This window comes from Chanos chanos, chromosome 2 (assembly GCF_902362185.1).
Source record: "Chanos chanos chromosome 2, fChaCha1.1, whole genome shotgun sequence".
Classification (NCBI taxonomy): domain Eukaryota; kingdom Metazoa; phylum Chordata; class Actinopteri; order Gonorynchiformes; family Chanidae; genus Chanos; species Chanos chanos.
Genome location: NC_044496.1, coordinates 48025904 through 48095946, shown reverse-complemented (window position 1 = coordinate 48095946; position 70043 = coordinate 48025904). Strand labels below are relative to the sequence as shown.

General features: G+C 39.9%; 7 protein-coding genes and 1 non-coding gene across 8 annotated transcripts in view; 5 read left to right on the top strand and 3 right to left on the bottom strand.

The window, feature by feature from the left end:
- Nucleotides 1-1133, bottom strand: part of bcorl1 (BCL6 corepressor-like 1) — a 10374-nt gene extending 9241 nt beyond the window's left edge. The window contains exons 1-2 of the mRNA XM_030765470.1: nt 1128-1133; nt 1-160 (exon numbers count right to left, since the gene is read on the bottom strand). The exon at nt 1-160 is cut by the window's left edge and continues 2486 nt beyond it. Coding sequence (XP_030621330.1) covers nt 1-160; nt 1128-1133 — 166 coding nt within the window. The remainder of the gene's footprint in view (nt 161-1127) is intronic.
- Nucleotides 1134-12425: 11292 nt separating this feature from the next.
- trnav-uac (transfer RNA valine (anticodon UAC)) lies at nt 12426-12498 on the top strand. The gene has a single exon. It is a non-coding gene; the product is annotated as a tRNA-Val (tRNA).
- A 3307-nt stretch (nt 12499-15805) lies between these two features.
- On the top strand, nt 15806-24497 carry cstf2 (cleavage stimulation factor, 3' pre-RNA, subunit 2). The gene is made up of 15 exons (XM_030765631.1): nt 15806-15884; nt 16428-16506; nt 16614-16783; nt 16897-17033; nt 17367-17486; nt 17766-17888; nt 19498-19600; nt 19712-19774; nt 20315-20374; nt 21020-21170; nt 21642-21817; nt 22144-22268; nt 22374-22406; nt 23827-23967; nt 24234-24497. The coding sequence occupies exons 1-14, from the start codon at nt 15806-15808 to the stop codon at nt 23947-23949; spliced, it is 1542 nt and encodes a 513-aa protein (XP_030621491.1). The 3' UTR covers nt 23950-23967; nt 24234-24497.
- Nucleotides 24498-25285: 788 nt separating this feature from the next.
- Nucleotides 25286-30512, bottom strand: nox1 (NADPH oxidase 1). The gene is made up of 13 exons (XM_030766086.1): nt 30468-30512; nt 30022-30117; nt 29404-29514; nt 29164-29248; nt 28221-28372; nt 27893-28074; nt 27652-27781; nt 27454-27546; nt 27023-27264; nt 26109-26271; nt 25761-25907; nt 25511-25635; nt 25286-25412 (listed from the first exon to the last, which is right to left on the bottom strand). Exons 1-13 carry the CDS (start codon nt 30510-30512, stop codon nt 25286-25288), a joined length of 1698 nt encoding a protein of 565 aa, XP_030621946.1.
- A 3402-nt stretch (nt 30513-33914) lies between these two features.
- On the bottom strand, nt 33915-42134 carry xkrx (XK related X-linked). The gene is made up of 3 exons (XM_030766000.1): nt 41330-42134; nt 35857-36125; nt 33915-34752 (listed from the first exon to the last, which is right to left on the bottom strand). The coding sequence occupies exons 1-3, from the start codon at nt 41689-41691 to the stop codon at nt 33932-33934; spliced, it is 1452 nt and encodes a 483-aa protein (XP_030621860.1). The 5' UTR covers nt 41692-42134; the 3' UTR covers nt 33915-33931.
- A 3947-nt stretch (nt 42135-46081) lies between these two features.
- arl13a (ADP-ribosylation factor-like 13A) lies at nt 46082-50853 on the top strand. The gene is made up of 10 exons (XM_030766304.1): nt 46082-46101; nt 47545-47658; nt 47812-47882; nt 48219-48468; nt 48784-48889; nt 49179-49384; nt 49765-49867; nt 50001-50268; nt 50377-50493; nt 50786-50853. Exons 1-10 carry the CDS (start codon nt 46082-46084, stop codon nt 50851-50853), a joined length of 1323 nt encoding a protein of 440 aa, XP_030622164.1.
- On the top strand, nt 46726-67710 carry cenpi (centromere protein I). Its single transcript, XM_030765469.1, has 21 exons — nt 46726-46741; nt 55355-55522; nt 56723-56860; nt 57099-57217; nt 57455-57562; nt 57722-57770; nt 58257-58303; nt 58631-58720; nt 58819-58950; nt 59599-59727; nt 61198-61318; nt 61545-61639; nt 61790-61907; nt 63308-63372; nt 63698-63807; nt 64844-64979; nt 65275-65399; nt 66011-66059; nt 66621-66839; nt 67313-67354; nt 67567-67710. Exons 2-21 carry the CDS (start codon nt 55363-55365, stop codon nt 67708-67710), a joined length of 2196 nt encoding a protein of 731 aa, XP_030621329.1. The 5' UTR covers nt 46726-46741; nt 55355-55362.
- tmem35 (transmembrane protein 35) lies at nt 52162-53773 on the top strand. The gene is made up of 2 exons (XM_030766305.1): nt 52162-52281; nt 53411-53773. The coding sequence occupies exons 1-2, from the start codon at nt 52162-52164 to the stop codon at nt 53771-53773; spliced, it is 483 nt and encodes a 160-aa protein (XP_030622165.1).
- Nucleotides 67711-70043: the final 2333 nt, after the last annotated feature.

The window sequence follows — 70043 nt, the reverse complement described above, 5'->3', positions numbered from 1 at the left end:
TCCGAAGCTTGTTTTGTTGAGTATGAAGCACATCTCCTCTGAGTTCAGGAGGCAGTGTCTGCGGTGGATTCCCCACCATACTCTCTGAGACAAGGTGAGGGGCACTGCTCTCTCTACTCACTGTCCCTCCATCCCCTACACTCACTGGCGAGGGATCCACCTAAACAAAATAAAAAGGAAAAATGCTAAACACAAATTGTGAAGTAGACGCTCAAACACAAGATCAAAAATCTTTATTACAGTTTTCATTCTATTGAAAATAAGCTGATCCATGATGTGATTAACCCTTAAAGAATCCTACTTCTCCAAGATCACTGGATATTGCAACTATACTAAATAGCTCAAATTCAGTGCTTCATTTGTTCCAAAACCTAAAGTACCTCTCAGTACTGTAAGAAAAATTGTGATGTTTTCACATTGACTTAACACATGTGACAACAGCATTCAGCTGCTTTTCTTGTGTAAACAAGGTCAACAAAGATTTTTCCTCTTTCTAAGGTTCTTTGAGTTTCATACTACTGTGATTTTTAACCATTTTTGCTTCTGGGGATAAGTTAATCACTAAGCACAGTTAATCACAAAGTGATCAATATCCAAGAAAGAAAGAAAGAAAGAAAGAAAGAAAGAAAGAAAGAAAGAAAGAAAGAAAGAAAGAAAGAAAGAAATCTTGAGCCCCTTCATCAAAGAAATGATTTCCAAAACCAGTGATTCTTCAAAATCAGCATTATGGATCAATGCATTCTATCCTTAGCTCTTGCAAAATTAAACTTAGTCTTGAAAAAATTAAGCAATTTTTGGATATGAGAATATCTGAATATCTGACTTTCAGTAAGGCGGACTAATTTCTTTGGTAAACCCAACACAAGTAGTTGAATCTGAGAAATTTTAGTATAAGCTAAATTTTGCAGAAACAAATTTCACATTAGTAAATGTGTAAAGGCAACAAGACATTACTGGCTGCTCCGTATTGAACATGTATTGAACAGTCCTGAACGTCTAGAACTAAGTTTCATTCTTTATGCACTAGCAACCGAGGAAAAGTGCAATCTCCACAAGATGAATAATCCATAACTCTTTCTTAATCTTAGTAAGAAGATGATAAGATGTCTTTAGGGTGGGAAAGTTACCTGCATATGCGTTTCTTTAGCACAACATTCCTCGCATCGCGTAGACTTCAGGTATACATTAAGAGAGTTTTGCTCTGTTCAAGCAACTAATCTGTAAATTAAAGAAAAAAATCCTCTTAAAATTCTTATTAATCCTAAACTGTTTCACTAATACTAAAATGCTGAGACAATTAAAATTGAACAAGGACCAAAACACAAGTAACAAATTATAAATAGAGGACCACAGCTGTTTTGAAACAATTCCAGCAGGTTAAAAAAGTAACATATCCTGTATTTAAAAACTTCATTAATGACCATGGTAATTTAGCAGCAGTTATTAATCAATCATCTAGAGCACTAAGACCAAGGGCATTTCTCACCTAATGGGGAACCCCTTAAACAGGTGATCTACACACAAGCATGTAGGCAGGCATACACACGCATGCACACTCACACAAACACACACACACACACACACACACACATAAAACAATACCTGTACTTTAAACAGTTAGTAGCTTATTTGCTTCTAATTTCAGCTGACTCAGTTGACTGTGCTTTAACAAAACTATTGCAGAAAAATGTGTGAGCAGAGCAAAGCGTAAAAATTTTAACTTCTCACTTCTCTTTTTTTTTTAAGTTGATACCTTTAAAACATCCATTTACATTATCCTCTGAGAGAAAAAAAGTATATTTGTTAATTTATCAGAGTTTAAACCTGTTTACAATGTATATTAAAGTAATCTCTGAATACATGTCCTAGAGGAGTGAGTGACTAGTGCAGCATATGTCAAAATACAAAAGCTTTTCAGTGTACTACGACGACCCGACTATTTCCTTGTCATAAAACTGGGTTTTCCACATATCCTTGCTTCTGGGCAAGCAACATGCGAATCAAACTATCCTTTCCACAAAAAATACCTTTTAACTGAGCAGTTTAGGATTGCTTATTATACGGAAAACATAGGCTATTTTGGGAAATATGAACTAGATACAATACAGCAAAATAAATACATTTCAGAAAAGTTTAAAAACAGGTCTTCATACCCTTCCAAACAAGTTGCTCTTGCTGTTTTTAGATGTGCTTAAGAAAACACAGTGATCATGAGGCCTTGAGATGCATAGACCTTTTTCTTTAAACATTTGATTCTGGATTTTCGTTTTGTTTTGTTTTGGCCAAAATTGTTAAGACGGAGTTCAGGCCATGAGGTTACAGGGAAACTTCCTGTGAGTAATAGAAGCTTCCTTACGAGAGATGTCACAATTTCCTAAAACTAAGACATGGTTAGGAATGAAAATGAATTGCTGTAAATGTCAGACTATTGACGCAACACTGTAGATCACCAACTTTGTATATAATTAAAAATACTACACAAAATCTTCAGAAACAATTCATTCTCAGTGATCTTGATTAAACTTTCTGTTTGGACAAGATGAGGCTTTCATCTCCTGAGTATCATAATTGGACATTTAATAAGACCTGTGATTTCCAGGTATCAAATGTTGAATGATGATTGCGTTTGGATAAGAGTTCCAATTATAGAAAACACACTCATTTAAAGCATGCAGACATCAAATAAAGAGAAAAAGGAGGGTGGTCAAAAAGTTAACTCTCCACGGCTTTGACACTCTCTACCCTAGGTTGCATCAGCATGACAGTAGGGGGGCTAGTCTAGGTTCACATGCTCTCATTAACCTTGCCCTATTCTCCTTTAGAGCTACATAGGACAGCCTGGTCAGTGCTGACCAAGCCTTAAATACACTGTTGTCCACTACACAGGCTGAGACCAGTGCTGGCAACAGGAGCACTGGACAGGGAAAGGGGAAAGTGAGCCCAGACAGAGGTAGTGTGTCTCTCAAAGCCTCTGAAGTACAAACTGCTGTGTGCTGAATAAACAAACAACAAACAACAGCACACAGAACCTTGCAATCAGAGAGGAAGAGACAGCAAACATCAATTTGACATGATGCTCCTAAGTAGCATTCGCTGAAAAGGAAGTCTTCCCATACAGTGAGAACTTCTGCCAGTCCTCTTACACACACAATGTACACACTGAATCATCAGAACTAATGAGGACATAAATCACGTCAATTTATCTCAGAAATTGCTCAATAATTACCAAATCATCTTTAAGATCAAATGACAAAGAGCTGAAATTTAACAAACGTTTGAAGAAACGTTTTGAAGATATGGCTGTAAGGATTTTGTACATTTACGACGAAAGCGTCCTTGAGCCAAAGCATGGTGACCCGAGGTTACGACGCTTTCAGGTATGTTTGTCTTTCCCTGTCCCGGCACGAAAACGTGCCTTCAAATATGCGTTTGAGGCATTATAACAGTTAAAGCATTAGCACTTCAATTTAAATCTTCACAAACTTGCGAACCGGGGAACGATCCTGACAGCAGAATCACTAAATAAAAAAATAATAAAAAAAGACATTCAATTAGACCATCTGATGCCGTTTTGAAAGTAAAAACAGGTGAGAGGGAAGCGGGACTGAAACTGAGATAAACCACGTTTTTACAACGGAACATGTGATAATTGATGATTATACTATTTGATTAAATCTAGAGAGACATCGGAGGAAAAAGACCATACTTATCGAACTGACTTCACGTCTCGCATCGCAACGCCGAAGCTTGCAAGTAGCCTATATGTCCGGCACTGCTTGCCTCTTAAGTGGTCAGTGAACACGGAGCTATAGTCCTCGACAGCACCGTTTCCTATGTAAGTTCGTGATCATATACTGAGAACGTACTGATTACTCTGAGAGGTGCTGGGTTTTGTTGTGCTATAGATAGTCCGTCTCGTCCTCTACGATGATATTCTTCATCTTAAAGCACCCAGTTAAACTGAGAACAGGATTACATTACACATCACATGGACGTGGGAGTCTGTTTTAAGAAATTCGCGCTGTTTTGACACAACATAGCCTTCGAAGAGGTAATCTGAAATGTAATGGCAAGGATATAAAACATCGGATCTCCTCCAGACTGGAGTCTTGCTCGCTCCCGGTCAATCGGCTGCGCAGCCTAAAGCCCACATGCACAAAGGAGACGCATCCGAGTGACAAGTCTGTACGATAGATGATGCAGAATTATAATCACTGTCTGTCGACGACAGGGGAGTGCTCCGACACGAAATCACTTATTTAGATGTCAGGATGCGGTTTGATTTTTCACGAGATAAAAATGTCTTATTGCTCAAACTCTGACCAACCCACTCGCTCAGTCGAGGTGGTGAACAATTGTATCACACAATACTAGGGGGACGGCAATTCTCAGGTAATACAAAAAGCCCTGTCTGACATATATGGAGCAGAATTATCTAAAACGAGCTAAATCCATATCGATTAAATTGCGTGATGCAGCCTATCCGCGCACATATAACACAATGCAGGTCTTTAGAAGTGGGCTAAACGACTGCTTAAATAGGATTTCCTTAACCACATCGAATACATTCTTAATACACACTCACATGACCATAATGTAGCCAAACTACCAACGTGTTCGTTCCGATGTGTTCCCCGACATCAACTGAATTTATAGCCCAAAATTTAGGGCAAACATTACAAACTCCAGCCTTCATAATTAAGATTTTTACCACCATATAGTGCAACCTCTTTTTTCCCAAACATAAAACTGACTGGACATAAAACTAAAATCTGACATGATATCTAGAGGGTTATGGGGTTCACGAGGAAACATCGCACTTCGCTTTTGCACGTTACCTCATGGAGTGCTTGAAAACTAAGAGAATGTTTAACAACAGTGCACATTGAACTTACCATTAACTACCAACTGCTAACAGTGCCACAGAAGGGGATCAAAATATGTCATTATTTAGATTTTAAAATTTGTATGAACACATTTCAGATCCCTGCGCGAAGTCTCCCCGAAGCAACTATCGGTCTGCATTACACTGCTTGGAAATGTTAAGACAAGCCGTCTCCGACTGTATGACACAAAATATTTCTAACAGTCTCTCAGCGGCCCGAGCCGAACCGCCTCCGTATTCAAAATAATCAGACCTACAAGACACAGACCAGAACCGATCCCTTTCGTCTCAAATACTGAATAATTCCAAAAGGTAATTAGCAAGCAAGATAACGATGTCATATTGCACAAACAATCACTAACCCGTCTACCAAGCATACAGAAGATATTTAGTCATCAAGAGAGGCTGTATTCGTGTCTGTCGTTCTTGTCCGTTGCAGTTCACTAATCTCGACGATTTTCGGTTCTGAAAGTCCGGGGGGGTTTGCCAAGACAGTCCGTACCGTATCTCTGTCTCTGGTCTGGTGGGAGAGAGGGGCAGATGGAGACAGTTAGTCTGGGATTTGTAGTATTTCCGAATCCACGCCCTGATAATATTAACCGCAAGAAGGGAGGAGTAGGGACTGCAGGTACCAGCATGCAATGCAGGAGTCCAGCCGCTCAAGGGGAAAGGGGATCGCAACGGTGCGCTAAACTGAAAAACCTTGGCCAAGTAACAAAGTGAAAATATACCTAATGATAATTAAGGAATAGCATTTCTCTAATAACCATCCGCGAGACGTGGACATAAATTCAAAGGTGAACGGGTCTCCACCATAGAGTGAAGGTTACATTCCTGAAGTCTATTCAAAGCGGTCAATCACAAAAAGAGTTTAGAGGTGTTGGTTCACAGTAACGTTGCAGCTGAATTAACAGCACGCGGAATCGAGACCCTGGCGGGTGTGATGAGAACTATTCCAATGAAGCGATGAGACCGATGTCCCTATGAAGGCTGACACACACGACGGAAGAGTTGGGAAGACCACGTGCACATTGCCCACAGCAAGAGAGTGAGAAAAGACGGTGAACTCAGCACACTAAATACATATTACAGTAGTTTAAAACCTTATATGACCTACAGACCTATCCATATGATATAACTGAGACTTCTCAATTATTCGTGATCACTGGATCACGTACAATGGTAATGAAAAGTTAGAGATGGTCAATTTTTGACAGTGCAACAGGCTTCCTTATATTTTCAGACGGCAGGTGCATGCATCATTATGATAATCATAATTCAAAAATTAGACCAGATTTGTGCATATTTGACAGCTGAGGTAATTATCTGAGGTAAATATTTTTCAGTGCTGATGATATAGCCCAGACCCTCACAAGCTGGTAAGGGGAGTGTCCATGTTTATATGAATCTATTAAGAGGCTTCATGTTCAGTATAAAACAAATGCAAAGTGAACTTTTGACAGTGGACACTGCTCTAACTGTTACATATATGTCAAAGCCTAGTAGTTGTTGGAACTATTTGTTACTGCTTAGTGATATTAAAACCTTTCATTCAGAATTAAGATTATAGATGGATGCTTTCTTGACAAATAGGATGGGGTTGGAAAAATGACCTTAAAATGAAATCGCTTACTACACAATTTCTGCACAAAAAAGAAACACTTTTCAAGATAGCGCAAAACAATCTGTTAAATAATACAAACAAATGCTGACCACCTAATGGACATCCATCACAAAATAAACAATAATATGTTAATCAATAAATACTAAATGAGGGTATAAAGCAATATCTCCTCATTAAGTTCTTGGCATTATTTCAGTCCCATATCTTGATGCCCCCTTCCCTAGAGTAACCCTAATTTGACATCACATCAATGAACTCAGCATTTCCCTATCTGTCCTGTCTCATCTCTTTGCTTTTCCAGTGGCCCCATAGTCGGTCAGGCTCTGAACCATGACTTTGTGCATGAACAGCATTCAAATACAACATCCCTTAGAACTTTTACCCTGCCTAAATTAAAGCTCATTCAACATAATATCAGTGAGCTCAGCAATCCTCTGTCTATTCTGCCCCATCTCTTGTGTCTGCTTCTTTTCCAGTGGCCCTGTAGCCAGTCAAGCTCTGGACCATGACTGTGTGCATGAACAGCATTCAAACACTATATCCCTCAGCACTCTTACCTTTCGTCTTTCAGTGGAATAAGCCCATCACCCTAGAGACCTGCAGATTCAATTACCCTCTTAAATTCTATATCAGCACACATGCTAGATGGAAGAAATATTTCTCCTTCAACAAAAGCATATGTAAACTCCCACAATTATGATTGACATACATTCTGAATTAAAATTCCAATGATTCTTAAATCAGTGTTCCATCTTACAGAGGAATCTTGCTTTTTAAATGGTAATTTCCTTAAAAGAGATTGAAAACGATGCTGTTTTACTTGAAACAATTTGGGGTGGAGTCTTGCAAAGATTAAACATCACTGTTTATGTTACAAGAATATGCTCTTATCATTTCCTGTGGCAAGGATGTAAACCAGCAACCATCTATGTAACAGTCCCAAATACTGGAGGTATGCCTGTTCTGCAACATTAATGATTCACCTCACTGACCTTAATTTCCAATTTAAAACTGATTTGACATATACAGTTTCATAACCACTGTGCACTTCTGCTGGCCTATAGTCTTGATGACTTCATCATCTTAGCTCTCAGATGTGCTGGACAGAGCCATGCACCAACAAATTATTCAGGAAACGTCACTGCTTTTGTGCCCATAATCAGAGTGTAATGTCAACATAGTAAAAATACTGACAGACCTACAACAGGGCTTCTGTGTGGCTAGCATGAGAGGTATTTCACAGTTGGGCCCCTTGTGAACTGGGCACCACGTTCTCAAAGCTTTAGAATAAAATACTTGCTCTTCTTTAAGTACTCAAAGCAGTTAATATCAAAATGTACAAATAGGCCTATGGATCATTCACTAATAAATCGACATGTATTCTACAATCAAAGCGTAGCCTATCACAAGAGTGTCATTACCGGTGAGTGCGTCTGAATTTCCTGTTACACTGAATACCACAGTGGGTTGGTTCACCCACAATGAACCTACATGATTGTATTGGTATATTTATTTTCTCGAATGCTTATTTGCCCTAAAACTGCAGGAGATAATCTAATTGGGGACGAACCTAAAGCCTTAATTACGCAACACGGAAAGTTTTAATAATTAGACTGAAGTGATCAGTTCTTTAGATTAAATTCTATATCCACTAATTTCCACTTCAGTCTCTTGAATTGTCTCGCAATTTGCAATAAGAATTGTTAAACAACGCATAGAATTCTCCACCCCTCCTTCTGTGTGAGACGTGCGGGCTATACCGACCCCGGGATACCGTACAGGCAGCGACTCTCGACATAGGTAAAAGAGATCAGCCTACCAGGCGGTCACCTCGGGACGCATGCCTCTGCGTGATAAGGACAGATAGGCGCTTTCACACCTTGACAGCATGCACCCACATAAAACGTAAAATAGGAGTGGTGGCTCTTAAAACTTAATGAACCAACATTAAATTGTGTTCAATCAGGATCTCATAATTTAGAAAACAAAGATTAAGGTTCATTTAATCGAATCTGACTCACTGAAATCAACAAATACACCAAGGCTGTTGCCCGTGACAGATTTCTCCGAGTTATGTGTAGATTTAAGAAAGCACAGGGTTTAGAACATTTTCTTTCACTCACGACGAGAGAACTCGCGGGCGAAAAAATGAAAATAAACAATTCTGTAAGACGCTGACCTATTTCTTTTCATTAAGCTCCGAAAAATGCTCCGTTGCATGGTGACCCATGGGAAGCACCAGAAACGGCGTCCGTCTAGAAAATACATACATTTATTTATTTCTCAGGGTCTCTCTATATCTCTATAAAGAATGGAACTACAAAGAAAGGAACGGAGATAACCTTACTTATCTGAACATGAAATAGAAGTCTGCGCTGTGCTCTTCGAATGATGGCATGTCAGCGAAGCATAAGAGGACGCTAAAGGTGTCAAAATGAAACATTCTCTCTGAAGGGAAGAAGTGAATAAACCCACGCGACGCATTCTGCCCTTCACGTGCATTACGATTGCTTTTTGGTGCAGGCACTGGATTTACCCACAGACCGCTAAACGTAATGCAGAGTGAGGGAAGCGATCCCGGCAGTGGCCGGCTGCACGGAGCTTCTCTAAATATCGATGAGCGGGGATCGGATCTCAGCAACTGGGTGACTGTTTTTAACCGTGTTTCGGACTGTTATGGTGACAACTTCTGATTTTTTTTAACGTCGTTTGCTTCGTGCTGTTAAACACTTATTTAAAAGTATTCTGAAAATGGAAGCAGGCGTTTATCACATAAACAGAGGGAGGCCTGGTGAGACGAGGTGATTGTAAATATCAGTGAAGAAAGACATAATGAATTTGAAGCTTCTGTAAACACACAGTTAAAAAAATTCCACACAAGCTAAAGCTGCTGATGTCTGGCCTGGTATGTATGTTGTCACTGGAGAAATGCCCCATTTTAAAGACATTTGGTTAACAAAGTCTCTCACGTCCGCTTGACCAGCAAGAATGATAGATAACAGAACAGTAATAAGAATCTGGACGGACCCATAGGCAGAAGAAAGCGTGCACCGAATGGGGAATGTGATAGGGGTGGCGCTGGGCAGCTTACCACCTTTAGGACGACAGGTTAAATTGATGCACAGAATCTCCAAACTTAAACATAGCAAGAATAGCGAAAAAACCAAGTCTATATGTAGGAAACATTCACAGCCATGTCGCTTTTGTCATCTGTTTAAAACACTATAACGACATATTTAGCCACACCAATATGCCCGAGACATTTAGGCTGCCCTTAAGTTTAGAATACAGTGTATTTAAAAGCTCATTGGATAGTCAACATTCATTGCGTAAAGATGTTATAATGAACGTTTATAGGAACTTTCTTATAGACACTTACACGTAGACTATGTGTAAAGTTTAAACAGTTGACTGTCGCCCTCCATGGCGTTGTGCAATGCCCCCTTTAATGCCCCCTCGCTCACCAGTAGCGCCTTTGTTATTAGTAATCGCGTGGTACCGCGCCGCCTTACCTCACGCCCCAAACTGTTTTCTTCAGGCTTTAGACTTCAGGTATTCATCAAGAGACAGTTTAAAGACAGCGTGTCTGTTGCTTTCGCTTTGTGTTGGGAGTATGGTTTAGAAGTGTGAAATTTGGGCTTCTAGTCGCGATGTTCCCTCATCGCCAGTTTTCTGACCGCAGCAGCTGGAGAGGAAAATCGCGCACCCTGGGTCCTAAAGCCGGCAACATCTGACCCACAGGTAAATTCATTCAGGTTGTTCCGCGCGGTCAAAACTGCACTGAGGCAAATAAGTACCCTTCACATCATTCGAAAAGGTATGGGTGTTCCTAAAACTAATGCTTGCACAGTCATATCCCGAAAATCTCCAAAATTTCACGATAAAATTACGCTTGCAAGTACAGAAAGTAATGGAATGATATGTAACCCCCCCCCCCCCCAAAAAACAATCGTTTTGTCGAAGTCTTTATTACTGCATGATCCAGCAGAGTAATTTATTGTGTTTATTAACACTGATTAACAACGATTGTTATGTAAAATCCGACGAATCCACGTTTTTGGGCTTTTTGGTGGCATATCAGTTTCCTAAAGAACAAAAAAGTCGAGTGTTTCCTAATAAAAATTAAAACTTCATTAAGATATCATATAAGTAAATGTAGCGTTAGTTCGGCGCATCAGTAGGCCTATGCTATAAGCATAATGGCAAAATAACCAACAACTGTTAATTAGCATATTTGGAATAAATGTGTACATCACGATAGCCCATGTAAAGTGTCAGCTGCCTTGAGCCACACATTTTCCAAAAGAACCCTGAAACTGAATAACGGCAGCAAATTGAAACCATTTAAAACAGTAAGAGAAAATGTTTTAATTTCTGCATTTCTTTGGGAGTTAAGCAGGTGCAATTTAAAGAAGCGATGATTAACTTGGCAGTGCAACTAACGAGAGAACTGCTTTCTGAGAACAGAAAACTTCCCATAATTCTGGGGTTTTGCAGGAATTTGTTCCTGAAAATGTATGATTTCTGATATGCCACAAGACTATTGCAGACAGCTCAGTTTTCGAAGCAAGTCCGAAAAACGTTTACAACTAGTATGGAAGTCAGTGGCCTTCACTGATCAGCGAACATACTGCTCTACGTCTATCAGATATGCCCTGTTTTCTTGGTTTGTTTACTAATATATTACACTTAATCTAGGAAATGTCTTCTCCAATCAGTCTATGTCTGCTCGGGTCATTAGGAGCGACTCAACATTCTCAACAGTGTCACAATGTATTGTTTTTAAACCGTGTTTCTTTTAAGTTTGTCTATAAACCGTTCAACTTCATACCATATATGAATTAATTTTCTGAGACAGTGTCACTCAAAATAGGCGCTGTCAGAAATCTGGGCCAGATGGTACATTTGAGGTTGAAATGTTTAAGGGCAGCTGTAAAATGATCAAGAGTCCTGAATGCAATGTCTAAAACATCAGCATAATGTACTGAACGCAATAACTTTGTCTGGCGGCTTGAAGGCGGAGAAGAGAAGACAAGCCCACCGTGACAACGGGCCATATTTCTCTTTTGAGGGCACGATAAAGAGTCTCGCTGTATGTAATTACAACGATTGTAAACAAACTGACAGTCCATTGCTAAGATTCTTTATCTCATAGATATCTTTCTTTTCTTCTCCAGTTCTTCGTTACTCTTAGATAATTAAGTTATATTTGCATGAATATTTGCTCAAAATCACATGGAATATCTTTTTATGAGATATAACTGGAACTAACTTTGACCATGCATATCCGTTTTTTTTAAATCATGGATAAGATCTCAAACATGTGTGTGGTGAGGCGTAGAAGATACATTTGTGTCTCAGCAAACACGTTTAATTAAAAGCTATGTTAAAACAAAAAAGGTCCTTTAAAACAATTCCTGGGTGTCGACATCCTCACTCCTCGGCTATTCTGATTAATATGGTTCTGAGATCAAAACCAGAACATTGGTGAACCGCAGTTAACTCAAGTATGACCTATTTCTGGCATAGGCTTACTTTTCGACTTTTTAGAGCATCTGGCAACCCTAACGACACTCACCGTTGGAGTTCAAGTCTGCTGTGTAGAATGCTACCGGACAAATTGTAGTGGATGCACATGTGGTGCCTAATTACACGTTTCGTTCTTTTAACATTGCCATAACACGTTTCCTATGTCATTCTACCCATTTAATCATTGAATCGGATTGAAGAGCATATCCTGCAGTGACTAGTTAAAATGCCTGCTGGGTAGCGAGTGGTCTCAAAACTGAGCATGCCTTTTTCATACTACGGTTACATCCGCTGTGACAGAAATCAGCACAAATTCATAATCGAAAAAGACAGCAGGGATATGGATTCACATTTTAAAAGACGGGAAGTTCAACACTGCCCGTAGGTGGTTCCATAGTGTAGTGGTTATCACGTCTGCTTTACACGCAGAAGGTCCTGGGTTCGAGCCCCAGTGGAACCAGTAGCTTTTTTTCTGTCTCGACGGATGCCATTTTCTTCATGAAAGGGCAGAATATTTGCTCGAACCATGCAGAACACCGGACTGTGTTGATCGTTATCGTGTCGAAAATGGTGGTAATACAGATAATGCATTTTATCCGTCTGTAAGCAGAATATACGAAATTTCGATTTGCTGATAGTTAGGATTTTAAGATGAATCAAAATTAATATTTCATAGACACTGTACGTAATGGAAACGGAAAATATACTGTGTCCTATGTCTGTGCCAGGTCTGTGCTCTCAACCTTTCGGTAACTGGAAATTCAGTCCACAGGTACGATCGTCAACTGTCGAGGTCATTTCAGCAAGCAATGTAGTGGGCGCCCTCTGCTGTTTGTTTTTTTGTCTAACCAGCACTCACCGTTATACGAGGTCAACAGTATACAGTATACTGTATACAAGTATACAAACAGACCTCAAACATGTTTAGTTTTTCGTTTGACATGTTTTAAATTTGTTGTTAGTACGATTATGACCGGCCCCTAAATAATCTGGATCATTTACAAACAACATTTGTAAAATATTTTTTGTTGAAATTCTCTCCAATTTGCAAATAAACTGGAGATGAAGCACCAAACTATACTTTTTTGTGTGGAAGAAAAAGATAAACCAATATTTAATATGTTAGTGTGTTTCATGAGTGCTTTATTCGCAAACTCAATATGTTTATAAAGCATTTAACAGATTAACACATGTTTAACACCCACATTTTAAGGAATGTTTAAACCATCACAGAGAATTTCTTTGTTTCATGTTGCATAATTGTCATATTGTTAATACTTGAATGCCTGAAAGAAACAACTGAAAATGAAGGTATAAACTGCTACTTCATTTTTTCAATTCAAACAGTTTATTGGGCTGCTGTCTGGGCGTAGCCCACTCTGAAACAACTGATAAAACAGTGAAACAGAAAAGGAAATAACTGAATGCTCGGAGCAATGCTCACACATGACAAAGAGGGATGAGAAAAAAGAAAGAGTGTACAGAACATCCACAGCTACCCCCACCGGGTGACCACCCACCACCCATTGTCCCCTAGTCCCTCATGTGCACTGACATCTCCATTCAATGTACATTTGTCATTAGCAGACAGTGAAAGACAGACAGCTGATGACTGTGATCATTAACAATGCTAACAGCCAGAAATTGGAGATTACTGGGATGGTATGCTGCTCCTCCTGCTGCACAAAGTTCCTCAACCCCAGGAGAACACACAATGTCCTGAAAATGTTTTCTGGGTCCCCTTTGCCTCCGTGTCCTTGGCCAGGTTATGACCTGGTGCAGAGATGAATGCCTAGCCACAACCCGACATGCATTCTGACAGACGAGCTAGACAACTAGGAGAGGGAAAAAAAGACACTCTGGACTGTGTGATGGTACAGGAGAGGCTGAATATGGATGGATAATGTACGTGTGTGTGTGTGCGTGTGTGCGTGTGCGTGTGTGTGTGCGGGGGGGGGGGGGGGGGGCGGATTACAGAAGCATCTGAGAATTTCTTTGGAACTGCAAAATGTCCAAACCCCACAGCCCCATGTGGAGCTCTCAGGAATGCCTCCTGCACTATCCTGGGAACTATCACCTGACACCACTCCTCCCCTGCTGGCAGACTCCTTCCGCACGTGATTGTGCACCCCATCCTGCAAATGAAGAGCCCCAAACTTTGCCCACAGCTTTGTTGTTCCTGAGGAAAACACCACCACTTCCTTCCATGGAGAAGCTGCATCTCTACCTAGTGTAACACTGGCTGCTGATCTATGTCCATCCCTCTATTGCTTCCTCTCATCTGGTGTGTGGACTGTTTGCAGCTCATAGAAGACAGGTATGTGCACTCAGTGAACCAAAGCACAGGCCTCCTTTTGTTCACGGTCGCAATATCCATCAGCTGAACATGGCTGTCGGGAGAAAGCATGTGCATTACGATGATCTGACTTAGCACTATGCACCACAGTGTAATTATGAGACTGGAGTTTAATCCATCATGCAACCTGCCCCTCTGGCTCCCTAAAAGATGTCAGCCACTGGAGAGCAGAGCGATCAGTCCTTAAGGTGAAGCGTATGCTACACAGGCCAGGGCTGAGATAAAGGGAAAGTGAGATCAGGTGGTGTAATTATAGGTGTCTTTGTTAATTCCATCACAAGGCTGGAGAAGGCCTACTGGTGCTCCTCTGTCCATGAAAAAGCCCTGTCCCTCTGTAGCAGTTTAAACACGTGGTCAATGTTTCAGTGGAAGACGGGCACGAGCCTCCTATAATACGAGGCCAGAGGAGGAAACTTTGAGTCCGTGGGTGCGGGTCAGTCTCTCACAGCCTACACATTGTCCTCTATTGTGTTACACACCCCACCTCACAGACTGCCTCCACCTGAGGTTGATGCCCTGAGAATGCTCTGCCAAAAATGCCATTTCTTCTGGTGTAGCAGCAGCCGTCTCTCTCTCTCCAGGACACGTCTCAGAGCCAGGACAGCCTGGAAGGAGCTGCCATTGCCCAGGATGTCATCAAGGTAGACTAGGAACTTGGTCTGAGGGATGCCTGCCAAAACTCTATCTGTTAAGCTCTCAAAAATAGCAGGAGCATTACAGAGTGTGGAACAGAGGACAGAGCTGCCACAGGCCCCTGCTGGTACTGAGAATAGTACTGATATTTGCATCTGTTAATGTTAATTAATAATAATGTTAATCCTACCAAAAATGTGGTGCAACACTCTGAATTCAAAGAAGCCGTGCATTTCTCAGTAGTAAACCAACCAGCTTAGTGCTACACTGATTCTAAGAAGCTGAGATATTTACATTTGAAGTGGATTCACTGTGGACACAACACACAAACAGTTATAGTCTCAGAAGTAGAGAGTGGTGAGAACCACGGTTACAAATGTATATTCTGGGGCTTTCAATGTATAGTTAACACCTCCTCAATCTTACATTAAAAATAAACACTGTCTTGCTTTGAACCAAACATTCAGTTGTTATCATAATCAGTTGTTAAATGCAGGTAGCGCAACATCATACCAGTTAAAGATTAAGAAGATTTTACTTGTGCATGCATTACTTTGAACAGCTTCAGTGCTGTAGATCTTTTTCTTCTATCTTCTTTATCTTTTTTTCGCCCTCTTTTTTAAGGCTCATGGAAATTCCAAATAGGTCTTTTATTTTGATGGCACCAAAGAATGGCTTTTATTTTGACGTTGGCGTAGAATTTGTGACTCGGAAGTAAATCTTTGTTTTGCGGATTTGATACCGCTGCTCCATCGCTACCAGGTTTTTCTTCGTAAAAATGGCGAATGTAGCTGCAACAGTGGCCGCCGTCGCGGGCAGGGATCCCGCTGTGGACCGGTCCTTGCGCTCAGTCTTTGGTGAGTGTAGTTATTTGGATTTCACAGACATGATTACAGGGTAGTGTCTGTGTCCGATAACTCAGCCACATTGCTATCTAAGCTAAACGTAGGTATTGCCGGACTGATTGTCAGCCATTGATTGTAGCTTACTGATTCATAACAATATCTATACTGTCATGACAAGTCGTATTGTTGTGTAGCCGCATCATTTCCTTTAAGTTCATATCCTAAGGTATCCAGTGAATAAGATATTGTTGTTGCAGCTGCGTTTATGATGGACCTCATCACTGCCATTGTCACGCCAACTTCCTCGCTCTTTGCGCGGTTCAGTGCATTGTAGAGGTGATTTGACCACACGGGTTTGGTCGTTGATTGCTAAAGACGCCCCTTCAGGTTGTTAGTTCTGTGGAAAGATCTCAGACGTGATTCGATAAACACTGCAATTTTAATTTACGTCAGTCCACAAGTATGGTATGTCTAATCAGTTGACATCATTATAAAGAAAACTATTAAATTTTATGGGGTTTTTTTTTCTGTCCCTCTCACTTTTTGATCCCATAGTGGGTAACATTCCATACGAAGCAACAGAAGAACAACTAAAGGATATCTTCTCAGAGGTCGGGCTTGTTGTCAGCTTCAGGTATGATGGGCATATATTGGCTGTGAACACCTGTATATGATCATTTGTATAATTCTTTGGACTTTAAAGAGAAGGCAATGCAGCACTGAAATTCAACATTTTCACAGGTTAGTGTATGATAGAGAAACTGGTAAACCAAAGGGATATGGCTTCTGTGAGTACCAGGACCAGGAGACTGCCCTCAGTGCAATGCGGAACCTGAACGGGAGAGAATTCAGCGGCCGTGCCCTCCGTGTGGACAACGCTGCCAGCGAAAAAAACAAAGAAGAGCTGAAGAGTAAGTTAACCAAATAAAAGATTGATTTCATTTTACTCACACTAATATTTCCCAAGGTTCAAGTTTAAGATGGAGAAATACCATGGTTATTAAATTCTCACTGTCTACCACAGGTTTGGGTACTGGTGCTCCCATTATTGAGTCTCCTTATGGAGACGGCTGTACACCAGAGGAAGCCCCAGAGTCTATCAGCAGAGCAGTGGCTAGCTTGCCTCCCGAGCAGATGTTTGAACTCATGAAACAGATGAAGGTTAGTGTATGAGAGAAGGAATGAGAGTTCGGTCATTATAGCAGCTTGGTGAGCACAATAAACTCACAATAGCAGTGCTTCAGGGTATTCTTGAGTGAACTGTATTATTTGCATCTGAGGAATTGGCAATAGAAAAATGACTTGCTTTGTATGTTGTCATCCGCGTATGTTAACAATCTTTGTTTTCATCGTAATGACTCTTGTACAAATTGTATGTTGGGATGAGGTAGGTCTGTTATTGAGACTGAAACCCTGTTAATTACTTCACATGGAAATGAGCTGCTTAAATTATTGCTTCTTTCATCCATCTCTTTTTCTCTTTTTTTTATATAGCTGTGTGTGCAGAACAGCCCACAGGAGGCGCGGAATATGTTGTTGCAAAACCCTCAGCTTGCATATGCTCTGCTGCAAGCTCAGGTCGTCATGAGAATCGTCGATCCTGAAATTGCCTTGGTATGACAACATGAACAGTTAAAATAACTCTGAGGCCATTTCTGTAGATATTTGAGGAAAGGTGCTCAATAAAGAAACACACTAGAGCAGAGAGAGGCAGAGAGAGGCAACATGGAAAAAAAGCAGCAATTTTTATAACAATTTTGACATTACTGATGATCATTACACATTTGTCATCATTGTGTGGGTTTTAAGGTAAGGTTAAAGGTACTCTCAGTATACCTGAAAAAGGATAAAATTTCATTCTTTGAACTATTTTCGTTCCAATTTCCGTGTCAGAAAATGCTCCACCGCCAGACGACTGTCCAGCCGTTAATCCCCAGTAGTCAGGCTGGAGCGGTGCCTGTTGCCAGCCAGCCTCTCCCCCAGCCTAACGCTCCAGTCTCCCAGCCACAGCCTCTGGTGAGTACTCTGTCCCTTTCACCAGGGCAGTCTCGCGCAGCAGCAGCTGCTTAGCTTCAGGCCACAGAGTATTCCGTACTAAAAATTAGTACGGAATACTCTGTATATTACGTCAGTTTCTACAAACAGCATGAAAACCTGTGGTATCTTTGAAATAGAGCCCGACCGATACATCGGCATGCCGATATTATTGGCAGATATGAGCTAACTGCAGATAAATCGGTGTCGGCGTTTATATCGGCCGATAAATGACAATTAAAAAGAGACGGAAGATGGATCCTTCAACCATGTTATGACATTCATGTCAGGCATGCCTGGTTTTGCTGCAGTAATGTGAAAGCCGGTAGGCTACAGTCAGTCAAACATCAAGATTGCGCTTAATGTTCACGGTAGTTGAGTGGTGTAGACTAAGCTGTTGACAAATTTGATTGTAGGTTTATTTATGAAACAGTGTTGCAGTTCTAGCGAGTAAACAAACAATGGGCCTAACATTTCTCCTTCTCTAAAAATTCTCTGGCTGCATCGCTTACAGCAGCCTATAACGCTGTCCATTGCTAAATTAGCTTACCGACAAAGCTAGCTAGCGTGTTTATCAGTTGGCAGACCGCCAATGTTAATGAGCAATTAAACTGTAGCGTTTAACTTATTTTGCCTAAATGAATCAGTGGTAAATATATCTGCGACTTACATGTCTGTAGTTACAGTCGATACATTGGAAATGATTAAACTAGAGGGGACATGTAAATAAACCTGAGCTGAACAAGTATCTATAATATGATGTGTAACAGACTGTTGCTGTGGTACTATTTTTTTTTTTTTTTTTTTTTTTTAACTCAAGGTCACTGTATGAGTTTACTGCATTATTAATCAAAACTTTGATTTATTTTGTTGTACTTTTGTTCAAAGTACTATTTATGACTCCAAAAGAAGTTTATTTTTAAACTTCGTCATGTCATGTTATCTTAGTAAGGACTCTTAAGGAACTACACGTTTTGCATGTTTTGTATCGCCTGCCCAGGGACTGCAGGTGAAGTTTAGCTTTCTAGCTGATTCTTGGGCAGTAACTAACTGTCCATTGTCCCTGTTAAATAAATAAATAAATATGAAAACATAATACATGTTAGGGAAAATCGTTGTTTATGTTATGTGTTTCTGAAAAAAAGAAAAAAGAATATCGGCCGATATATCATTATCGAATTTTTAAATCCTCAGATCTTGAAATTGGTATTGGTCTGAAAAATCCTACGTCGGTCGGGCTCTACTTTAAAATAAGGATATGTACTTTCCTCACTAGTGGACAAGGAGCTGTGTTAATGACAGTGTGAAAAGGTTAAGCGTATTATTATAATGTATTAGCTTTATGAGCTGCATTCTGTGACTGTCTGTCATTCTCTTACTACCCTGTCCTTTTTGAATGCCCAGCGTTTCAATCCCTAAATGTGTGTGTAAATAACCTCACCTATGCATAAAATTGCTTTTCTGACAGTTCATGTTCTGAGGAACTAACAGTAATAAGGACTCTGCAAAAAGCCAGTAAACAGGGCTTAGTACTCTTGGTAATCCTACTTTTTTCTTTTTTTTTTTTAACATTACCAAAACCCTCACACAGCCAGGGATGCATGTGAACGGAGCTCCACAGATGATGCAGCCGCCTCAGATGGTGGGAGGAGTTCCAGGACCCATACCTGGACAAGGACCTGTAGGCCCAGCAGGTAAGCACACAAACCATTGTGTGTGTGTGTGTGTGTTTGTATATTATGTGTGTGTGTGTGTGTGTGCGTGCTTGACCACAGAGATGTTCTGCTCTGGCCCCATCCCTGCAGGTGGGATGCCTCCTCAGATAGGGATGCCCCCAGCAGGTCCTGTGCCTATGGACAGGGCACCAGGTACTGATTATAGGCACACAGTATATCCATATCATCATTTACGTCATGTGATATGCTGCCATAAGAATACATACACGGCTGAATGAGATGTGTGTTGGATGTCTTGCGTATCAGTGCAAACTTCAGCGCCTCTTAGAACAAACCATGGATGAATTTGGTCGTGACATGTCTTAATGTCTTTTACCATAATAGACTGAATAATCTGCATGAAAGGAAAATGTTATTTAATTGTGTAAAAACTGTTCCATGCATCTTTGGCCTGTTGTTCCTATTTTATTCCCCTTCATCCATGTAGTTACCACGTTTAAACTCTAGAGTGCAGCATTAAGCAAAAGGTTGCATTCCGCGTCTAAGCCCTCAACTGTATTGCCGTATGCTGCATGACCTGCCATTCATCACTTCATTTGCCTCAATCCATTTTCTTCTATGGGTAAATGCTGAAGTGAAGTGTAAGGCTTGTGTTTTGGCCCTTGGTAGTAGCCATAAGTGCTACTGCGTGCTTTCTCAGCTCTTTCTCCCATTCTCTTAATGCTGACCCAGGAAACCTTCAGGACTCTCCTGTTGGATCAGCAGGGCAGGCTGCTATCGAGCGGCCTCAAGGTATCGCCAGTCCAGAGCGCTGAGCCTGAGGTAGAGCAGGGTTACCAGGAGCCGGATTAGTGTCTGAAAGCGTATTAGGGCTTTAGTACTGACAAAATAAGTTACCTCATTTTGAAATAGTGTGGGGAAATTTGTTTTTGTAAGGCGAGTCTTGTAAACAGTTCATAATGGTATGGTATCACTGATTGAGAGATTTTTATCTTACCAGTGCAGTTTTGTCGTAACCAGATGAACTCAGCTTTTTCTTAAAATAGCCGTGCCATGAATAGTTAGGCAGTTTTCCGTGACTGACTCTAAAATGTGGCATTTCATCTTCCTCTGAAAGGTATGGTGACTGGTAGCACCATTATTAAAGCAGTCAGCATGACTCTCGAGTTTTAATGTTTCCATCATATTGTTTAATTTAACCGGCATTTATGAAGTTAAACGCCCAGATTACAATGCAGGCTTTACAAGGCTTGACATGCATTGTTTTCAGGTACTTTTTGCTGTCTTATATAATGCACTCCACCCTGTCTCTACTGTCTGCTCTTTTGTTTTTGTGGGGTGTTTTTTCGGAGGCCTGTACATCGTGTGGTTTTAGGAGAAATCCTCTGATTTGAGGTTCATGATTTTTTTTTTTGTTGTTGTTGTCATTGTTCACAGTGTCCATGGAAGATCCACGGGCTCCAATACGGGGTGTAGCTCCTCCTACAGTGCCCCAGGGAATTCCACCCAGAGGCCTACTCGGAGACGGACCTAATGACCCACGTGGAGGCACGCTGCGCTCTGTCACTGCAGAGGTGGTGGATCCAGGGTAATCATGTCTGGCTGTTTCAGATACAGGACCTGATTTGGTCCTGAAGTAACTGTAGAGACAGTGACAAATAAATGATCTTTATGTGTTATGGATGGATGTATTGTATTTTAACACCGGATGTCAAGTCAATTGACTTGACTTGGCTTGACTAACGCTGAATGGAAAAAGCAGAGCCAGCACCATTGTTTTGAGGGAGTTACGTTCAAAATTCATTGCTTTCGGCAGTGATGGCGTCAGACTCGTTTTCAGCCAACAAGGAGTGTCTTTGTAAGTGCGTGACTGTGCAGACTACTCTTTCTTTCTCTGTCTGTTATGCAAAAACAGTCATTAGATTATTTGATTTTTGTTTACATCCAAAGCAGAGTTGATATATAGTGAGTACGTGAGTTAATGGGGCTCTCCTGCATATCTTTGATGTCCTCTCAGTACCTCTGATATAGAGTATGTCTCCTATTAATTTTTATACAGCAGGGGCTACATCGCAGCTGCTCCTCCTCACCAGGCTCCGCCCATGCACATGGCTCCTCCAGATATGCGAGGGCCTCACGACATGAGGGGTGCACCTATGGTTGAGCCCCGAGGCATGATGGGGGAGCCCAGAGGACCTATGATGGAGCAGAGAGGGCCACCCATGGAGGCAAGAGGTCAGTGGATAGCGGTACCTGTACAGTTGGCTTTGTACCTGTACTCTGCACAATGACAGTGAAGTTGAATCTAATCCAGTCTAATCTAAATTGCATATTTCCTGGCAGTGACTCCAAATCATGAATCCATGTTTTAGGACGCACTGTCACTCTTATTATATTTGGCTGAACTCTGAGAACATTCAATTTTTAATTTGTTTAATTTTTCAGGGATGCAGTGTGCTGAGCATAGTAGTCAGTTTACTGCTGAAGTTGGTTGTATGGGATATTTCCCCTGGTTATTTAAATTTGATGTGCTAATTTTCTTCAAGCTCCTATTCCCCCAGGTCGCGACCCCCGGGCAGTGGATGCTCGTGGCCCTGTATCAGGCCAGAGGGTTCCCGTGGCAGCCGGCATGCAGGGTCCACCTCCACACGCAATGGGAGCGAGTGCCCCCCCATCCACCAGACCGGTACTGTTAATGCTCAGCCTATCCACTCTACAGTCTTCTTTTTCTTGCTTTTTAAGGTGGTGTATTATTATTATTGTGTGATTTAACATGACATATCTCTGACAGGCTCCGGATGTATCATCACAAGACCAAGAGAAAGTAAGTGTACCACTTTTTTTTTTTTTTTTTTTGACTGTAGCGCACTCAAATTTCTTTTGTGTGTGTGCGTTTTTTTTTTTGTTTGGGGTTTTTTTGGACCTAAAATATGTTGACCTTTCAAACATCCATGGATGACTGATCACAGGACAATAGCTGAGATTAATTTTCCAAGCTTAAAACTAGATTAGCTAGTTGAACTAAATATTCTTGAGACAGTTCTTGTTGAAGAATACATTGACGTTCAAGCATTCATGCCCAATGCAGCTGCTCGTTCTGTTTATAAGTGTGCAAATTCACGCTGTAAACACATTTTTTTTTTTTCACTGGATTTAAGTGGGATCTATCAGATAATTCTCAAACTGATTTATCTCACACACTCACTCATGCACCTTGATTGCAGTCGGATGCAGTTGGAATTTAATCATTTGAATTTCAAAGATCATTCAATAGTGTTTTAAGTCAAATTAGCATGTCATTTCCACAGACTGTTTAACCAGGACATAAACTTACTACAAAGAAATAGTGTTGACCACTTCTGACACTGATTAGATTTTAGCAGACCAGAGCAAATTTTATCTTTACATTTAAGTCCAATAGTTACGCGCAGGTGATGGACAAAACAATGGAAACAAAGAAAAAAACCTAAATATCTAATAACTGATTTTGTGTCGGAGCTTTGCCCTTTTTGGATTGTTTCAGTCCTTCTTGAAATGCTGTCTGCTACTATAGATCTTCTGTGGCAGGAATAGACTAGTTGTCTATTAAGAGATACTGTTCTGCGTGCCAGTGTTGTTTTGCATGCTGATATTGTACTGCGTTGATATTTGGAGTACAATATCAATACCTCACCCCCAACACCCCTGTCTTTTTTTTTTTTTTTTTTTTTTTCCCCCTTCTTGCTGTTCTTCCTTTCTCATCTCTTATCAGTGACCTGTTTTGACCCACAGGATATTTAGCTAATAGGATGAGATGTTTGTGGTTGTCACACAGTTCTCAGTAAATCGGAGACACTTAACTTGCACCAGAATCCCAGTAATGCAGCCATTTCTGAAATGCAGGAACTGGCCCACTGTGCACCGATGATCACACCCCACTCAAGGTTACTTAACGTCAGTCATTTTTCCCATTCTGATATATAGCATAGCAGTGACTGTACTCAGTGTCTGCCTTAAATAGAATACAATGGCATGTCTGCAGGAACAATCTTGAAACTAGAAACTGCAAATATAAAGTCAGAGTTCCTGCTCCTAACAAGTGGGATGTGCATATGATTAGTCCTTGTCCTCGAGACATATATCAGCTTATTATCGGTTGACATCTCTGTTTTAAGCAAATGCCATGTGTGCAGTCCCATGTCAAAGCAAGTGGCTCCGAATTAACCGATTAATGGGCGTGTTTGTGTTTTTTTTTTTTTTTCTAGGCGGCTCTGATCATGCAGGTTCTGCAGCTGACCCCAGAACAGATTGCCATGCTCCCGCCAGAACAGAGACAGAGCATTCTTATCCTCAAAGAGCAGATTCAGAAAACGGCTGGCGCTCCCTGAGTCCTCAACACTCATTACGTAAGAAATGCAGCTTTAGCAGATCATGTGTTTGACTGGCAGCTGGCCCTCAGGAAAATGACAGTCTCTTTGACTGAGATGAGTAGGCTGGCCCCTGAGTACTATTGAGACATAAAGGGAGTGGACACGAATTCTTGCACATGCAGTGGTGTATGTGACTGTTAAGGGAAAGTATTATGTCACAGAACAATGGTCTATTCTCTTGATGGAAACCATGTGTAGTTAGGACATTTTTTTGTTCTTATCTTGTCTTTCTGTGTTTGTAGGAATGTGGTGTGGTTCTTCCCTGTTCCAGGCTACATTGTAAACAGGTCAGGAAGCCTGTTCATCACACCTGTCATTTTACAGTTTGGATTTTTTTTTTTTTCGCTATATGTCTTTTTTTTATGGAGAGTTGAGTGAGTGTTGGCTGAAGACTGTGAAAAGTGTCTTTCTTTATGAAGACTTAAAAAATAGCTAAAGTTTGTTCATTTCATCATTTCATCTTTATGAAAACTGAAATGTTTCCTCCAGTTGTTTTCATGTTTCTTTCTAAATAAAAACACAAGTAAACACATGAACCGTTTAATCTTTTATTTACAAAATAAAAGTTCAAAAGTGGATCATTGACCACAAATAACAAAGGTGACAGTATTACAACTTTAACAGTTGCATAATGACCATGGTTGTCAAAAATGGTGTTTAACAGCCTGTAATTCCAGTGAAAGAACATAATCAAATGATTAGTCACTGATTTGTGTGTATGGGAAGCCACAGAACTTGTTTTGGTAAACCACTCATTTCCCTGTTTGTGCCCTGTTGCATGTTTGTGGAAAGGTTAAATTGATATGGTGTATGTCAGCTTTATTGCTTGGCAGCGTTACTTTTCAAACACAACTGTATTTGCTGAGTGTGTGTGTGTGTGTGTGTGTGTGTGTGTTTCTGTTAGCAGTGATTTGCCTGTCAACAATTATTGTATTGTGCAGTTGTTCATACCATTGCACAATACATCTGACAATAACTGAGAATCACAGGTAATACATTCATTACAAATTATACACTCTTAAACAGGAAAAACATTCCAGAACCCATACCTGAGAATTAAAGATGCACAGAACAAAGATGTATAGATAATAAAGTCAACAGTAGTCAGACTGTCTGTCTCTCTCGCTCTCTCTCTCTCTCGACCAGTTTGTGGAGAGGTAGGAAGCAAATGACCTTCAATGTCTCCACATGCATTTAAAGTCATTCATGAAGAACATTTTAACAATCACGTTATGCTGCAGAGCATTTTAGTGCAAAACCGGGGCTTGACCTTTGAAAGCTTGACACCGGTAACTTAGAAATTCTCCTTGTTGAAGTAAAACTTGGTCCTCCGAGGATCCACATCTGAATACTTAACACATTTTTTCTCCAAGACCTTCGCCAAAGCCGCTGGCCCACAGAGGAACGTGCCAACCACCGAACTGAGGACATAGATTGTAAAGAATGAGACACAAATGAACGACAGTTTTCATATTTTTTGTTTGAACAGGACACATTAAGCTCTGAAGACTAAACTTACGAGGGGTTCTCTTTGCGGACTTGTTCAAATTCCTTGTCCCAGTTAGGCCTTCCGTAATGAGTCTTCTGTTTGAGGCCGGTGATTATATCGGTGTCCTTATCGAAATGAACCATCGCATGAGCTGCCTGTAAACGGAAAGAGGAAAATGCTAAGTACTAACATAGGTATATTTTTACCATAACCACCCTGGTTATGAGTTGATATGTGATAATAAAGGTAATGGACGGTATGCAAGTGGATATGAACATACATGACTCTGATCCCAACCGGTAAGGTAGAGTTTATATGTAAGAAAGTCTCCCATGCCTCTCTCCTCCATTTCTTTCTCCTGAACCTGTAGAAGATCTGCAAACCACTCAAAGGCATGTGTCTCGCGACACAGCCAATAAAAATATATCTAAAAGTAAAAGAAAAGACATGAGGAAATGAGATATACAATGCATCCACACATCTACAGACAACATTCTCTAGAACAGGAAGGAGGAACATGGTAACATTTTTTAAATACATAGGGAGCAAAGACAGTCATTGTTGTGAGAGTGTGTACGTGAAAAAGGTCACATTGACTTGACTGTCTGAGACACTTTTGTTTGCTCACCTTTCTGGTGCGCAGTTTGGGGTTAGAATCCTTGAACTTGTACCAAATGGACTTCAAGATGGAAGCGAAAGGGGTCACTCCAATTCCAGCACCCACAAGCATGCTAACCTCATAGTCAAATACATCTTCACTAGCAGTTCCAAATGGCCCATCCACTCCCATCCTGACAAAGAAGTCAAATATTTGATTGTAACATCTGTCTTAGAATACACTCTCCAAATGTGATTCGTTGTTAACTTTTTTTTTTTTTTCTTCTCAGGTCTGTAATTTGTACTGGGTTGATGTTCTGATTGTGATTTATGTGTCAGGATATGAAGGAACTTTGTGATACACTGGGATACTTTGATATAAGCCTGTATTAGTGTAAATGAAAAATCTAATGTGTTTATGGAGAAGGAACTTTATCAGAGTACTGGGACAATACACTACCAATGGAAAAAATATTATATAATTAGTGCAGTGAGATCTAAGTGCACCTAAGATTTTTCAATCAGATGTATACAATCATTCCTATCTATGGTCCTCAGGTACTTTTTTTACCACCAATGTCCTGTTCTGGCCCTTTTAAACAGTCTTTGCACAGTGAATGTCCTTGGAAAAAGTACTTTCTCCCTCATTATTGTCAATTACACCAGCAAACACCTTTTAAACAAATGATTTTCACCATAGCAGATGATTTTCACCATAGCAGACTACTCTAAGATTGGAGAATCTTGCATTAGATGAGTAAATTCAGATAGACGATTTAAAACGTTTGAGAACACTTTTTTATGTACTTGAATGACAAGCCTTGAGTACGATATAGTAACGCCTTCAAAATATTTTTTCTTTACTGCCCAAGCTACTCCTTACACTACTGAATGCAACATGTGCCTCCCGCCATCAGTCACTGTCTCCACACCGAAGTGACTTACTTGGGTCCCTGGCCTCCCTCAGGGAGGTTTTGCACCATCTCAATGAGTTTATCTGTCCAGTCGCCTGCAGAACGGATATGCACACTAAAGAAGTCCTCCTCAGGAGCTGATGTCATTGTGAAAGGGTGCCATTCCAGCTGGGAAATGGATGGGCAGTTCAAAAAGACATACTGTCCCACCTCCATCTTAAACCCAGCTTTTACCAACTGCAGTTCCAGCACTTTGGATGGGTGCATCACAATCTGATGGATGAGAGAAAAGAACGTGATTTGGTTTAGGTATTATACGTTTTAAGTCTAATAATCTTTTAGGAATTTCTAAGCCCCTGACTGATCCCGAAAAGTAGACTTAGAAAAAGATTCCTCATATCTGCATTGCTAGGCATTGCGTTATGGCCTTAGGGACTATGTGAGCACTGACTTGGGACTCACCTTGCGATATGTGACCTTCTGCATGTAGCGGATGAAACGCAGCAGTCGCTCAAATAAATAGATTACCATAGGACCGATCACCCACATCCAGGTCTAAGAGAGGAAATAAAACGTTAAATGAAATGCAGTTGGAGCATGGCCAGTCTATTAAGACTTATATTATTCAGATGGAATTAAGTTAATCTAGAATACTCTTACCTGTGGAAACCCTCCTGCAAACTGAGGAATTGGACACTCTGGAATCTTTCCCCAGTTCTCAGGTTGGTCTTTGCAGAGAGTGATATTGTGTTCTTCCAGGCTCGACGCAGTCTGACTTCTCACAATGCGCCTACATACAATGCAAACAGAAACCACACAAGTTGGTCAACTTCTCTAAAAAAAAAAAAAAAAACTCAAACAGAGAAAAAAAACATCCTGAAGACTGTCAAGCATTCCTTACCCAGCTCCATGGAAGACTAGCCCAGCAAAGAAAATCACAAAGAGGTGATGAGTGTACCAGAAGACCTCAAAGTAGCTGCGTCGAATCACCTCCATGGATGAAGTGATGATGAGTATGAGAGCAAGAGTAATGACAACGCCAGTGAGGCCAGCAATAGTGGTGAACACGAAATAGGTGGGAGTCTAGAACACATGAAACCAATAACAAATCACTCAAATCAGACAGATTGCAAACATCAACCAATGACAGGCAGGATGTGGTGAAATTAGCAGAAATGAGACAGAAATATTCATGCATGATAGGGACCATATTGAGATGGGAGACTTACGGTAGAATTGGAACGAATAGGGTTCAAGTATGTGGTGTTATCATCGGGGTCATCTTCAAGCATTGAGAGCGCAGTGCTCAGTCTATCGTATTCACCGCGTATGCTGTTGTTGTACCACTCAACATTCAGCAAATGGGCCACAGTGTGTACAGCTATACCACGTGAAAAAGGAAATGAAGAAACCGTTTATCTCGTGCTCACTCAGTGGTTTTAATTGCTAAAATTTAGTTAGATGAAGCTGCAGATCTTCGGTCAATGCTGATGGGGTGGTGCATTCTACAACATTTGTTTGCAGAGCCATTAGCATGTGGAATGTAGAGCACATTAGAAGAACTCTAGACCTTCAGTGTGTTCACTACATATTTTTACTATAAAGCAAAACTTGAGGAATATTTAACAAAAAAAAAGGAGAGAAACAAGAAAAAGGCTAGGTAGACGAGGAGGCAAATCTGTTTGACACATCTGATCAGTAACTACATAACTGTATATTTTAATGTCATCAGATACACTTCTATATGTTTTTTATGCTATTTTATACTGAAATGTACTTTATTTTGCCTCATCAGATGCTGAAATAATCATTTCATATGTGTTACACTTAACACAGATTGTTCTCTTCATCTTAAGACAGACACAAAGGACAGGATAATAGCCAATATTTTGATCTCCTTTGGTCAATGAATTAACCAGAGCCAAATACAATTCTTTGTCATTATCACCCACTGACTTTAAGCAAAGTAACCTCGAAACAGGTTATCAGTTGGTATGCACTGTGTCGAGCACAAACATTGAACACAGTGTAATTTAAATTGTGGTGGATGAGTGAACTTGTTTGGAGAAATGGATTTATGTTAATTTTGCCCCAGTTTCATGCTGACTTTTCTTGAACAAATAGGGCAGTGTACACAGTTGTCCAACCAGGAAACAATTGGGTTTTTTTTACCTGTCATCAAGCCAATCATGTAGGCAACCAGCTTGTGAAAGCTCAAATTTTTGTCCAGCTGTTTCCTCATAGTTCTTCCACAGCACTGAAACGTTAAGAAAAAGAAAGATATTTCCAGGGGCGAGCCTTCATTATCTCTCTATTTTTCTCTTTTACTTCCTTTCTTTCTTTCTTCTTCTCTCTTGCACATACACACACACACACACACACACACCTGTTCCTTTTCATTCACTAACTCACCATAAAGGAGCCGCGTATGAGAGATAGAAGATTCCGGCATACTGGCAGCAAAATGAGCATACAGTTGAAATTGAGAACAGCAGCAGGAGCTCTGGCCCAGGCGAGTGCTGACTGAATGCACAAAAACACAAGGCAGTTGAAATAATAAATAAAAAAAACATGCTAAGGAACCCAGCTCATTACAGAAACTGTTAAACTCTCATACTTCACAACACTGAATTAGATAAGAACTATCTAATGATAAGAAAGGAAGAAAAAAACTGTGATGCTTTAATTTGCAGTCTGCTAATTACCAGGTATTAACAAGGAAATGAGATGGTTATAAAAATATAGTTAGTCCCATTAGGAAAGGGCCAAAAAAAATGGATAGGAAAAACTAAATAATTTCCTGGTGAGTATATAGAAACCCACTAGGAAACTAGATGGCAACAAAATATAGTTATTTGGAAAATACCCATTAGAAATGTATAGTAAGCACTTATCTAGCTATTAATTATAAAGCGTCACGGAAAAAAACATTTCATCTCTTTAATCAGATCATTAGTGTGACCTGGGACAAAGGTGACCAATGCACTTGATTTAGAAAGCTGTATAACACTCTGGAAACGTGGAACTCACCGACAAGAGGTGTCGTGTGTAGAAAAACCGATCGGGCAAATCATAGAAAAAGTAGAAATAAACAAACAGGAATATGTTGATTCCCATCCATAAGAACTAGAAAGGAATCAAAACAATAAATATATCTTAGGTTATATATTTGACTGTTACATTTCATTTTTTAACATGCAATATTTATTGCATTAATATGTAGACACATGTAGACTTACACACCATAGCTGCTGTTATTATCATTTAGGTCATTACTGACGACGATAAAATAGCCTATTCTCATACAACTCACTCATTACATTTTTTAAAATGTCATTGTCTAGATTATGACCGTCTGTCTCCATGAATTCATACACATATAATGACATAATATTGGGATTAAACGGACCAAAATGATAGTTTTATCTTCTAAAACTACTCAAAGAAAGGGCTTTAGCGTAGGGACGCATCCTTACCAGTATGAAGGCGGTTAATCCGTGATTGATAATCCAGTTCCCCATTTCTGTTTCCACAACGAGTTTGAAACGAAGACGAATAATATTTACTCGAAGGTGCGCGCTAAATAACCCTACCTGTGTCAAGCTCCACCCCTAGTCTTGTAAAACATTTGACACAAGTCAAGGGCCACAAGGAAACAGTATTTGCTAAATTACGAAACGCAGGAAATTCTTGGAAGGAACAGTGAAATTCTCTTTGACCAATCGTGCCGAGATTCGTAGGCCTACGTGTCATTTCCAGTCTCAGACAACAAAACTATTATCAGAGACTTGATAGCCAACATATAATGAAACGCACTTCCCTTCTGGTGGTGGTGGTGTGTGGGACTATTAGGGTGTGTGTAGGGGTGGTGGTGGAGTGTGCTGGGCAGCCGACCAGGGCGGCATCTTGCTGGGGGCGGCACGGGGCGCCCGCACAAAAAAAATCGTAGCGGTGAAATTTGCGCGATCAGTTTTGTATCGCTTATTTGCACGTCACGTCAATGATATTATGTCACCGCATGGGTCAATAAGTCACACTACGGAGTGCTATCAAATAATCCACTATTAATCCATATATAATATAATTAATAAAAATTGACCAGTAGGAAGGCAGGGAACGTTCTGTAAGCAACATACAACTTTAAAAATTTGTGTTTTTAAATTGAATATGAATCCATGTTCAATTTAAAAACACTTATTTTTAAAAGAAACACTAACAGTTAAAAAGTTTTACAAATGACTTGACATTTTCAAAAAAACAATGTACTCTCCTTAGTGCACTCTGTACGCTGTTAATTGATGAATCAAACAATTCATTTCATTATATTTCATTATTTTTGAATGCATTCTCAATGTACAGCACTTTCTCACCAAGTGCAGGTATTGGGTTTGTTCGACCAGTTGAGACCAATTGTTTCCAGTTGAAATGAATAGCAGACAACACCAGTTACATCCTATTGGTTTCAACTGGGTGGAACTGGTGAAGCAGCCACTGCCCATGGCTCTGTTGGTCTGATTGGGTTTTAAATGGTTTCAACTGGTATTCTTAACTGGGCAAACCATTAGAATCTGAAAACCCAGTTGGAACCAATTGAAACCAGTACAGACCATTTGAGACCAGTTCATCCCAATAGACTAGCTACTGGCTATGTAGTTTCACAGACATATTGTCTGGAATCTGGAAGCGGGACTCTCGGCTCTCAGAAGATCTATGTCAATCAACACCGTCCTCGTTGTGCCAAAAGACGGAGAGAGACGTTAACCACCGCAGCGGTGACCTAGCTCCCTTCCAATGTACAGTCTCATTGATCTGTGCAGGTAGATATATTTCTATGTTGGGGGGAGAGGGGCGGTGTCACCTGCCTTTCTTTAACTGGTCCATATAAAGTGAACAAGAACAAGCAGAAACGCGTTCTCGCTCGAAAGCGAGGGAGCTCATAGTCAGCCCAATCCTCTTTATTTTATGATTATGATATCACCCCGTATCACCAGCCAGTCATGATCACAAGGTATGTAACTTGATAATGTTTAAGAAGAAGGGCGCAACGTATTTTGTTGATTCACAATTTCTGTGTAAATCTATCTAAAGTAGGCTACCCTAGACGCTGAAAATACGTCCCTGTCCCGCTGGTACTCTGAAGGTTCCAGCTCTCCAGCTCCGGTGTTTGTGTTTTTTATAGTTTTGCTTGCATCAAATTAGAAGTTGCAAAGTTGCAATGTACCGTAAGCTATGCCATCCTGATAACACTACTGCCTTTAGGCTTCCCGGTTCTGTCTCAAACTGCGGGAAAATGGTGCATTTAGCTGCCAGAATTAAGACATTTTTCCCCGGGGTAGGATGCCCCCGGACCCCCTTACAGGTCAGGCCCACCTACTGTGAAATTCGTTCTAGCGCCGCTGGTCTGAACACCACCAAGGTGAATTGGTTTAGTCTTGACCCTTGTTGACAGTGTTGGGGGATGGGTAATGTATTAATGCTCGAGTGACAAATCAACACAAATGGATACTTGTCTTAGTTACTTCTTTTTGATGTTTATGAGTCTAATTTTTGTGTATATTTTTAGATCTATACAGTTTTAAATGTTATGATTATTTATATGTGTTGTTCCAAAAGTCTAAATAAACTGTGCAGTTAGTGCAGAATGGTGCTTTTTTTCTGGTGAGGGGGGGGGGGCACACAGCTTTTGTTGGCGGGCGGGACAGGCCCGAAGGAGGGGTTCGCCCAGGGCGCCATTCAAGCTGGAACTGCCACTGGCACTTCCCATAGCTTTTTGCAGTTATCTGTCACGATGACACTGCGCGGCATCATTTAATTGGAATATCTAATGATCCATGATCCACATTTATCGCTATATCAAGCACACGTTAACGTCTGTCCAAGTAGGAACAAAATCATTTACTAAGGTCTACTGAGGGTCCTAAAAAGTATCTAAATGAGACAGAGCTTTGAGAGCCAAGAACACGACGGTTACCTAGAAGATACAAATCAATAACACAACATATTTTATTAATCATTTTAAACTTACAATTCAGCAAACCAGAGGCACATGAACCTGAAAAAAAAACCCCACATACAAATATCAAACTATTAAATTAAGAAATATCTCAGAGATGCATCTCCAAAATTTCGCACGCTTTTTAAATCTTTGATGTAATAATACAGAACGCATGGTGAAATGTCGATTAAATGTTTCATTAGACTTTCGAAGACACCTATTTCAAAGTCAGTGAATATATTAAGGCATATACAATCTTTCATTAAATGAAGTTTTCATTATTTTTTTTTATGTCCACCCCCTTCCCTCCCCTTTATGGTCACAGAAAAAGTGCAGTCAATAATAGTTAGCGCATTCCTTAGGTTAACTTCACCACTGCGCACAATCTTTCAAAGTTTTAAATTAACTTGTGGCTGAAAACAAACCCTTTCCTTGTCACGTTCGGGAGAAAGTGGGTGAGCAGGGTTTTGCTCAGTTTCTCATTCCACGGAACCAGACCCTTGGCATCTTTCCCACACACCTGGGCAGAGCATTTAAAATATTACTCATCTTTGAAGGCCGCCTTTGTGTATGAGCTGTGTACGTATTATCGCTGGACATTCTTTGGTCTTTCTGTTTTCATTTCCACTGTAAACTAGCACTGCCTGATAGCTTCAATCATTTTACCTATTTTATATTTAGTAAACTAAAAATCAAGAGAAAAAAATACAGTACAAAAAAACAATCACTATCGATCCCATTATCTTAAAATAACCACAGCAGGATAAACTGTTGTCTCTCTAGCTCTGGCAGTAGATCCAGCATAATTGATATCCCTGCCTTCCATCACACACTGTAAGGCAATCCTGAGCAGGCTAGGTTTTCAGTGCAATATAGACCTTTCACAGGCCCTGAACAAGAAACACACACACAGACACACACACACACAGTGTCTCTGAGGCTTTATCAAGCTACATATATGCCATCATCGATGATATCAGTCTCGCGGTCTCCTAACTGGCTGGCGATGTCAGGTAGAGCTGGATCCTCAGCCAGTGCAGTGTCTTCATCGATCTGTACGGCTTCAGCTGGAGCTTCACCTCCGGCCTCTCGTCTGCAGCACACGCAGCGCAGGCAGTCCTCCACGTTGTGGCGGAAGAGTTTGCGACACGGGTGGCAAAACTGATAGAACAGGAGCATGAAGAGCACGGCCAAGCCGTAGCACACAATCAGCTGGACCACCAGCAGCGGGGCGCAGATGTACTCGTAGAAGTCCGACTTGAAGAAGTACCATAAGACAATGAGCGCGACGTTCTCGAAAAAACGCAGGCTGTAGTATGCAGACAGCTTGCTCCAACCTGGCTTCTTCTCGATCAGGTCGTGATCGGCTAAGTCGAGTTGGACGGCCGACCAGCAGAAGATGTTGATGCAGGCGTAGAGCAACGTAACCATGCACAGTACCACCACGGTACCCAGTTTACTAAAGTTCTTCTCCACGTTCTCAGGGAGAGATGCTTTCTTGACCCAGAACTTCACCCATGGGAGAAAGAAGAAGATGATCAGGTTGCCCAAAACCACAGGTATGACCCAGTGGGTCAGAGCCGTGCTAAAGAGTACCAGAGAGGTGATGCGGGTGGCGATTTCTAGGCCGCGCCACAGAACCATGCACAGGTAGGCCCCTGGCTGCACCCGTATCTTGTAGTCATCATATTTGATCTGTATGGCTAGAACACTGCACACCAGCGCCCCATAGGTGATTGATATCAGAGTAATGGCCATTAAAGTAACTAGAGAGAAAAAGAGAAAAGAATTCTTAATGTCAGATGCAGCAATTCCAGTGAGCATTCATACAACGTTTTGTAATGATTTCATTAAAGGCTCCATGTTGACTGAACAACAAAAAATTGATCAATGTGTAACAGAGCAAAGCTGGGAGTTCTTTTAAAAAACAAGTTCTGAGGAGTGTGCTGTTGCTATAGTGAGTGCATTACATGTAAATTATTTGCTTTAAATTGCCTATCCCGGTCTCCTCACTTCCATCTTAGTAGTGCAAATGGCAGTTCTTGATAACTCATACTGAATTACACGAAGGCATAAGTGGAACAGCTTATAGCAGTTTTGGTCAAGAAAAGTGATAATTTGAATTAGGCGTGTCATGGTTTTGAACTGCAGTTCTGTACTCCTCAGTTAGACTCACGCTACATGTGTAGTGAACCAAGCTCTTGTAATGAAGCTTCTAGTTTTTTCTTTGTTTTTTTTTTAAGACACGATGCCAAATTACAGGGAATTCATATTTTAGTATATGAGAACATTACACACTGTTCATGCTTTTAATAATTACATGATATAATGTTAATAATAATAATGTAAATTACAATTTGGAGCCATTATGCCTTTTCTTTTCATTTCTAATGATGAGAAAATATACACACTGTGCTTATGTTACATTTTGCTTATGCAGTTATTTTGTTGATGAAGAACCTACACATAAAATGTACTCACATTAAGATTTACTTCACTCATTGTCTTGCAGAAGAGCCTTATAATAACAGTTGTTAAAATGTATTTTTCTTACACTTTTGTTTTCCTAAAAGAAGAATTGAATGAAATAAAATAAAAATGAAATAAAATGTATGGAAGATTAGTTTCCTTTAACTCTAATTGTTTGAAGAACTTTGTTGCTATTTGTATAAGATGTGTACTTTTCCTGTTCAATGTCTGTATTACCGACTTAAAAAGAAAAAAAAAAAAATCAGCTTTCAGTTGGTTCAGTTTTCTTTCAAGCCAAACCGTGAGACAAACCAAACTGCGGCCCAAAATCTGAGGCACAGACTGAACCATGACCAGGGTAACCGTTACACCTCTGACTCGAATAGGAGTTGAAGCCTTACGTCTCACATAATGATGGTTGTACTTCTCCTGGATGGTAGCGTAGAGCTGCAGGGTAAGCTGCGGCGTGGAGCCGAGGAAGGCTTGAATGATGGCCGTGCGCTTAAAGGCATTCCGATGAACAGCCAGTTTACGCTCCGAGTGGCCAATCTCCCACTCCGTGGGCATGCCCACGCTTTTGCCTTTCTTTAACTTGGTCTTTCTGGAGATGGTGACATAGGGCTCCTCGGTTTTTCCTGCTTTGAAATAAATGACCAGAGCCTCAATACACCTGAGAAAAGATAGAGAGAAGACGGAATTGAGTGTATCAGCCTATATTGACCACAAGGTGGCAGCACTGTCAACATAATTCTCACACTGCCATCACAAAGTTAAGCTCTCACCAAAAATGAAGCTCCGTTCTTGTTTTTGTACGCATGAACTCAGACTCTTCAAACCATCATATTCCTTATTAAAACATTAAAAAACTGAGATTTAGTCTATCTGCTAAAAAAGGCAATAATTTGTCTTTAGTAAGTGCACTTAAACTTCATTTAAGTTTTCATTATAAATCAGCAATTCTATACACTTTTTTTAAGATAACACCAGAACAGTTTCAGATGGTCTTTATGAACAGTTCTGTTACTGGACAGGAGCTTCCATCCTTTATCTCTTCAGTGTAAACCAAAAAAATATCATTGTACTATACATTTTCCATTCACTGAGAAACAGCTTTAACAGAAAGGAAACATCTCATTCACATATCATATATCTGTATGAACTGAAGTAACGGATAAATGCAACTTCTTATCAGACTCTGATCACTTTCACAGTGGCTTCCTTCTCAGGGGAAAAAAAAAAAATAAAATCCATTTGTGATGATTACAAAATACATCCACAAGAGGCCACCGGTGTGCAAAAGAAAAAGAGAAAAAGTCTTTGTGCTGAAACATAAGATGGTGTGTTCACTTTCTCCCAGGGGTGTTCTGTCTTTATGAACTCACGCTCACATGAGAGCAGTTCAGCACACTCAGCCAGAACGAGGTCTCGGATCACTTCCTAAAATCGGGTGTATTCCACAGAGTGGGGTTTTTCACTTAGTGTGACAATTTCATTTAAAAGTCAAAACTATCTAAAGAAAAAGTAAGGTTTGTGCCTATTGTGCAATACGGACTTTCGGGTCAAGGTGTCTAACTAGGCTAACTCAGAAATTCTGCTTTAGCAACTACCACCCAGGTGACCCAGTTTCACTGTGTTTAATGACAGCACAAACGTAGCACTTTCATGTTGTACCAACCACTTCTACATTTTTTTTGTCAGACCTGTTACTTGGTAGGCAGGGTGAAAGTCGGGTTAAGATAGAAGCAAAGACTGGATTACAGTCAGTTTTTCACATAACAATCTGATGTGATCAAATTTCTCACAGGAGAACTTCTAATACTTGTAATGCTCTTAACTTCCTTCCTGCTAAGGCATGTGGTGTTTTAGCACAGAGCCTGTACAGTAAAAAGCTGACACACAGTTTCATTTTGCTCCTGAGCTGCTCCAACCGGGAAATCATATTCATTGAACCGAAACTAAACATATTACGTGTGTGTGTGTGGGTGTGCGAGTGTCTGAAATTCACTTGGATGTGTGGGTTGGGGGAGGATTTCTTGAGAAGCTTCTTATCTCTGTTCACGTGAACATCTTGACTTTTATGGTTAAACAACCGTCCTGATGAGGGAAGCGTGCTTTTCCGAGGACGCAGGTTGTTTGGAAGCATTCCAGTAACAGTGAGTTATGGTGATCTGAGATAAAGACGTTTTTACTTTAAGACCACGACAGCAGCCAAAAACAAACGGCTCTCAAAGAGTCGGTCAGTCTGATCAGAAACCACTCCAATATTCTTAGCACAATGTTTACCCGCTGGCCTGAAATGTATTCAGTCTTTTGTAAAATAAAGTGGAAGTGCTAACATGATTACTACAGTAAATATGCTATTAAAAAAATCAGGAAAGTTCGGTAGGAAAAATTATTTAGAAGTTCTAACTGGACAAAGCTGACTCTTCAGGATATATGAGTTATTCACCTTTGGTAAATGCAAATACATGTGCATGCAAACAAAATGACAAACACATAGACACATACCAATGCCCACACTATTCATCAGCTCTACTCTTTAAATTCTTGTTAAAACCACAAGTCAGTGGGTAATTGCTACAGCCAGTATTTCCTCATGTAGGTGCACTATGTTTCAAGACAACTTCTGCTCACTTTGTTTATTTCCTGTTCTTCAGTGTTAAAACCCAAAGTTAAAAAATCACTATAAACAAACCATGCACACATTAAGAGCATTTATATATTAAAAAATATAACCAAACCAAGGGTCTGAAAGTTCCAAAAAAAGGGAAGAGGGTGGTAGTGTTATCAGAGTCCACAGTGTGTAGAAAACTGCAAGTCTGTACTAGTCTCATTCCTGAAATATCTTTTAGCTGCAGTTTTGCTTTAGAGAAACCGACTCCTTGGCTCCATACAAACAGACCCACATTCAACTGGATGACACTGTGGTGCATAAATGGTCACTGTTGGTCAACTATACACAACAACTCAAGACAAAAGGTAAAGGAAGGCCCGATCATTATATTCCTTTCAATTTTCAATTAAACTTTGGTATGAAAAACTGTAGTGACCAATTTATACTGGAGCACATACAGCTAACTGTCATGCTATCTGAGCAAAATTGACACAGGGCCTAAGCAAAATGAAAAAAAGTGATTCAATTTGGCAGATTAAAAATAGCACAGATATAATTAATCAACCATTACAATATCTGCAGTCTTTGCAGCCTATGCTGTGTTTCCTTTGAGTTTTACAAACTTGATTTTCCTCAGCAATTGAACAAAATATCAAAACATGAGACTGTCTAGACAGCCATTGTCAAAAGCTTGGCCCAGGTTGCTATGGTAATGAGTGAACAAATTACAAAAGCATTTGCTTGTGTGGGAAAGACCGTTTTCTACCAGGCAGTAACAGACCTCGCATCACAGCAATTACATCCCTAGCAATCAAATTTATGTTCTCGATGTCTGTGACGTTCAATATCATCATGCATTATGATAATACAGCAAATGATTTATTTTTTTGCTTTGAGAGCACATTAGCAGGCCTCATTTCAAAATGTAATAACATTCTGTAATGTGCTGACTGTGTGAAATAAATGTCTGCTGTTGAACTGATGTCACCTCACTCTTTCACACTGTCATAAAGAAGGAAAAAAAACAACTGATGGAGAGAAATGTTTCTGGTGTCAGGAGGAAGTCCTGGAGCTATTATGATATGAATTTTCCTGTCAACAAGAATGACATCCCAAGACTTTCAGCAGACTATTCATAGACCAATATCACAGCCCTACCCTGACCATTCGCCCATTTCCCGGGCTAAAGACGACCCAACCCTAAATATAAAGCCAAGCTTCAATGTCAATGCAAACAGCAACATCAGTGATATGGAAAATGACAGATGATCACGTAGTGTTTGTGATGCAAGCGTTCTGACAAATAACATTAATTCTGTACATTTTTTTTTAACTGTTGCAAAGTATTACACTAATTTGTGCCTCGCTTTTCCCCATCTGGGGTCACAGTCCAGGGGTTCTATCTTTTGAAGGTCCTGACATATTTGATTACATTCTCCTGTGCTAAATGGGACGTCATAATAGTCACAGACCACTACTCACAGTTGACACAGCTGGAGGAGTCATATGTTTGTCTGCAGAACAGTGTGAAGTTCAAATAATGTCCCCGAAGGTTTTCGCAAGTCTCTGGGAGACACACCCAGTTTACACACACTGAGCACAAGTGGTGCTGTCAGTGAGCCATAGCATTAACATGCATTACTGTGATTTTGAACAGACATGGAAGACCTTACATTTGTCACAAGGTTCAAAGAAACTCTTAGTGAAGTGTAAGTGGGAAAGTTATGATAGCGTTTTTGATAGCAGACACGAGAGGAAAAACATAAGTTTTACTATTCTACATGCTCAGTGAATAAGGAGCGACTTCATATGCTTGAATATGTTACCTCTTGTTCTTGCTGAGGTTAAAACAGTAAATGTATAAAAGCACCAACTCAATCCACTAAGTCAAAGGCTGTCTTTAGGGCCTCAATAACATCCTGCAAATCTATCAGAACCCCACCCTCTACTGTAGGTCTTAAAGAGTGAGTCATTTTGACAACACCTAGCACATACTGAAATTGTACACCTAAACCCTAAAGGCAGAGGAAGTTCTCAGATTTGCATTTTGAACTAAGGTACAACTTGGAAGCATGGATAATACACAGACTCTGAAAGTCTGCATTACATAGAATCATAGGGTTTTATGCAGGGGTTTTTTTTTCAGTGCAGAGCCAAAAATGTCATATGAGATAAGAGACGTTATTTGTGACCGGATTTTACACTTCCAAAAAAAAAAAAAAAGCCGCCAATGTGACAGCAAAAACAAAGAAACAAAAATGAAACAAAGATTACAAATACAATTAACTGCCAAAATAATAATGATAAAAAAAAATGAACACGGCGTCCCTCCAAGGTAAGCCACAATGAGCCACAACAACAACAACTTTGAACCATCTTGGCAGAGATTCTGCAAGTGCCAGCAAATTTGTTGGACCGATGCAACATCACTCTTCCATGAAAAATTGAACCATCCGGTGATATTTTTCCAACGGCGGTATAAAAATGCCATCCTATGCAGTATTCTGGAATCTCCTATAAGTGTTCAATATGGTTGAGACCTAGTCACTGACATTGCTATGGAATATCGTTTATAGTGTTTTTAAGCTCTTTAAACCATTCGTTTTGTGTAGCTGTAGATGGGTACATTGTTACTCAGTGGAAAACCATTCGCAGCAGGATAGCACTGCTTCCACACAGGATAAGGGTGATCTCTTAGCTTTTCATTCACTGGTGTTTATACTCAAAGGAGCTTAATTGGAAGCTTATACACAATACAAAAACAAGGTCTCAGGCCTGTGTGTTTCTTGGGGCATGTGCGTTTGACCCTTTGCTGACAACGAGGTGAAGGATGACTCATCTGACCATGTATCTTTTTCCCCACTGTTCACAAGACCTCTGTCAGGAGGTTGAACAGATTTCTTCCATGAGGGTCCAGCTAAACCCTCCAAATCAACCTCTTTCTCAAAGTCTCCAAGATCTAAGCCAGGTAGCCAAAAAAAGGGAAACTTGGTCAAGTGACCACTCTTAATGGCAGCTCATTTACAATACTCGTGTCTTCTTTTTATTTTGACAGTCACCCAAAGGGTTACAGAACAACGCTATTTTCTACACCAGCATGCATATGGGCGTCTATGTTACGGTATTCAGTATAACATGAACGTGAGTAATATATGGCACATCTCTGTCGTGTTTTTATCTTTTCATGAGGCCGCATGTTTCCGCATGGACCGTTTGTATTGTAACACTGTGGCATAGCCATGTGTCGTAAATCCACATACCTGATGACTGGCCCCATTTGTAGTAGATGCATGAACAGGACAAGAGGTCTGTCTCTGCCCAAGTCCCGATGAATGAACGTTAGTGTCAGCTGAGTAAGTACTGACGGCACCAGAAAGAAAATGATAGTCAAACTCATCCAGATGATGTCGTCGCTGGCGTGGTATCGGCTGCATAACATCGAAGCACAGATGAACTCGGCGCAAAACAGTATCGTAGCCCATATTACGCTCAGTGGAGGCTTTGGGCTGCTGTGGTTGATGACCAGTAAATCCTCGTTATTGTTGTTAGTGAATGCCGTTTGGTTCGGAGCCTCCAAAATATCATTTTCAATTGTTTCGCTCTTTTTATCCATTGTTCGCATAAACTCTTGATGACCTCGAAAACTTATAACCAACTGCCTACGCTACATCGCGAAACGTCATACAGACTCCAAGAATTTACTGGAATACGTTTTCCCGGTGTATGTGTATGCTGCCCAGAGTTCTTCCTAACGTCTGTCTCTCGATCGAGAATCCAGTAATCACTTTGCCGGGTCACATTACAGTTTCATTCCTACCCGATACATCCCCTTACATCGTGCAACAGTTTGCTACACCGTTGTGAAACTAACTTCGTGGTTAGATCCATGGATAAGCCCTAAAGTCGTCCTTAAAATTCATATTTCGGACTCCGTTGTATAGTCAACCCACATGGCAGTTTAAACAAACGGGTCTACCCATCCACAATCTCTGCAGTCTTGAAAATACTGAAACGCCGTAGAAAAAAATCGACCATACGAACTGTCAAATTATTCCAGACTGCAGCAGAGGCGTAAACGTCGGAGCCATTTCAATCGCTCACTAAATGCATATCGGGCGTAGCGTAAACGTGGCAAAAACTGGGACAGTTTGTTTGTCTGTCCAAATATTACGTCTCACCAACAGTCCAGAGAAATGTACTTCAATGTAATCATAGATCGCAGGTGTTGTCCCGACATGCAGTTTTCCTCTGATAGTTCTGCGCGTCTCTGGTTTTCCCTCTGGTCCCAAAGACCTCCGAGTTAAGGCACGACTTTGCGCGGCTGAACTCGTGTCACCCAGAGTGGTCGTCTACTGCAACGCCTATTTTTACACCTTACTATTTTTGGGAAAAAATCCATGAGTATTCCACCTAACGTGTGTGTCTGTACTTGTCCTCACTCTCAGTTCGAACCATATAAAGACATTGTATACAAATTCTACAGTCTTAAAATAATGAATACATTCTGAATAAACAAAACAAACCTTCAAATAATGCAGGCTGTCTGACTGCTTGTCTGTTCAAATTTTGAACTGTCTTGGTTTCAAAAGTAGAAAAAGAAGAAGAACAGGTCCCACCTCAGAACTGCAGAATGCTGATTCCCTTAAGGTGTTTCTTCACATTTCAATGCATTATGGTTGCTGGAAATTTCCATGCAGTGGTTTTCAGAATCATGAAAGCATCATTATTGTCTATGTTAGTTCAACAGTCTGGCATAGCTAGAGTACCGTGGCCTTAAGTAGGCCTACTAGAGTTGAAACAGAGGTGAAATTTCTAAACTGCCTGGATGATTTGAGTAAAAATGTAAAAGATCTGTACTGTCAAGTAGGTAAAATGATAATACCATTTCTTGTGAGCTGTCCTGTTTTTTTGTCAGCATGTTAGTTTAATTTCCAAGCTAATTTGCTAATTCTAGTCAAGCTATATATAAAAAGTTCAGAAAAGTTAAGTGTCAAAGCTAAGAGTATGAACAGATTTTCTGCTGTTTTGCCTTAAGCTAAACAGCTAAAGTAATCAAGCGAAGCTAAATCAGATGATCGAGCACAAAGCAGATGGCATTAAGATCAGTTTACACCAGGACACCAGGAAAATTAGCAAATTGCCACTGTCAGTAACTTAGCTAAGAAAGAAAATGAAGCTAGAAGAGAATGAACATCTTTCTCCAGTAGTATACTGCTACATGCAGCACTGTCACAAGTGTATTGTTTGTCTTTGCCTGTCTAGGAAGTATGAAGTCTGCCCAGGGAAGTTTCTACAACTCTTACAGGGTTGTCCTCAGGTTCCTTTTTAGGCTGCACTGTTAAGTTTGGCCCAGATTCAATGTCAGAGCAATGTGAACTCACAGAACATTTAGCCACCCACTGCAAAACATTACGTGCTCCATTGACTTGACCATCATCTGGCCAACCATATTAGTTCAACTCTGTCTGTGCTGCTCAAGAGTTTATACTGCTACCTACATGAGGACAGCATGTGCTCTTTATCGAATCACAGAGCACTATGAGCCGAGCAACAAGACTCTGCTTTGTGTTTGACAACTTCAATGCAAATATGATTTTCCCCCCCCCCTCCCATGTCTCTTAGAAACCACATGGGAAGAACACTTCATTTACCATCTGGCAAATTCCACCTCAGTCTGTTGCTCATTCACAACGCAAACAGGAGCCTTTGTTTTCACATCATTTTAAGACTTGATTTGTTTAGCAGTGTCTAGTCCACACTGGGTCATTTGAAACTGCAACTGATACACAGAGAGGAGGGGCTACACATTTTACATATGCTTTCAAACATGGGCTTTGGCTCATGCGCTAAATTCCCGAATGAGTGACTTCACATTTAATGTCCGAGTAGGGACACATAGGTCAACCAGAAATATGAGGCAAAGATAGAGTGGAGTTACTAGAGTGAAGTCCAAGCATCTAGCTGTCAACGCTGAGTGCTTGCGGGAGGTTCATATTTAATTCATGGATAGGGGGAAGTGCTCGGATTTATTGGTTCGCTATGAATGGTGCTTCTTTTGTATGGGTACAGTAGCATTGTGGGCCAGTTGTAGCTGTCAGTCAATCAGTCACAAAATATCAGGCTCTCCTCTCACTCCTGCCCAGGGCTTCTCACCACTTCAAGCAGTTATGGTAACTGTGTGGCTCTCTTGGTTTTAACACTAAAGGAAAGGCTTGGACCATCACTGGGTCAGGCTCAGAGTCAGACTAATTAAAGCTTGCCCCAGTCAGACACCACTAATGGGGGAATTTTCATGCTGGATTGATTTGCTGGATAATGATTGCAAAGCAGAAAAGGTTCATGGTAGTGCAAATTAAAGCATTTTAAAATCCAGTGGTAGCTAGGTACTGTGGCACTGTGTCAAAGATGGGTGTGTGCATTAATGGATTGGCTACTCAGTTGTTTGTGTGTGTGTGTGTGTGTGTGTGTGTTTGTTTGTGTGTGTGTGTGTGTGTGTTTGTGTGTGTGTGTGATGGTCAGCTGGCAGTCAGTTGTGGTCAGAGCCTCATGTGTTTAGTCAGCTGATAACACTGGCCTCTGATTGGCTGATCCCAGTAATGACTTAATAAGATGAGGCTGCAGGGGTAAAATTGAGGTGATGGGATTCTTTCCTTCTGTTACGGTTTTCTCATCACATCCGGTAAATCTCAGCAGGCTATAATATGATTAGACTTAAAATTACTGGGCACAATGGCAGGATATTCCCTGATTTCAGAATTCCTAGTTTCAGGATGCATTTCCTGTATCTGGATGATACATCTGGGTAGATAACTAATCAATTTTGCTCCTGTTTATGGAAGTCATTTATTGGAAGGGCATGACACTCCCTCTCACATAAAGCTAAGAGTAGGATTTTAAGGACCTCTTGTGGCCATGACTGGTGCACATTCTATACACAATGAGCAAATGGCAGTGACACTTTGGCCTGTTGTCATTATTACAGATACTAAGGACCAGCAGTCTGTTGAAAACACTGTATCTAAATCAGTGTGTTTATCCAATGACAATAAGAGAACAAAATATCTTTACCTAAATATTATTTTATGATAACTTTTTAAATTGCTGCTTAGAAATATTTGACAACCTACAAATGACTAGAAAGTTTTATGTTTACTTGCTTTAGTATATTCATAGCTTGTACTCTGCAAAAAAAAAAAAAAAAAAAAGAAAGAAAGAAAAAGCAAAAAGAAAAATGTATTTAATCAGAAATTATTTCAAGATCTTAATGATAATCAATATGTCTCTAGTGGCATTTAAGAGATATAAAGTAAGCACACCGGATAGTAGTTACAAACAATGATTACAGATGTAATCATTTATAGTGCTATTGTTGATATTAGTTTGTAATTGTAAGTTTATAAAATTATAAATGAGAAGGGTTCTGAATTTCTTTTACTGAAAAAGTACAAATGTTTGTTGTCATATGAAAAACTGACTACACTGGTTGGAAACTTGTTTATTTGGAAAAATGCAGCAGATGCTGGACTTTTCTGGATCAGCCTGTGATACAGAACATTAGCTGATGTCACAACGTGATAAGCTTGTCAACAAGAGGATGATGACTCTCTATGATGTCATGACCAGTAACATGCCTTTCATGCTATTACATCAGAGCAACAGTTCATATCACCGATTACTGTCCTTTTCACCCCCATTGTTAATGTACTTGATTGTATTTAATTGCTTGATTGGATGTGACTTGATGTCAGAATTTTGTTATGTTACTAATATAAACAATTTCTTAAAATAAAGGAGCTGACATCTAAATTTGGCCTCATCAAATGAACGGAAGCCAGCCAATAGGGAGAGTCTCTGACACATGCTTGCATTTTAGTTGGTGAAGAGACTAAGATGGTGTTTCCTACTTGGCTCCTCCCCCATGAGGTGACAGGATTAGTGAAAGAATCCAAGCCTGATTAGTTTTTAGCTGGTCTCTGCAAAATGTACTTGGACAAACCACTGCAAACATACGCATGGATGCTGACATATTACTGTAAGTAACCAGAGAATTTTGGTTTTGTACCTTTATTGAGCTTGTGGTATTCTTTCCCTCTTCAACATCAGTAATCTTAGCAATCACTGCTTTTAAACTCAGAGAGAGATAGCATATTGTATTGACTGATATACACTCTAGAAAGTGCTTAATTTAGTTATTACTTTTTCAAACAGGTAATTTTTTTTCCTTCAGCTTGTTTCGCTTTGATATTTGAGGAGAAAGTTATTAAACAGTTTAAAGACAAATTCTGATGCTTGAGAGGACCACACGATTACACAGAGAGCGTGTGAGCTTGTAAAGTTTGCTGATGCTCGGATTCACCGCTTCATTTCAGTTTGAGCTGTTCTTCATTTCTCATCTCTTTAGAGTTTACAAGCTCTTACATCCACTCTATAGTAATACATCAGTATAAGACATTCATCTTAAATATATCCTAGAATGAATGCTTATTTGGAAGGGAAAATTAAAGTCAAATGTTTTTCATCAGTTGGGCTGTGTCTTAAAATCCATATATCTTTAATCACCTTGCCTTATTGAAAGGTAATCCAGATTCATTAACTGTACTTTATAATACTATATCATATTCAACATATGATAACGTGCCTGAGTTGTATGAAAGTTGTACTATGTGCGCACAGTGGGATAAAGGGGTCAGTGTGCTTAGAAGTGAGCAGATGTAATAGTCTTAGACAGCACTATAGGGGCTTATGGACACTGAACAGATGTACATTAACGGGACAGAGAACTAAGACTGCTCCAATTAAACTGCATATCAGACTCTACACACCTGTGCATGTGTGTGGGTGAGTGTGTGTTTGTGCCTGTGCATCTGTGCATGTGTGTTTACACTCATGAGCCTGTCCTAAGGATAGAACAGACAGCTGGTGTCTAAATGTGATCAGAGTTAGTCCAGGTCACCCAAATGGCACGATGACTGACATCTAAATGCTTCAATTCATGCAGACAGTGATTGTCATAAAGAGCCATAGTTAAATTCTTGGGAAAAAATAATATGCTATATAATAAACTATATAATATAACAAGTTGCTGAGTCAGAGTTGCTAACTGGTAATATGTAGACTTCATAGAGCAATTCAACCAGTATATCTTATTTTTACATACATTTTAAAGACCCATAAAAGTGAGGGAGTGCCTGCTTTAAACAGATGTCACATTCAGATAGAAAAAAAAAATTTGCCAGCTATGGTGAGTCAGCAGGTAGCAAGTACTAAACATAAATGTAATCTTTGACCAGACTCAGTGATTAGATTCCCAACCCCCCCCCCAAGTAATTAGTCTTGTGAATTGCAATGCTCCCCTTCTGGGCGTAACGCCCAAGAGAAGCAGATCAGACAATACCCAGACTGTGCCTTAAAATACCCTAGTGTTTTGGCAGAGCAAAAAAACACTACATCAGGGTGCTGATTTCTCTTTGTGCAGGTACGAACTAAGGAGAAAATGGTGCTCTCCTCTTTGCTCTCCACCTCAGCTCAACATGTTCAACCTGATGAGCAATTGCTGCAGCTGGGTTTCCAAGCTCCAGCAACCAATGAGGTAAGAGCCAGAAAGAACAACTCGTATGACACAGTTTAATCCAAAGCCTGTTACTGTGTTAGATCATTAATGGATGCGTGAATCCAGTTACTGTGATTATTTTGTAGTGTCTCAGACAATGTGAAACCATCATTTTTTTTTGTATTTTCTCAGGAAGATCACAGTGTTGGTAGTGGGTCTTGACAATGCTGGAAAGACATCTACCATTAGAGGGATGTTGAGAGGTAATAATCTAAAACCTATGGTACTATTTTATTAATTCTTGAAGCTTACATAAAAGCTGATAGGGAGGGACTGAAGTTTACCAGACACTATCCACAGGAGAATATATAACCTACATACATAGAATTTTCTGCTTAAACATGAATGGCAAAATACAATTTAGTGAGTACAGATTGTTCATTATTCATGAACTGTGCATTCTAATAACCACTTCATTACTACATTATGTCTATAGTAAATCTACAGTGTAACATCTTGCAATGTATTTAGACAGGGATTAGAAATGTAATGTATGTGGGATTAGATGTTGATGTTACATAATGTTTTTGTCTCCACAGTACCCACAGGAGAGATAGGCCCGACCCACGGATGTGTGCGCACGGAGCTGAGGGTTGAAAACTTCTTGGTGACTCTGTTGGATATGAGTGGTGCTCCGGCGGCTCGGGGAGCATGGAAGGAACACTATGGGGAGGCCCATGGCATTATTTTTGTTGTGGATTCCAGTGACAGACAACGGGTCAAAGAGGTTAAAGAGCTGCTCACGGACATTCTGAAAAACCCCAGAGTGGCAGGAAAACCGCTACTGGTGTAAGAGCTCTTTTATATATAGGCCTTTAAGAGATTTCAGCTGTAAATTTACAATATGTCAGCGAACAAATAAACTTTAGACTATAGATTTATTGGTCTAATGTAAATGAATGGAATGTAAAAGTGGATTATACTTTATAGAAGCTGGCTAATTTGAATAACTAAATAGTGTCCTTAGTATGCTTTGGCTCAAGTTATTAGATATGCTAAATTGAATTTGAATGTGCTGTCATAAGTATTTTTTTCAATCATTTCCATATTCTTTAACATTTACTGAGGCAAAACAATTAACTTCTTGTTTTTGCTTGGCTACAGACTGGCTAACAAACAGGACAAAATGAACGCCTTGTTGGGGAGTGAACTTATTGAGATGCTGTCTCTGGAGAAACTGGTCAATCAGAGTCATTCTCTGTGTCACATTGTGAGTTCCTGTGACGGTTCTTTATTCATCTGAAAACGGTTGAAATGCCTTCACTGAAATTGCTCTGTTAGGGATCTGACATTCACATGTAGAGCAGTTTTAAAAGGTTTAGATGTGTTTCAAATTTAAAATTTCAGAGTTTGTGTATTGGTGTTTTGGTATTTGCATGTTTCTGAGAACATTTTTTGTTGACTGTATATTTTAAAATAGTATGTTTTTTCTTGTGTCCAAGCAGTAAAAACAAAGATGAGCTAAAGATTTTGCACTCTGTTTGCGCTCTGTTCTGTAGGAACCATGTTCAGCTTTGATAGACTTGCGGCGCTGGTCAGACAAAAAGACACTGCGTGGTCTGCGTTGGCTACTGCGGGCCGTGTGTCTCGATTACCCAGAACTCTGTGCACGTGTGGTCAGAGATGCTAGGAGGCCACTAGGTCCGGAAGATAAAGAAAGGAGAGTGAAAGGCGAGAAAACCCGTGGCAAGACCAAAGAAGAAAGGTGAGTGATCCATTTAATGCCGCATGTTCATGCTACAGTTTTCTTTCATGCATATTTTCTGGTAATAAGAGTCATACTGGCTTGAAAATTGATTTTATTATTTTAAAATCATGAGTAGTGTCATGATTAAAATCAGACCAATTAGATATCCATTAACTGTGAAGTGCATTCAATGTACAGTGTTTTATTACTCCTCTTTTTCGGATGCACAGTGACATGCAATTAATTTACACTGTGATGAAAATAATAATGATTACAGTCAGGTAACTAACAGCAAAACAGCTTTACGTTTATTTCGTTCTTTGTCGGTACGGCTTGCTATGATTTACCTCATGAAACTTTGTACTAGTGACTTTTCCTGTTCACGTGTGCACCTGCAGAATACAAGGCAGCAAGACAGATCTAAGGCAAGTCCAGCACCCCCTGGAGAAAGAACGGAGAACAGGAGGCACTCTACAACCAATAAGAAATATTTTGAACAAGGTGCTTATACTGTCACTAATTTATGGTCTGTCCTCCAACTTTATCTTAATTTCTTTTTGATAATCGCAACCAGTTCTTAAAAATGGAATATTTTTCAATCTGACCTTGTAATCTGATGAGAGTTTGATTTTAGGAAAACACACTAAAAAGGAAGTTAAAGAGGAAGAAGAAGGCAAAGGTCAAGATTAAAAAAGAGAATGCAAAAAATAAAGGAGGGGAAGAGGAAGAGGAGGAGGCTGATGGAAATGAAGCAGAACAAGAGCAGAATGGGCATAAAGAGAAAGCAAGCAGTGCTCTGTTGCCTGGGAAACGTGGGAAGCTTAAACGGAAGGTCAGAGTGAAAGAGGAGACCTTGGATCTGCCGGAATCTTCTGTTATCAAGGACTCTAAGTCCTCCAAAGGTATTCAATCTGAGCGAACGAACATTGAAACATTTTGAATGATTCAGATTCAGAATTATAAATTCCGTATGCTTTGCATCTTAAAATACTGAAAATATTCACTCACAGGAAAAGGAGAAAAGAAGAAAAAAAAGAAGGCAGTGAAAGTTAAACGGGCAAACAAGATAAATACTGAAGAGTTACCTACTGCATACTCACAGCCTGTTGACTTATCCACCACTTTTGGTGAGTCCTGTTCCATCTTAAACAGCTGATTAAGAAGTAAAGAGTAATATAATGAAGACATTGCATATCATCCATTTCAATTTTACTTTGATGCTGAAGTTTCATAAAAGATTTGTAAGCATCATATTTAACTAATGAATGAATAAAAAAAACAAACAAGAAAACAAACAAACAAAAAAAACACATATCTTTGTCTTCTAAGACCTGTTACAGAATGTGGCAGTGGAAGATGTTATGACGGAAACTTGAGTCAGTTAAACATAAAATATATAAATTCCCTGTTTCCTGACAGATCTTTACAGAAAAGCAATTTTGGCTCTAAAAGCCCGACAGGACCAGGATCTGGTGGAGGGTCAGTAAGGAGAGGAGCTTCATCCATTCAACATGCAGCATGCAGCGATACAGCCCACTCTAACCCCCTAAGCACTTCTACAGTTTATGAATTTGTTTATTCTCCTCCTCCTCAACACATCTTCAGCTGGGCCTTCAGAGAGAGACAGAGTCCAGCCCACGCACTCATCCCCACTGGCCAAACTGGGCGTCTGACTGACTATTGATATGAATTTTCATTTCTCGTCTGTCTTCCCTGGATGACTGTTTTTCAGAATTGTTTCGGACCTTTGAGACTGTGGTGAACATAAGCAGGACGTTGAATAAATTACAGTATCTATCCAGGAAATGGCAGTACAAGAAAGCATGAAAGAGATAAAGCAACTGTGAAGAAGGCCTCACTGATTCACTGCATTGTTATTCAGACACTGTTATGTCATAAAGTATAGTGTTCAAATGCACAACTGTGCATGTACAGTATTTTTGTCCAATCAGCTGTACTCAACTCAAAGGTCATTTAAAAAGAATTGTTCATGGCATGATAAACCATCTGTGAGCACTGTGACTATAGATATACACAAACAGTACAGTTTTATGTTGTAATACCTATTAATACCTATTGTGCTTGAAAGGATGATAATTTTCAAATAATGTTGGTGTAATTTTAGTTTTTGTACGTTTCTCTCTCTCTCTCTCTCTGACACACACACACACACACACACACACAATCTCAGTTTTTTATAGAGATGTCCTGATTTTATATTAAAAGGTGAAGGAGAAATTGTATGATGGGAATACTTCCCTGACACTATTTTGACTCATTTAAAAATAAAATAAAAATTCAAATACAGAACTGCTGAGAATAGTTGAATTGTGACCCTATGCTATGGAGCAGGTGGATTTCTGTCTTCAAGACGAATGTACAAAAACAGTCATTCAAAAAATGGGATTACAATAATTTTCTGAAGGCTGGAAGGTCATGTTGCCCATCTTCTCTTTGTTTACAAAGGCTGTTCAAATTTTTAATGCATAATCAATGTCTTGTAAGGCAGCCCACAAAGAAGTCGACATACAGACACATTACAATATCATCAAGAGTAGTCCCACACAACATTTATCTGCAAGAAACTCAGGGGGATACTAATATCATCTAGTGGGAATCGTGGTAATTGGGCACTTGGACCCTGTAATGAGATGGCATGTCGCCATTTTTTATTTTCTAGCCCATCCCCCTTTATGCATCTTCAGCGGGCCGTTGAAGGGAATACAGTGCCTCAGTGAAGAGGGGGGAGAAGTGGGTGAGTTGAAACTGGGCTTGTAGGGTGATATTCGCCGAAGATGGCCTCGCCAAGGACAGTAACCATCGTCGCCCTTTCCTTTGCACTGGGTCTTTTTTTCGTCTTCATGGGCACCATTAAACTCACACCAAGATTAAGCGAAGACGCATACAATGAAATGGTAAGTGACCGTCACTGTTCTCCGTCCCTTTCAGGGACAACGCCGCCGCCGCCGCACCTGGAGTTAAACCCTTTTTTTGTTCGAAGGATGGAAGCGGTTAGTTCTACGCCTTTTGTGATACTTGCAAGCGCACTACAATAATTTTGACCACTGAGACACATTTAAAAGGAAATAGTTTGTGTCGAATAATTTGGTACGATGTTGCAGTTACCATTTCGCATATTATGAATTATTTAGCCTGCGAGAAGCCAGAAATCATACCCCCTTCTGATCATTGTAAGCGGCGACAAATATATGTAGCCTAATTAGGACATGTCTGATTCTGCGAACTTCAAATGGACGATGTTTTATTGACTTAAGAAGCAAAAGTTAAACATCTTTATGTGTTGTGGCCATGGCAGGACGGTTTCATGTGCATTATTTTTTAGTTCCGTTACGTAACCAATTGCACAAAAATGGAAGAATCGTATAAATGGAGGAATCATTCTGACATTGTACTTGCAATTACAACATATATTACGTCGCACAACACACAACTTAGTCTGAAAATATTATTTCCTAAGTAACATTACATGCTCCAGCAATGGCGGCGTTTTCCAGCAATTTCTGTCCCGCACCTGCTGATGCTGATGTTGAATGAGGTGGGATGGACAGCGGTCTGTGGTCGTCAGCACTATGTTGAATGTAATTTATAGTATCGTTCAAGTATGCTTTTAATGCTTTCAAGACAAAGACTAGCCCCTTCATTTTCCACGGATCTAAATTAAATTAATCTGATGATTTACCACTTCTTGCATGAGTGTTATAAAGCTGGGTCAAAAATTGAGTTGAAAATCATCTATACATGTTACTGTCTGTTTGTTAATGAATTTATATGTAAAAACGTGTAGGATGTACCAAATTACTTAACTGTAGCGTTTTTTACTATCATTTTCAGAATTCTGAAGAGAATTTCTGAATTTCTGCCTGCACAGATATATTGATATTAGACAGACTATTGGATCATTATTGGATACTCAAAGATTTGAAATATGATTGTGATGAAGTGAGAAATATGTTTTTTTTTCTGTGTGGATCTTTTCTTCTTGATACTTACTTTTTTTTTTTTTTGCTCTGCATCCCTTTTTAGAAAAGGGCATACAAGAGTTATGCCAAGGCACTTCCAGGCCTGAAGAAGATGGGCATAAGTTCTGTTCTTCTGAGAAAGATTATTGGTACTCTGGAGGTAACCTGTGGTGTGGTGCTAACCCTTGTACCTGGTAGACCGAAAGATGTGGCCAACTTTCTGTTGCTCCTGGTCATGCTAGCAGTACTGTTCTTCCACCAGCTGGTAGGAGATCCACTGAAACGCTATGCACATGCTCTTGTCTTCGGCATACTCCTGACCTGCCGACTGCTCATTGCCCGACAGGGCGATGACAGGCCAGAGAGGGAGGAGAGAGTGGAAGAACAGATAAATGCCCAAGAGAAGAACAAAGTAAAAGTTTCCTAGTACCCCTGCTCAGCATTCCCAGAGCAGCCGTCCATGGAAGCTTGGGCGTTTGGAAGTTTCTCTGGATCATAGAACTGAAGCTGACACAAAGACAGTTGCTATAAAAAGTGATTCCACCATCTTCTGATCCCTTCCCAGGTGACCCCAGTCTGGTTAGTGATTTGACCCATCTCCCCGATGTCCTGCCCTGGTGTATGTGTAACCTCTGGCTAATCACTTTTACGGCAGCTATTCTGAGTTTAGCTCTGTGGCAAAAACATCAGACTACTTATTTCAGTTCCTGCTCTGTTTCTTTCCCCCTCTGCTTCCATCCCATAATGTTAAGAACTGCTTTTCTGAAATTGGTTTCTGATACTGTGATCATGTCAATTTTGTGTATTGCAGATGATTATTATTCTCACACTAATGATTTTATCTTTTTTTGTGCTATATTATTAAGTTTCAATAAAAATCATAGACTGGGGTTCATAATTTGAAAAATTTTACTTCAGAATCATATCTGCATGGCTAGACTAGGTCAAGTATTGGGAGAGGACATTGTTAACAGGAACAGACGCAACACTGAAAGCATATTTTACCTCAAATTAAGATACATGAAAACAATCATTTTGATTTGCTTTCTTGCTGACCTTTGCTATGTGTTAGACAACAATCCTGTCCTATACCTCCCTTATTACTGTGCATGATAATTCAATGGTCCCTTAATCACAGAACAAAAATTTCCAGTGCTAAAAATTCAAATCTGTCTGTGCATCAGCATCAGAGTTGTACTGGAATGTCCCTCGTGTGGTAGATTGACTTTGTTGATCTGTTTTTTGTTTGTTTGTTTGTTTTTTTTAAAAAATATGTATGACAAAAGGCAATTCTCTTTACAATGTTCATTTTATTAGTTGTCTCTTTTCAAGAATTGGCCAATAAAAATACCCTCCTTCACTTTGAATAAAATTTTTTTTGATGGTCTTCAGCTTGATGCTGTGAATGAACTACATACAGTGTGATAGATTCTCTGTTTTGTGTGTGTGTGTGGGGGGGGGGGGCATATTGGCTTTATATCTTTATCATTTTTCAACAAAAATTTTCTCCCCTAGCCTACAATAGCATTTAAAACTTTGAATTGACGCCCTTAGCCTGTCACACAAAGGTCTGTTGGCTGTATTAAATTATTTTCTTGGAGGAATCATACATTACATACATTTCATCATTTCATTCTGCTTCAAAATGGGCTAGTGCCAACAGAACGATTAAGGGATGAAACTGACAATTAAATGCAAGTTCATTGTTTGCGACTACATTCATACCGAAATATTTTAGGAGAACTCTTCGTTATAGACATCGCACGTATCTACCTTGATTTTGAATATTAGAATGAGATGTGTGTCAAATGTTCTGAATTACGTGTATTTTCTTTGGCAAAGCATTCCCGCAAAGGACAGGGATGAATATCCAATTTCGAGGCGTGATCTTTAAGCGGAAGTAATGTAATGCGTCTGCGCAAACGGTCGCCGCGGTGGATTTGAGTTTTATTTGAATGGATGTTGGCCTCAAAATCCACAAAGAAATATAAATGTATGTAATATGTAGAGTCCATAATGTCAGAAACATCCCAGTTGTCGGGGTTAGATGCAGATGCGTCCAGGCAGTCAGATTCATCTGACCCTGGACTGTGCAACCGAAGTTTAAGAGAAAACGTGAGAAAGAAAGTCGACGCGGAGACTCAGTTTCGGCTTTCGCTGAAGTATCTCTCTGAAGGTAAGCTAGCACGGCACTGCTATCACGTATTGACTTCAGGTTTTCTTTTTAGCTTAGATTCGCTAAAAACGAGAGACACCATAAATAGCGTTGCCTGCATGCATGTCATTAGAGCAACAGCAATTCCTACAATGCTCACAACTGAAATGTGACAGTTTTATTATTTTATGTACCTTTCTGCTTAACTGTAGCTAGCAAGCTACTTGTTATGACAGTACGTTTGGCTGTCAATGTAGATCATTTTTAAACCGACAGTTTGCGTAAATTTACTACAAACTTAATCCGTGAATTTTAATTCTTTGGTAGTTCGTGCTTTGATAGATCTCTTGAACAGCTAAAAAAGCAATTGCCAACAGCATCGTCATCTGTAAGTAAAACTAGCATATCAGTAGCTAAACAAAAGCAGCGTTTACTTGACAACAGAGGATGGGACCAAATCTGTGCTACAGCAGGCTGTGAGTGCATTACGCCAAATTCGACATCAGAACCATACATGAGTCGTCTCTCGTTTTGTTTGCAAAAGTGTTGTAACATTGCCTTTGCTTATACGTCGTTTCCCTCTTGCTTTAAGACTACATAAGCATATGATTCACTATGAGATGTTTAGAGTTATCACCCGGTTATTACCAGAAAATAATAATGGTTCGTGTCAGCGTGAATTTAGTTTGACATTAGTAACATGACTTAGTGTCCCTACCGTACTGAATACCAGTCTAGCCGCCGTGAATCTGCTCCTTAGATATGACAGCTCTGCACAGAGGCTTGTGTGCGCTTATAGATTCAGAATGCCAGTGACAACGTACACATTTACACACTGTACAAATGGAAAAACGGTGACCTATCTAGTTAACCAAGAAGGTGATGTGTCAGTGCAACCATGGAAAAACTTTACCCACAGCTAAATTTGAGCTTTTTCTGAGATATTCCTTAAACATTCCTCTGGTCAGGCAACTCAGTAATCATATCTTCATCAGCCTGGGGTATTTTCAGGATTGCATTAGACTTCTCAACAGTAGAAATATATAATATAATATAGTGAATCCATATAGCACATTTCCAGTTGGTCTTTTAACTTTTATGCACAGGATTTTTGGACCTTTCCCATCAGTCATTTTCACTTTCTTGAGTATTGTCTTATTTGATTTGTTGTCTAACTGATTTGTTGTCTAACTGATTGTCTCTCCTCGGCTTGGTCTGTAGTTGAGGCGGGAACTGTAGTGAAGGGCAATGATCAGCTGGAGAGGAACTTGGTTGTGGTGGAGTCTGTTGCTCTCAGTCGTGGTCTTTCTCCAGAGGCCATCTCCATCCTTCTTGACTTTGCGCTTAGTCTCAGAGTTGGTAAGACAAACTAATATACTGTCTTCTTACTTCAGCATCTCCCCGTATTTATCCTGCAAGTTATTTATCTGTCAGTTGTTGAAATCAAATCGGACACTCCCTAAGTACTTCAGCATCTACTCACATATTCCATCGCACAAGTAATATGTGTCTTTTTAAGCCATTCGATTGTTTTTCAGGAATATTTTCAAGTAAAAAGAATTAATTGAGATGTAATGATGTTTTTTTCATTATTCAGGTGGTAATATTTGTTTACGGGTGCTGAAGTTTCTGATACCTGCTACCATAGTAACACAGGATGCTGTGGTTCGAGGAGTGTCATGGTTATGTGTGGGGAAAATGCCCATGAGTGCTCAGGTACCGCTCTGATATATTCCAGAATCTAGCACAACAAGTGCTTTTTCAGATACGCTTTTTATCCAGTCAGATGAAATGAAAATAAAGTCATGCCCTAGATGATTTATATGCGTTTTTATTGTAAACATTTATCTTTCTCATAAGATGATTTCACAGATGAGTCTTCATATTTCTCACCGGAAGTAGCAGGGGCAGTTGACAATAGTATGTTGTTGTTGTTGTTTTTTTTTTTCCTAGGTTCTGTTTGTACGCTGGGTGCTGACAGTGTTTGATTTGGTCGACTGTAAAGATCAACTAAGGGATATCTATGGCTTCATCTTCAGCTTTGTGACTGATGAAAATCTGGTGTGTTCAACTCTACTTTTAACAGTCTACCTATAAAACAGTTTTATAGAGTTTGGGCTTTTTGTTGTCATAGCACATTTCTTTAACATCAGGCATTTAAGCTTCATTTTCCCTTTCCTCTGTTTAGACCGTCCTCTTATTTTTGTTTTTTCTTTTCAGTGTCCATATATCTGCCATTTGTTGTATCTTCTGACCATGAAGGAGCATGGTAAGATCCAAATAAATGATCAGTTCATCATATTCACAATATTTTGACTAACCTTTAAAAAAGGTTTTATATTGTGTTGCTTCAAGAGCTATAATCAACACTGCTGTGTGGCAGTGTCCTTTTTTCCACCCACACCACGTTCTGCCAGTTTTGTTCACACCAATTTCTCAGTTGTCAACGCCAGAAATCACTAGTATACAAAACCAACCAGTGCACTCATGACACAGTCAAGAGGTGTTTAAATTGTAAATACTCTGGAGATTAATTAAAAGACATAGGCCTAAATTTTGATGACAGTACTTTTTGATTTTGTGAATGAGAATCTTAAATCTTTTAGCTTTTTATTTGAAAACAATAATGTGATTATTATTTCATTGGTTTTATTTATGGCACTCTGTACTTTGTCTGATGAGACTCAAGTATTAGTAGTTTGGCAGTGCAGATGTACCTGTGAATACAACTAATTATGTCTTCCCCCCTACCCAGTCAAACCCTACAGAGTCAAAAAGCTTCTGGATGTTCAGGCAAAAATGGTGAGTAGACATTGGAATTGCCCCCTTCTTTTTATCATTTCATTTGGTAAATATATTGTAAAATTCCCACAGTATCATTAAGGCATTATTGCTGAAGAACTGCAGTTATTTTCTATCTAATGCATGTAAAGTGATGACCCTTGGCTTAACATTAATATTGCTCAGAGTAAATGATCTTGTGAGTTTAGAAACGTTGTGTTGACTTTTTGATGTTTTTGTGCTTTACGTTTGTTGGAGAAAGCAGACGGTGCTTTTGTGTCGTTAACTGGATCAGGTTTGTCTGTAGGGTTCTGTCAGGGCTCAGTCGTCTTCTCTTCTCCCCTCTAGGGCAGACAGCCTTTCCTAAGTCAGCTCCTGGCCCTCTATAAAGTCTTCTGCCCAGAGTTGGTGGTTGTGTCTCTGCCCTCGAGAATGAAGGTTGGTGCGTCCACCAAAACGACTCATTAACAGGCTTCACTTTTCCGGTGATGCACAGATGTGACTGATACCCTACGTTATATTTCTTCTCTTGTCAGATTGGCTTTAAAAACCACAACTCCCCGTGGAAGTCGGCTCTGGCTGCAGTACAGAGGAAGAACAGAGGAGAAGTGCTGACTGATCAGAGCCTTGTTCTGGCTGTGAAAGAGAAACCGACCTCCAGAAAAAGAGTATGTCAATTCAAAGTGTGAAATACAAGGGAAACTGCTATCTGATATACCATTTTATTTTTTCCTCCGGGTTTTGTTTGCTTTTATGGTTCGAGTTTGAATCAAGTTGCATGGTGAGTGATAGAGGAGGAAGTTTTTTTTTTTTTCCTTTTTTTTTTTTAAGTGAAACTGTTGATAGCTGTTTGAATATATCAGAGATACAATTACTTAACAGCGCTTGCATTTTTCATCATGTTTACCTTTAAAGTTCAAAAGAGAGAATTTAGTGTAGAACACAGTGTGTGCTCCACATGACTGTGAATGCTATTCAAAAGCAAATAACTTTTACTGTGTTCAGTTGTACGTGTGTTGTAGCCCCCCAACAGACTCTCTTGTTTGTCTGTTTTTATCTCAGTGGATGGTGATTCACCTGTGCTGTTGCCCTTTTTTACAGCAATGTATTGATTGCAGTAATAAGTATCCAGCTTTTGATTAACATCTTCATACAAAAGTATGTTTGCATATGCAAAAGTGGTGTAGTCAAAGGTAGTATATGTCATTTACACCACAGTTTTGAAAAGGAAGGTGGCTTTATATTGCTTTTCAGATGTGTTTGGATTCTTAAGGTAGTTTTTCAAACTCACCTTCCTCTTTAACCTCCAACCACAGAAGCTACATCACCTTGAGATCCCACCCCTGAGTTCAGCCTTCCACAGCAGCTCGTCCAATAGGAAAGTCTTCCGCCTGGAACAGCTGAGCTCCTTCTCCCAGCTCCTAGAGAACCTCCACAACATAGAGGTAAAGAAAATACACATTTCAGCCTGACTTTGGATACGTTATCCAACAGTATTTTTTTCCACATGCAGTCTTGTGTTGGAACACCCTTAAGATTAATTTGTTAGGCCAGTAGTTCAGGTTATTGTCTGTATGGTTTATTTGTTTAGATGCATGCAACACAGTAAACAGTTTGAATCTGCCTGGAAACAGACAATGTTGCATGCAGTTGAAAGTCTTGAAAGTTCTAGTGAGTTTTCCTTTTAGTTTTCTCACTGTTGAGGTTCAGAAACCCACTTCACAGGCATCAAGTCCAAGACAGATCTTTTCAACAGGCAGCAATCTGACCTCAGAAACATCCAGTGCCATTTCTACGATTATTCCAAGTTTAATGGCTTTATGCAGCAGTTTAAAGATGATATAGAGACAAGAGCAGGCATAACTGGCCCTTTACTGGATCTCTCGCCAAAATTGATCGAATTTGCACTTTGGCTTATTGACCACTTGGTGGTGCTGTGCCACAATCATTTTTTTATGGGACCATTGCAATGCCTGAACTGTTTTAATATGTTGTCTGAATGGTTTAGCTGTCATTAAAGCTATAAACATATTTAAGTACTTTATTTTAGTGTTTTGGCTTTCTTTTAAAACTGACATCAGTAATGATGACAGGTCAGTGGAGTCTCTGAAGCATTAATTCAGTTGTGCTGAAATGTTGTCCCCATTTTACACATCATAAAAAATGTTTACAGTAACGCTCTCTGATGAGATTCACTGACCTGAAAAATTTTCTAGTCTTCTTTTTTTTTTGTGTTTAAAGGTTAGGTGTTTAATGCTTCATGCAACATAAGTCCCAGTTGTTGGTTTGCGGCACTGACATGAGCTCTGAGCACTCCCTTATTTTATGATTTAGAGAATCATGAAAGGAAATGATGGCTAAATCAGCCAGCGAACGAGTCACTCAACGAAAACACGACGAAGTCATTCTGCAAATCAATCATGATGATGCTCATGAAGGATCATTGATTCCTTCCCCGTGCGCTTCCATCGTCATTAAAACCCAGTCATTTCTCAGATGAATGATACATTTGCTTCTTAATTATGGAAAGACTCAGCCATGTCCGTTGACAATCTGTTTCTTCTGCATTATCTAATTAATATGCACACATTCCCCATATTGTGAGGCAGCTGTTTGCCACTTGTCAGACGTATCTAGAATTGTGGGAAATGCTGAAATACAAGGACTCGTCTGTTATCTGAGCCATCGTTACGGGGTGTGCCAGGTTCTTAGAGAGGGGAAGAAAACCCTGTCCATGTGTCAGTGAAGGGCAAGCGTGAGACCGAAGCAGCTGGAAACGCTGTTTGTCTGCCGAAATCCTGTTTACCTGTGGTCGATTTTGACAGCTCCAGACTGTGATACAGTTGTTTTGTTAGTTCTTGTGGCCACCAGTGATTAGATGGCGTCTCTTGTTTGTGGTTTGTTTGTTTTTTCAGTTGCCAGCCCAGATGGGTTCTTTGTTGAGTTCCTCCCTGGCTCTGCATTACCTTGACTGTGTGCAGGACGAGTCTGCTTCCCTGCGCCTCAACTTCTGGCTGGGAGATTCACTGCACCAGGGTAAAACAAGACTCACTTTTCTGTTGTACTGAACTTGTTCAGAAAAAAAAACAAAACTGCCCCTCAGCCTTTTGTAATGCCACGAGAGAGATGTTTGGCCTTGGTCTTTCTGTCTGTTTTTTTTTGTTTTTTTTTTTCACTTTTGCTTGCATCTCCAAAGTTGTGAGCGTGAGTTTGTGTGAGAAATACGAGTGTTATTTTGCTCTTTACTTTGATTTTTGGACAGAGTTTCTGTTCGGGCCGGCAGACGGCAGCTCCGAGGCCTCAGGAGAAGCCTCACATTTTCTTAGTATGCTCCTCTCTACACAACACTTCCTACAGGTTAGAGCACATCCATCTGTTCAGCTGTTCATCTACTGCCCTTTATCTTTTCACCATCTTTCCTTGCCCCTCTTGATGGAGTGTTAATAAATGGTAGCTGAGTCATAGTGGTTAATGGACACTGCTCACTGTGCTGTGTGTGGTTGTCAGGAGGGTTTCTCTAGCACAGAGAGTTTCCTGTATAAGTTCCTGAGTGTGTGGGACGGATCTCTGTTCAGGCCTCAGATCCTGGGTCTACTCAGCGACATCCCCCTGGTGCCCAGCTCCTGTGAGTACTTTGGTTTTTTTTTTTTACTTTCTGGTGCTGTTATGAGTTTGAAATGTCTTTTTTGTCCGCCTGACTCTGTCTCACAGGCAGTGATATTAGGGAAGTGATCTCGTTAAGCCGGCGAAAACCTATATCCAGGAAAAGGTCTGACAACGTACTGGCCAAAACAACTATTATTGAGTCAATTCTCAATCTGTGTTCTAGAATGTGGGCACCTTTTTTTTATTCTCTCCTTAATTTCATGTTGATATGAGAGAAAAAAAAGTCTGGTTTAACGGGATGACTATATAAACTTTATACCCACAAGTGTTCTTATTAAGGCCACAATATTTGTTTTGATTAATTTGGCAAATTTATTTACTGGAACTGATTTACTGATTTTCAGACATTTTCAAAACGTAATTAAAATCATAGAACACCATGTGAACAATTATTTGATAAGTCAGTTAATTACAAGTTCAGGGAACTTTTTTCCCCCCCTAGTCTTCTATTTGTTCAGCTTTTCAGGTCTAGGCCTGGGTGGCATTCCCCTTCTGTCAGTTTTTGCAAAGCAGTTCATAAGAAGTGCCCTCTGTCACCTCTTGACATACTTACGAACAAGCTTGATTCTTTTTAGACAACTATATAACAAAAAAATATGCTTAAAATATACAACAAAAGAACAGATTATTCTAATATACTGAACAAGAAGGGTTTTTTTTTAACTCAATAATTCAGTAACGTGAAAGACTTTTTACATTATTAAAAACTGTATGTCTGGAAGCTACTTTGATGCAAAAGTTGTCAGCGCTTTTTTATAAATGTAGCAAACAAAGCTTTAATACATTCTCACACCTAATTAGTCCCAGTGCATTCTCACACTTTATTTTAGATTTGAACATGTGATTGGCTCTGAACAAAAGTGGCATCACCAGTGGAATATTCTCCATTGACTGAAATATTCAGAGACCTAGATGCTTATTTTAACATGCCTATTTAGACTTTTTCCTGCTATGAATGGACCAGTGAGCTTAATGGACAGTGCTTTTCTCCTCATTGTGTTGAAAGTACATGAATCAAACGCACTGTTCCTGTACTCTTCAGTAGTCTCTTGCTTTGTGTGATTGTCCTATTGACTCCCTCTAATTGACTTAATCAATACAGATATTGGGAGTAAGACTTCAATTAGCGCTTAAGTAGTGCGTCCTCGGTGTTGCTCGGACAGATCCAGTCATCTCACATCTTGCCTCAAAGAGGAGAGTGAACTGAAAGAAGTCTTGAATGAGAACTGGAACAGGGCATTTGGCTGAGTGTAGCTTAATGTGATATGTGTCTGGTTTTTCTCTGTTGTTGAGGGGTTATAACAGTCTGAGTAGCATGAACTATTTAAAAACGAGCTGTTATGTCTTTTCTATTCACAGGCATAAAGACTCTGCTGTTTGAGCCCCTGATGCAACTGTACTTTACTTCCACCGTTTTTTTTAAGGTCTGTTACTTTATCCTCCCTATCATTATGTTTTTCCTCTTTGCCGTCGTTATTGTGTCTCCTGTCTAATCATGGATAATACCTTGTTCCTGGGTATGTCCAGGACATCTCACTTTGTACATTTGAGGCCATGTCCCTAATTCTGCAGGGCACTTTCAGTGCTCTCTCATAGATTTAAAGAAAAGGGGTTTGACTGAGCATGCTCTGTTGAATAGCCTGACTTTTGATTTTCCCCTAGCCCTTATCTGAGTGCACCACTGCTCTTTCTCTCAATCTCTGTGTTTCTCTCCCTCTCTCTCTCTCTCTCTCTCTCTCTTCTCTACAGTGCAGTGTCATTGAGTGTCTGAACATTATGCTGGTGAAGTGGCTGACCTGGCATTCAGTCAGTGCGTCAGAGGACAGTCTGGACATCAGCCTAAACAGCACCAGTGCAATGTGAGCCCCTCTGACAGGCTTTTGCCTATTGGCCCATACACAGTGGATATGACTCCAGGACTGTTTGTGTGTTATCATATCCTGTAGAACATGTTTGTTCTTCTTACTGGGCAATATCCTTACAAAGGAGAGCCAGTTGAAACGCATCAGTTGGAAATCTTCTTTTAAATCTTTCCAGTGTCTGTATCCAATTAATTAAGGCCGTTTAAGTCCTGTCATACTCAAAATTGCTTTAGTTCCCTCTTCTTCCCTCTTCTTTAGTTCTTACTGCTTTCATAATTGAATTGCTTTAGCATCTTCTTAAAATTCTTTGGGGCTTGCTTTGCTTTTAATACCAATCTCCTTAGCACCCTCACACTGTAGTCACATGACTTATCAAAAAAATTTTTTTTTTTTTTTATTCTTTTCAGTCTTATTTACTTTATATATTAACCAGTGTAAGACAAGATCAATGAATGTGGCCCTTGATTAGACATGCTTTCAGAACGTCGTTTATCTAGACGATTCTCTGAGGACTGTGGTAATAATGAAGAGCTGAGAATTCCTCCTTGCTTCAGTGTATCGCTTATTCTCAGTGCTGATTTGGATTTTTTTTTTTTTTTATTACATTACGGAGGTGGGTCGCTGAAGGAGAAAAGATGATCGAGAGCAGAGCCCTATCTCAGGCTTTCAATGGGCTATGCATCAATGCAATTTGCCTATTATTCCAGTTACGCTTTGGGTTTCTCTGTGGTATAAGGGATTCCTAAACATTAGACACTGCTCAGAGATATATCTGTTGGACAGTCACTGTATGAAAGCTGTAATATTTAGATGACCATGGAAACATAGGTTGTATGTGTTTTGTAGATTATACATTATAATTTTTTCACAGAAAATATTGCATTATCTTCATGTTGCATCAATAAAATATTGCGTAGTGTTACTCCAAGGCCATAAAAAGGTTGAATTGTAGTATACAGAATTTGAGAACTATCTGTTTGAGAGTTGTAGAGTGAGCATATTGTTCTGTGTGAATGTTGTTCCCATTCTTTAGGAGTATGACCTTGTCTGGGTTTATGGACTCAGTGATGGAGCTGGTGCGTTTTGTTGGACGTCTAGCCACTGTAGGCCTGCAGCTAGAGAACTGCCACGCCTTGCTCCTCTGTCACGCACTAAACTTTTATGAGACAGTAAGTTACGCTTTCATTGTGTAAGTACCATGTTTTTTTGTTGTTGCTGTTGTTCTTATTGTTTTGTTTACTGAGAGAGCTGCTGAAGAGCTCTTACACAGATGAGAATTCACAGTGAGCACAGAGAAAATGTTCACGGTGCTTTTCAGAAAAGGAATTGCATCTTCACGCGGAATGTTTTACTGTAGACGATGAATTCTTATCTGCCTGCTGCATAGTTTTGTACTAACGGGAGTATGTGTGTGTGTGTGTGTGTCTGTGTGTTTGTCTCTGTCTGTGTGTGTGTTACTTTTAGGTGTGTGACATGTTTCTGAAGTACAGCTTACCTCTGTTTGTGATGCCTCCTGTTGGGGTTTTCTACCCTGCCCTGTTTGCTGTAGATTCAGTCACTGTAGACCAGCTAGGCTACATCATGGCCAGGTAAAGCTCAACCCATCTGCTCTCTTATGACTCATCTTCAGAAATCACTCTTAGCATGTACAGCTATGTATTATCATGGCTTTCGTGTTGCTTTGTGAAGTCATAGCAGGTCTAAAACATTTATAAATCAGACAGGTCTATGGTGTTGTCATGCAGCCTATGAACAAGTCTCTACAAAGTCATGAAAACCCATTTCTCATTATATTGTGTGATTTATAAGACAGAACACAGCAGCCTCCCTAATTTGTATAGTGTGTCAATGCAAATTGAATGAATGGTAATTAGAGCATAGTTGTGTAGTAGATGTTTGAATATTTAATTGCTACATGGATGAGATTACTAAGACCCAATCTATCAGTCCCTTGTTTTCCCTAACTGCCCATAGTCTAGCTTGCATTGCCTGCGTTTTGAACCTGATGCTTCCAGATGCATAACTTGAGCAGATATTGTCTTTTCTTGTGCGAAATTTGTCACTGAATGTTTATAGGAACTGCCAGAGGGTGATAACAGATGACTCTGTCACATTGTGTTTGTGGGTCTCTGAATTATCACAAAGTGAAAACAAAACATTCTTGCCTCTTTATGCAGTCATCTCATGTTTTCACACTCAGGTACCGGAAAAACCTGACCTTGGCGAAAAAACAAGAGCAACAGAAACAGGTAATGAAGAGATTTTTACTGTTGAAGCCACTGGCGTTTATGCCTCGAACACAAAGCTGAATAAGCCAGGCTTTTCTGAATAATTCACTAATAACGGGCATATTAGAAAGACCTTCAAGCTGTGTAATGAGAATCTATAATGAAGTCACACCATGCTCCTACCTTTTCAACTGAGGATGAAAGAGATGTATTAAGAACCACACTGGAGATCAGAGAGGCCCAGTGATCCCAGCTCAGTTGAGACACGTTATCCCATAGAGAAAGGTGTCCCTCTTCTCCTTCTCCCTTTCTCTTTTTGTCCTTTTTTTTTTTATACATCATTAGGGTGAGCTGGGTGTGTGTCTGGCATAAGAGAGAGCAGATTTATGCCTGTCTGAGCTGAATAAGAGCCCATAGTGAGGCATTTTGTAAAATTCATGACCAAAATGATATGTAAGCCTCTCTTAGAAGATCAAGTGCTTCTTAATATTTGTTTTCTTTTTTACATTTAACAGTGGTGATTCTCCTGGGGTTGGTGGAGAAGGATATATTAACCAATTTTTCCCCCCCCCTTGAATACAGCAGACATTTCATGTAAGAGGAAACACATACAAAGAGTTCAACCAGCTACTGGTCACCATGGTTAGCTGCCTGTGGAACTCGAAGATGTTCCTTCCCGGAATGGGAATGGAAATCGGCGAGGATCTGCTGGCCCAGAGCAGCGTGCCAGAGTTCTGGAACAGTTTTGACCTAATCCACCACCCGGCTTTCCTCAGCTACGCCATCGAGTTCCACCAGAAGGTGAGAGAGATATCAACGCTCCTGCCTGACATTTGAAATCAAAAACACGATTTTCAGAACTCTCACTCATTGTTGTTTGGCATTTACAGCAACCAGAGTTTAGAGGGGGTAAGGAGTTAGCTATTAAATCATTCAAATGATTTTCTGCAAGCGCGACGCCCAGTGTTGATGAAGACAGCTGTCTTCTGAAACATGGCAGACTTCAGTTTAGTTAATATGTTAAAGGTTGAACAAGGAGATGAATGTGGTATTAATGTATCTTTCATAGAAGATCCATTAATACAGAATCACATTTTATTATTCATGGGAGCTGCATGAGACTTGAGTTTTCATCATGTTAAATAATACAAGTACCTTTTTTGGTCCATCTGCAACACCCAGTACTGTTCTTATGAGATTTAAAGAGGGGGGAGACTAGAAAGAAGAAAAAGAAGAAGAAAAAAAAAAGAATATTTATGCTTTCTCTTTATCAGTGCTGGCCAGAGAGGAGGGATGTGGACCTGAACTCAATAAAGGTACTAAAGTGTGTCTCTTTTTATTAATAACTCTGCTGATGAGTGTTTGAATTGTGCCTTTCATATTTAATTGGCTTGCGTGCGTGCGATTATTCAAAAATGTTGTCCTGTCTATTCAGCAGAGATATCCTTAATGGACAGAACTGGATGCTGTGTGTGTGTGTGTGCTATTGCTTATTTCTTCACAACTAAGTACGTGTATCCCTCTCCAGGTTGGAAAGTACAGAAATTGGTATATGGAGTTCCTCCTCAACCAAGGCTTTGATGGCCTCAAGGAGTTTGTCCAGGTTAACATCAACCAGCGTTCCATCTCCTCTGGTAGCCAAGGTGACGGACAGCCAGTGAGCCAGACCTGATTGGCAGAGGAGGAGCAGATGTTACATAGAGGACTAAAAAGAGACATTGATAGCCTGCTGTGTTTTAAAGGACGTGTAAATATTTTATTGTGACATCCTCTATAAGGGGAAATAGCAATCAATGTTGTGTAAAGCTTCTTTCACTGCACATAGCTTTTTTTTTGTATCCTAATTGTATATTATTTTTTGTGTTTGTGTTCCTTTTCTAACTCCTGACCTTTGTAATACCTGAGCTTTGATATTTATCCAGCTTTTGATGATATGCATAGCTCTAGATTTGTCTTATATAAGAACTCTTCAATGAGATTAAAATCAGTTTTTAAAACTTTTTTCCGTCCTTTGTAGAGTTGTTCTTTTTTTAATCTATGGAATCATTTCTAATAATCTCTGTTGTTCCAAAAGTGCACTAACGTGAACTGGCCAATGGTATATGCATAGACATACCTATGGGTATATGTTTGTTTTTGTTTTGTTTTGGGTTTGTTTGTTTTTTTTGCAAAAAAAATTGTCTCCACTTTCTCATTGGGCTGAGTGGACCAAAATGTTGTGTTTTCTACCTAAACAACTGGAGAACTTTAGAGTACAGTTAGTGCTTCTATTATGACATGGCAATGAGATATTTATGTGCTCAATATGGTAATATTTAATGGTTTTCATTTCATTACTGTCATGTCTGTTTACTAATTTGCTGATACCAGCTTCACCTAATTTGAGAAGTATTATAAGAGTACTAATGTGTCTCTTTGTATTTTTGTCTAACTCTTCAGCTGTCAGTACTTCTAATTGCTCCTTGCACAGTCATGCCAAAGGTCTGAATTGAGAGGAATTTCCATGCTCATAAATTTTGAATATGCCTTCACCAAAGTGTGTATAATTGCTAGCAAAGTCTCGAAAGCTCATAATTCAAAGGAATATAGCAGATTAAAGAAAACATAGTGTTTCACTGTAAATGATACACATTGAATAAAATCTGCCCGAGTTAATTCGGCTTTACATTTCTTTAGAACCAATAATTATTTTTTAGAGATTCATTTTTGAAGAGAAACTCCAGTGAACCTGTAGGTACTCAATGTCTAATACAGATTTATCGAAATGTAAAAATCGGGAATTTTGGTCATTCTTGCTGTGGGGCCCTCATCTTCCGTAGCCGAAGTTCTTCACTGGGGTGACAGCTTGAGTCAAACGCTACAAGAAAACGCGAACACACTGAATTTGAGGATAGGTCATTTGACCTTACAAGTTTCCCCCCGCGTTTAAACCCATGCTGTCCTGTATCGAAATAATAGCCATTTTCTGCCGAAGTAACCCTTGCAAGATGAAAGAAGCGTCGAATTAAATCACCAATAGGCGTAGAGTTTGGAGAAACTGATGTGGTCTTTACATGGGTAATCACTGATCCTGCCAGGCGCACGGGGTATATTCTAAAGACAAACCGTGCAACTAGAAATTGATTTTCATGGCGAAGCGTGAGCCACCTTAACCAGCCTTCACTGATGTCAGCGTCAGTGCGCGGAGTCTCCGCCGAACAGCGCTCCCCAGACCTGAGACGCTGAGCTGCTGTTTGAAATGTTCATCAACGACCAAGTCTGTCTTCACTTTACGATTTTTATACATTTTAATCGAGGGTTTTTCAGTCGACCGCCGAAGTCTGGTTTTATCGCACTTGGAGATATTACGCTTGGTTAATTCTACGCCGGCGCGGAAAAAGGTAAGACTTTAAGTGGCAAGTGAAATATAGCCCACTGTGATTTTGTTTCATCCAACCGGCTACAAACAAGCTCACTGCGTTATTAATTTAAACGGAAGTAGTGAGAAAATGCTGCCCGACATCAGTGTCAGTCACTTCTAACGCATGAATTTGCGTAAAATGGCAAATAACCTTATATGTTCAAACTAACAACGAAGCGGTGCGCACATATCTCGCACTGTTTAGGCGAATACTCCAACCGGGCTTTTAAATCCTTCGTAGTATGGGGTATCAGCACAAATGTGTACTTCGTCCGTTTCTTGAATCTGGGCATCATACCCTTTGGCTTAGTCATTTCGGCACAGCTTGTGTGGTGTGACAGGGAACACAAAGGAACTTTATGGGTTTTCCTTGGAAGGGCTGAAGTGGTAACGCTACATTTACGCCGCTAAAATATGCGCGTTCTATACAATGTAAGAGGTCGAGTGTGGTCATTTTTGTATCGAGAAAAGTAATTGTTAATTTTATTATTGTTATACTAATATTTATCTTATTATATTGTGCTCGTGATAACACAAGTAGGTTAATGCTCATAGTTAATAGCGATATTTTGTATTTATATACCTTCATACCCGCACATTCACCT

Coding starts and splice junctions, on each gene's coding strand:
- cstf2 (XM_030765631.1), top strand. CDS start 15,806: ATGGCGAATGTAGCTGCAACAGTGGCCGCCGTCGCGGGCAGGGATCCC. Junction 17,034..17,366: donor AACTCATGAAACAGATGAAG/GTTAGTGTATGA, acceptor TTTTTTATATAG/CTGTGTGTGCAGAACAGCCC. Junction 22,269..22,373: donor CCCCCCCATCCACCAGACCG/GTACTGTTAATG, acceptor TATCTCTGACAG/GCTCCGGATGTATCATCACA.
- nox1 (XM_030766086.1), bottom strand. CDS start 30,512: ATGGGGAACTGGATTATCAATCACGGATTAACCGCCTTCATACTG. Junction 30,118..30,467: donor GATTAACCGCCTTCATACTG/GTAAGGATGCGT, acceptor ATTCCTTTCTAG/TTCTTATGGATGGGAATCAA. Junction 27,547..27,651: donor TTGCAGGAGGGTTTCCACAG/GTAAGAGTATTC, acceptor TTCCTCTCTTAG/ACCTGGATGTGGGTGATCGG.
- xkrx (XM_030766000.1), bottom strand. CDS start 41,691: ATGCGAACAATGGATAAAAAGAGCGAAACAATTGAAAATGATATTTTG. Junction 36,126..41,329: donor CAAATGGGGCCAGTCATCAG/GTATGTGGATTT, acceptor ATCTTTTCTCAG/GTGTATTGAGGCTCTGGTCA. Junction 34,753..35,856: donor CAACCATCATTATGTGAGAC/GTAAGGCTTCAA, acceptor TTTTCTCTCTAG/TTACTTTAATGGCCATTACT.
- arl13a (XM_030766304.1), top strand. CDS start 46,082: ATGGATGCTGACATATTACT. Junction 47,659..47,811: donor AAGCTCCAGCAACCAATGAG/GTAAGAGCCAGA, acceptor GTATTTTCTCAG/GAAGATCACAGTGTTGGTAG. Junction 48,469..48,783: donor GCAGGAAAACCGCTACTGGT/GTAAGAGCTCTT, acceptor GCTTGGCTACAG/ACTGGCTAACAAACAGGACA.
- tmem35 (XM_030766305.1), top strand. CDS start 52,162: ATGGCCTCGCCAAGGACAGTAACCATCGTCGCCCTTTCCTTTGCACTG. Junction 52,282..53,410: donor AAGACGCATACAATGAAATG/GTAAGTGACCGT, acceptor ATCCCTTTTTAG/AAAAGGGCATACAAGAGTTA.
- cenpi (XM_030765469.1), top strand. CDS start 55,363: ATGTCAGAAACATCCCAGTTGTCGGGGTTAGATGCAGATGCGTCCAGG. Junction 56,861..57,098: donor TGCGCTTAGTCTCAGAGTTG/GTAAGACAAACT, acceptor TTCATTATTCAG/GTGGTAATATTTGTTTACGG. Junction 58,304..58,630: donor TGGATGTTCAGGCAAAAATG/GTGAGTAGACAT, acceptor TCTCCCCTCTAG/GGCAGACAGCCTTTCCTAAG.